Here is a 72089-nt window from a genome sequence, read left to right on the forward strand (position 1 = left end):
GGGAGGGACAAACTTCAAGACCTGTTGATTGAGGGGCTGGTTAATTACGCCACGCTAGCTTAAACAAAATCCAACACAAATGCACCTCTGTTAAAGTGTATGAATTTACACTGGTTGACTGTTGAAAGGAGGAAAGGTTGGACTCTCTAAACATTCGTCAATTTATTATGCTTGAAAGTTAAAACTATTTTTGATTGTCCCATTGTCAGTTGTTAAACCTGATGGTCTGGTCGCAACTTCCCACTTCAGAATGAACCCAACATGTGCCTGGGGATGATCACCCTCTGCATGGCTGCTTCTTTTCTCCTCCCCTACCCACTGCCCAAACCAGGGCACCAGCCAGGATGGGGCTTTGACTGACCCCATATGGCAGCTCGTTTGCTCTTCTCCAGTCTCACAGAGCCATGACATGTGCTGGCAGTGCTGCATGAAGTGCTAAGATTTTTTTTTCTGATGAGGCCAATTTCCACTGGCAAGCAAGCATCTTCTTGAATGGTCCCTTAATAAGTATCTGATGAAAAGTTGGTTCTCTCATAACTGGGGGAGAGGAGCTGCTTGCAATGAGAGTTGTGTTTGTGTACTCAGTCATACTGGGTGGGAGGACTCCAGGTGTTTTAACTTTTCTTTCCCAAGTATATACTCTGTTGCTTCATATATCTAGTGGAATAGTTTAAAATGACATCCAGATCATTAAAACTTGAGACCAGGTGCCAAATGGTTGGCCAATAGCAGATGTAAAATCTTGGAGTCTTGGGAAGGTCTGGATAAGTGTTTAACCATTGCCTAGGCCTGATACCTGCAATACTTCAGAATATTTTCTTTCCTGGAACTGTAAAGGTCACAAAGTTTTTGAATATTTTAGCCCAATTTCGAACAGCATTTGGCTCACTTTTAGCATAGCTCTGGTTTGGATGCCGGAGGCTCACCTGCACTTGGCATCTCTGCTTCCTTTAAGCTGTGACCAGAAAATGTCTCACTGGCAACACTTAGCTGTCACTTGAGATGGAAAAGCCCTCCTTGAACAGTCACACTGAATTAAGCTCCTGCCACAATGGCTATTTTTGACCTTGACCACGCAAGTCCCCTGGGATACCTGTAAGTGTTTCAGCATGCTGAGGATTTGGGTGCTATCTCAGCCTGCTCTGGCTCAGGAGGCTGTTCTGGGACATGAGCAGTTTGGTTTCTGAAGGGAGATGTAAGGAAGGCCCAGAACCTTCAGAGAAACCTGTAGTTGATGGGAAGGAGCATCCTGCATCCCACTGTCCCTGACTTTGTAATATGTATCTGCCCATCCAACCCTGCCCCTGAAAATCTTCCTTCTGCTGAAACTGATTTTCAAGTTTTGTGGAGGTAAATAGTGATGAATTGTTCTGCTTGAGCCACATCATTTTTCTTCCAAAAATGTCACACTTTTTAGAGAAAGATCTGGTGAAGGACATGACTTTGAGTCTCACCCTGCTGTGACTCTGAGGCACAGTCGAGGTTTTCTCCTGCTGCTTCCCTGCTGCCAAGAAGCCAAGTTTAACTCATCTTTCTATTAAAGGAAGGAGATAATGCTGAAAAATGAGCCATGGAAGTGCAAGTCTTTTGAAGACTTTTGTGGTAGTTTTTGTGGAAGTCTTTTGTGGAAGTCTTTTGTGGTAGTTACAGCTGTTGGCTGCCTTGGTGAGAACCGTATCTCCCTCCCCTGTGCTTGATGCAGAACCAGCAAGAGAGTTATTATGGATTTCAGTTGGGTTTATTCAGTCTGGAAGATGATGTGATGAAATGGTCTCCCACTTTCACATTTGCTGTCCTGTATATTTAAAAGCAGGAGAGCTGTCTGTGCATCCGTCTGTCCCTACAACTGCTGTAGGTCCTTGCTCATGGTGTTTAGTGGCTACTCAACCATAACAGCCAATAACACCCAAAAGGGCCACAGGTTCCCCTGCCCTTGGTGTCCAGCACTGTGCCTCCATTCTGACTGTAGTTGTGCTCCCTGCTGCTTCCCTCACCCATCATTTTTCATTTTGCCACTGCTAGTTTTGCTAGTGAGGTGCCATTTGTCACAAGTTCTTTACTGAGGCAGGAGAGAGATTGGGCTGGGGGAGTGAGGTGTGCACAGCTTCACAATGGGTGAAGTCACTGTCACAGCAGCAGATCCCATCAGCAAAGAGCTGAAGGTGACTGCAAACACATCCCAGAGAGTGCTATTCATTATTCCCATGTATAAGCAAGATGAAGCTATTCCTCTGCCCTCTTGGGAGGTGCTATTTAAAGGAGGAAAAGGCAGGTCTTTCTTCAAAGAGCATACAAGCTAACCAAAATAGGCAAGGGTGGGAGAAAATAAATATTTCCGTGACTACTGAGATCAAAAGCAAGGCTCAGAGGTGCCAAATGATTTGCCTGAGTTGGTATAAGCAGTTGTAAAAGAGCAAAGGTGGGAAGTGAACCCAGAGCTGTTGCCCAGAAAACAGTGTTCTCTGAAATACCATGTGGTCAAGAAAATGGCAATTTCATCAAAATCCAGCAGTTGCCTGTGAACTCTGACACCTTAAAACAAGTGACATAATTAAAACAAAAAAAGAAATCTGTTTATTTTTCTGATAGTATTTTTTCCATATAAAAACTGGTTGGTTTTTTTCCCACTCTTTTCATTGTTATTTGTTATTGTTACTGCATTTAATTACTAATCATTAATTATTTTGATAACAAAATACATCAAAATTCCTGAGTCTAAATGTTCCAGAATTCCTGCTCTCAGAAACATTTGCAAGTTAATTCCTTCCTCTGGCTTTGAACTAAAAGGTATTGGAACATGTTGGTGTTTGTCACAAGACAAGTCACATTCTGGTGAAGGATGAAGAGCAATGTGCTTTGTACTATTTTTTAAAGATTGCCCCTTGATCATCATATTTTGCCTAGTTAAAAATAGGAATGATGTTCACTGCATTGGGAAATGCGCTTGCAATACAGTTGTGTTGCTTTCAGAAAGACTGAACTCTTAATTACCTACAAAAAATTTTGCCTGATACACTCAGGCACTATGAATATAACTCCTTAATTAACCATTAAATTCCTCTAAATTAAAGAAAGATCATTTAGAATATTACCATGAAGACATTTGGGTCATTAACACCAGCTTTATCCTCTGTATCAAAAACAAGAAAAAAAAGTTATTTTTTTCCTTGAGCGGGAGTGTAAGATTTTCTTTTCCTGGATGAGCAAAGAAGAGCTTGGTTCCTAACTCTTAATTCTGCATTTCTGATCAAAAAAGACGACACGCTGGATTCATTTTCCCCTCTGTTGTCACAGACTCCCTGGCCCCAAAGGCTGTTGTGTCCAGGAGAAGGAAGTTAAATTACTGCCCCATGACAAACCTCTCTGTCAACCCTTCAGGATATCGACGCCGGTTTGTTTGGTAGGAAAACACCCAAAGTCAACACAGGGAGGCACTGGAAATAGCATTCAGATGGTCAGGGGACACACAGTGGGTCACGTGGAAACACGTGAGAAAGCTGAGCACAGTAAGGAACCATTTAATGGAACCATTTAATGGACCCATTAATAATGGACTGTGTAACCATGTTTCTCTTTGGCTACCAGGATCTCCCTGGTGCACTTGCCCACTAGCCAGTAGTGAACACATCTGTTGTCGGTAGAGATTTTTCTGTTGATTTATCCCAGGCTCAGGTGTGAAACCCCTACCTTGAGGGTAATAACTGCTGCATAGAACAGACATGTGAGGCTGATTAGTTGCAGGCTAGATAGTAAGAGGGTGTTGGTGGTTCCCAGGTAGAAATGGAAATAGGACAGATGCTTTGCTCCTGGCAAGTGTGTGCTTAGACTGAGGCTCATTCCAGAGGAAGACTTGGGTACCTAAAGAAGAACAGAGGTAAAATTAGGTTTTGCAGCCAAAACTGTAATGTGAATCCACCGCTGCCTAACCCCTAGAGTGTCTGGGTTCAATATCTGTTTAAACAGATATTTATTTGCAGCAGCATTTCTGTGTGCCCAGGGCTGCCCTGCCTTATTGGGATCCAGGGAATTCACTTGAAAGTACATTGAGCACCACTCAAAAACTCTCCTGAGGTGTGCCGGTGACTGCTTCAGTTACCTGAAGAGAGGCAAAGGCCATGTTGGTCATATCCAAGGAGAAGAAGCATCCCCAAAGGGTTTTTGAGGACTGCAGCTCTGAGCTGAGGTAACCAACTTCTGCCTCTCTCCTGCTTTTGTGCCTGAGACTGATCTGAGACTGATCTTCAGCCCAGGAGTGAGGAGCAACAGCCTGTGATGGTAGCAGGTTCCTCCTTGGAAGTGGAACCAAGGACCACAGTTGCCAAAGATATTCCCGTCACAAAGAATTGGGAAATTTTTAGTGATAAGAGGGAAGCACACTAGGTTCCTTGGTGATGCTAAGTGCTAGGCTGCAGCTCTACCTGTGCATTAATGAAAAGCTAGTGAAGTTAGAACTGAACTGTATCGCACTGCAGAAGAGCTGGTTAACTGGTTCATGGTTTCTGTGGTTTTCTTTTCTGTTTTTGTTTTTTTCTTGTTATTGTCCTCTTTTTTTTTTTTTTTTTTTTTTCTTTTTAGTTCACAGAGTTGTGCTTTTATGCTTTTCCATTACACAGTTTTATGCCACTAGTGTGGATGAATTAATCTTCTGAGAATGGCTGTGGCTGTCCTTTACTGATGGGGGAGGAGGGCAGCAGAAATGACTTCAGTGCTTCTTTAATTACTGATCTCATTAATTACCCTCCAAACCAAGTGGGTTTTTGCTCAGGGCTGTTTCCACAAGCCAGAATGTCCTTCTGGAACTAGTTTACACCTGAAAGGGTAATTGCTTCCTGACTCTATGCTTAAATATTTCCAAAACCCAACAGCATCTCATCCAGCTTCATCACACATCTCCTCCATCTATAGCACTGGGCTTACCTCAGTTAGGAAAGTCCCTTATTTGGCCCCATCTTAAGACACCTGCCTGATAATAATCCAGACACAGCCTGTAGCTGTTTGAATTGTTTGTCCTCTGCATGACTGATATGGTTAGGACCAGAATTTCCATCCCGTGGTTTATATCTTGAAATAAACGGGACTGTCAAAAAAACACGTGGATGGGTTCAAAATGGACGGTGCTGTGCCTCAGCAGCCTCTCAGAAAACTCTCACCCAGCAGCTCCTTCTGCTGAAATTGCTAGTTGCCTGTGTGCCTGTTAGCCCACAGGATACACTGGTACAGTGCCAGAGAAACAGTCAAAAAAGACAAAAAAGCCAACCCAACCTACCAGAAATCCGCTTTCCTCTGGAGGTCCCTGAGCAAATGTGGTTCTGGCAAGGAAGGAGGATAAAAATGATCCTCTTTGTGGGTGCACTGCACCAGCTCGGTACTGCTGTGTTGCTGCTCTACAGGCACTTTATGAGTGATGTGACAGCTTCCCTGACTGAAGTAATTCCAAGTACTGTAACATGAAGTGTCAAGGCAGACAGTAGAAAACATTTCAATCCTTTTCATTAGAACAAAGCACTATTCTCTTGACGGCTTTCAAATGCATATTGTTTAGCTATTATGTGCTAACCTTGACTGTTATATTCCAAGCACAATAGCAGTGGGAGCTTTCTGCTTTTTTTGTTCATTTCTGATCATGGTAAGAGGATTTCTCTTTTTTGCAGGGTCAGTAAAATATTCAGTTATAAAGGGGGAAAAAAACTAAAAAGAAATATTTATGTTGCAGAAGTAGTGAGAAGGAACTTTGAGGTCTCCTCTTGTGTCTGTTTTCAGGTGGGTCAGATGGCTCCCAGTATGGATTTTTACCCCAGAGTGGCTTGTACTTCTCTTGACAGAAATCAAAGACTGCAAGTGCATCCTAGCTAGACTGCTCGTGTGACAAGTGACAGGCTGATGCTAAAGTGACTGCAATGTCAGCTGCTGAAAGCCTCAGGCAATGTGCAGCAGGTAAACGGTTAATTAAAATGATTCTTCAAGGATACCTTTAAGGGAACGTGGAGCCTTTCCAAATCTCCGCAGGGAGTTATTGATGGAAATTGCTGCTCGACTTTTTCAGCTCAGAGATACACACAGGGTGGGTTACCTTAACAGTTTCTGACATTTCATCTGTCTGACCATGAGGTTGCTGAGATTGGAAGATTAAATTGCTCCTGAAAGAATGAGATGTGACACAGGTGAAAGCCAAAGATAAAGATACTGAAATGTGTAAGCAACACATGAAAACCCCTGATAAAGCCTGGGCTCCTTTTTAGGACAACGTGGGCCATGAATGCTGGAGGACAGAAGTTCTCCTTGTTCTCTCAAAGGGCTTTGTAGCCTTTGCTTGCTCAAGAGCCTGATTGATTTATTTTGTCCCACTCTCCTGAGTTCACCTTTCCCAGTTTCCACAGTCACAACTATTCCTCATACTTTTTTCTCTCATCTCATTCTTTATTTTTGAACAACCTTGTTTTGTTCCACTTACAAAACTCCTTCTCAAAGTAAAGCATTTCCCATCCACATCCAAATCCTTCTTCCTGACCTCTTTATCTGTTCTCATCTCTTCCTACCTTCTCCCTCACACCAGCTCCCACTCTCATTTTTTCCTACCCCAAACTGGAACCCTAAAATTACCCTTTCCCGCTGCCACCCCACCCCTCCAGTGGATTCAGCTCTTCCCTTTCCGCTGTTTGATTTTTCCTCCTTCCTCAGTGCCAACGCCTGACAGAGGAGTCCCTGATTATATGTCTTCATTGTAATTAAACTGGGCCAGAGCCCATTTGCTGGCACTAAGAGCAAGTGGCACAGCCTGGCTCATGTCCATACAGCTAAACTCTCTTCCTCCCATAACAGGATGGCTTTATCCTTTCTGCCTATTGGGAACAGCCCTTGGCAAGTGCTGCTCTCTGAACCCTGCCCAGACACAGTCTCTCAGAGTACTCCCTAGGACAAGCCAAAACTGTGCCAGGGAGCACGCTAATAATTAAACGTTATAGACTGTGCTACAGGCCTTGCTGCTGTTTAATTTACTTGTAAAAATGTAGCTGAGAGAGTGGGAGAGGCAGTGTCCTTGCTTTCAGCCCAGGTATCCTCTCAGTACACCCAGCATGGTTGGCCTCTGTGAGGACAGTGGTCCCTGAAGATAGAGCAAGAACCTCTAGAAGCATAAACTTGGCTAAACATGGGCAAGGTTTTTTTAATCTAATGGGGGTGTGGGAAGCATGTCCTTGGTTAAACTTCTGTCCTCCAGCCATCACTGCCAAATTCCTGCCCCCTGATATAATCATCCAAGCAAGGATTTCCTTGGGGTTTTTTTAATATGAGTTAAAACCCTGTTTTTTCTGCTCCCACCCACCCACCCACCCCCCCCCGAGGTGAGGATAGTAAAATTCAGCTAAAGGGGACACCCACATGGGAAATTGTAACTCCTTTAGTTAACATTTAGCAAAATCTGTATTGGCTGAAAGCAGGGTCTTATTGTGTGTAGGTAGAGTAAAGCATTTTTGTACTGAGTGATAAGAACTTTATCTGCCAGAGGTGAGTGTGGGTATGCATATAGGCTGGGAGAGTGGCGCTGGCATAAGCCCTTTGACAAATCACATTTACATGAGGCCAAAGACATACCAAATCAAAAGTAAGGTCCTAAGCTCTTGGGATGGGTTTGGGAATAATGTTCTGAACAGGGTTAGTGTGAAATTATGCCAAGACAGAGATAGTGTTGGTCCACTAGCTACAAGCCTTGGATTTTGCTCTGACCCAGGGGTAAATGCCATGTGGAAATCCTCTGTAACCAAACTCTTATAGTTACCTCTCATGTTTTTATACCCTGAAAGGGTTTGAGACAATTAGCACATACACATCCAGGTGTGTAACACACCTGGTGCCGGTATATGTATGTGTATATTTATAGCCAGCCAAAAACTAACACTGCTACATATTGAAATGGTCAAATAGAGAGGTAGATTATTGTTGTTTCCATGGCTTTGAAAGTGTTATAAGCAGCCAGGAATAAAAACAATAAATAATTACTGTGTTACTGAATACTAATGTTATTTCTGAAACTACCATGTATATTTTCTGAAGGTTTTTCTTGTCTTTAAGCCTGAACTAGCAGGCAAGCAATGTCTGCAAGACACTTTTTTCCTTTTTTCGTATATATATTTGTAGATTGGATCACTAGTGGGTTCTCTGCATTAACAATGAATAAAAGGCTTGAAAACAGCTTTTCAGTCAGTGAGTGCTGCCTGGAATTTATCTTGAACTGCGATTTCAGGTTTGTCCCTGCAGACAGTAGTAATATGTTCATCATCTCATGCTTCTTGTAACCACCTCCTTGTGTACAGGATGAGAGAGGATGACTGAAACAAAGGGGTTGCCAAAGTGTTCTGCATGCCATTTTGTCCTGGGTTGTCCTTGTTTTTTTTCCCAAGCTGCCACCCTGGGAGTCTGTCCTTTCCCAGTGCAATGAGGGCTGTGTGGGAGGCTGGAGCTGGGTTCTCAGCCCTGTGTCTGGTTGTGTGGTCTGAGGCACAACATTTACCTTCTGCAATGCAGCCCATGTGCCATGCTGCACACCTTGCTCATCCTGTCTAGTTCAATGATGTTGCTTCCTACAGTTCCTTTTTTTTTTTTTTTTTTTTTTACTCCCAAAAATCCTACTGTCTTTGTCTGAAATTGAAATTGAAACAGATATTCACATTACGTGCGTATTACTACACAGTAAGTCCATCCAAGGCAATGGAAAAAACTCTGGTGGGGCTGGCTTGTGTTAGAGAATAAGTAATATTGACTTAGTGTGCTGTGTGGGAACTGACAGGACTCTCTTGCTGAGCAGAATGGCAGCAGAAGACCACCAGTGCACAGATAAAGGAATTGTGTTATCTCCCGGTGTTGTTCAAATCATTGGAAAATTTCCCTCTGACTCCAGTGGAGATGGGAGTTGAGCTGAGACACTTCCCTTTTTTTGGACATGTTTTTCTTTTCAACTCAGAGACAAAGATTTTTTTGGAGGACAAAGGCAGTGACTATCGAGAGAGAAGATGGCTGTGAAAGCAGCGATTGCCTTGGCAAATCTGAGTGCTGTGGAATACATAAATACTTCAACAGGAGGGATGAGATCTTGAAGTTGGGATTCTCATAGGGGAGAAACAGCACAGAGGAAGTGGAGGGAAACACAGGGAAAGCCAGGCAGGCGAGGGGACTCAGCACAGTGCAGAGAGAACCCAAATCTCAGACCTTTGGTCTTGCCTTGGTGTGTCACTTAGGTGGCTCAGCAGGCTCATGGAAGCATGGTTACCAAAACACTGCCAGCCTCTCTGAAAGAGGGATAAAACAGAACCTAAAACACAGAGTCTATAATTAAAAACGTTCAGTCTGGAATCTTGTTCAAATAGATCTAGTGTCTTCTGCTGATTTGTCACCCTTCACACCTTTCTAAGGTGCCTGCGTGAGCACTGCAAGGCTGCAATTTGCAGAGAATTCTTCCGAGGCAAGCTGTGTTTTCTGCAAATTCAGAGCTGCTTTGGGCTCTGCAACTTTGCAGTTTTTGGCAGAAACCATTCCATTTTCTTCCTCCTCCTGCCCTGGGTGGGCGGAAGCTCTGTGGGGAGGGGGAGCAAGATAAACAGGGCTGAGCAGAAGAGCTTCAGGAGGTTTTCCACTGGGGAAATGGAGGTCTTGTGCCGGGAGCCAAGTGTCCTCAGCTGGACCCATTCCAGCTCCTTCTCCCCTGTTCTGCATTCAGGGAGGATTTAAGCCTTTCCAATACAAGCCAGTGGTAATAGCTGGGAGAGATCTTGGATTTCTATGGATTTTGGCTCAGACCAGACTTCTTTCCACCTTCCAAAGAAAGTGCACTGATAGCCTGATTTATGTACCCACCTTTTGCTGGAACTTAATGAACGATTTTATGACACAGAGCTTTTCCAGCAGTATATGCTGGCCTCACTGCACAGCAATAACTGCACAGCAGATGTATGGCCATGGGCCATCCAGCTGATGACAAAAGGTGTGGTGACAGGAGTGACTCTGCATTTCTCTCCTTTCTCCCCAGGTTCTCCCAGGCAGGAAACACTGCCAGTGACAGTGTGGAAGTTCATGTAGCTCTTCTGTGAACTGAACCTTCTTTCTGACTGTGTTCTTACATTTCAGTAAAATAAATCAGCCCTTGAGGGACACTGCAGTGGGCACAAGGCTGTGACTCTGGAGGAAGTGTGTCCTTGGGAAGCTCACTCATTTTGTTTGCTTTTGAATGGCTCACCATGTCTTAAGGGTCTATGTTGCAAAACCTCTGTCCAACACTCAGGGCAAGTAAAAAGAAACTGCAGCTTTTTCTGGCTTTATTTCAGCAGTTTAATATTGTACTTAACATCTCTAGCTTCTGTGAGCTTTGCTTGTGTGGGTGTTGGGGAACCTGTTTTCTGCTGTGTTCTGCCTTTTGCCTGCGCTTTTTACCTCTACTTGAGAAAGCTGCTATTTCCACAGGAGGATCTGGAAATCCTGGCACACTGAGCACTCAATACCTGTCTTTGCTGGTCACCCTGGGGTACTGAAGGCTTCAGCCCCCTGTCAGAGCAAAGGTTTGTTGAGCCAGGGCCTATGAGGTCTCAGAAGTAATTTGTGAATGGTTCTGCTTAAGGGATAGGGATGTTGTGTAGGAAATGCCTTAGTTCTGCTGGAGAACACTTTACCTTGCATATCTTCAGCCAGTCAGCCCCATCCAATCAAGAGAAATTCCCCTCTGATTTTTTAATTAACCATCTTCCAAATTCAGCGCTTCCTTTTTTAGAAGATGTGAAGAAGGCGCAAACCTTAGTTTTTTAAAGCTATTTCTCTGTGAAGACTCAGCAGCAGAATGCTACACGTGGATTTGGAATAGGTACCCAGATTCTCTGTGGGGAAATTGCTGATTTTTCCTCCTTTACTATAGATCCTTGCTCTTGTCAGGAACACAAGATGCACCTCCCAGCACATCAAAAGGCTCTTCAGGCATGTACCTGTCATGGAAACCAGTTCAGGCTGAAGATGCAGGGTGGTGGAAAGGACAGGGATAATTCCGGCAACATATTCCTAGGGATGCTGGAAGGAGGGAACTGACCACACAGAAGTGACAGAACAGCCCATTGTCCAGGGCAGTAAGGGGCAGCCTCCTCCCAAGGGAGGACACAGCCTGGGCAGTGATGGGGTGCAGTCCTACAGGGTATGGAAATGGTGGGAGAGCTCGATGGGTCCATCAGCATTCCCAGAGATGGCAAGAGGTGCACCAGATCCACACAAAGGGTGCAGTCAGTAGGAAATGGATCCAGGTGCAGAGTCAGAGCTGGACACAAGGCTACAACATGGATCCAAAGTCCATCCAAGACAGGACTGGAGACGTGCAGTGGAGTGGTGCAATGCCTACACAAGCCAATAATTAGCACTTGCTTATTTTCTAACCAGAATGCCCTATGATTTTAATCTCTCCAGGGTACTCCTGAATCTCACTTTGTTTTGGATGCTGTATGACAGGAAAACAGTGTGAACTGAGGACAACAGCATGGGGTCTTCCCTAATACTCACTTCTGATTAAAAAAGAGATTGAAATCTTAAAATGGAATTTTATAAAGCTTTTTGAATCTCTGTGTCCTAATTTAAAATAATCGATAACCACGCTAGAATTAGTAGGTTATGGATTTTATTCAGTGCACTACACAGGTCTTTTGGACAAAAGGTTGTACAATCTTTTTTGGATGAATGGTATTATTAGAACTGTCCAGGCAGAGATGATCTGTTTCAAGTATTAGCCAAGACTTATAAAAGTTAATATTCTTGTTATGGTATGTATTGTCCTAAAAACTCAGGTTTATCCAGTAATAACAGATCAGCCTATGTTGAGCTGTCTTAAAGACTGAAGGACACGCATTTGTTTTATTACAGTGTCCTTTTTATGATAAATTTTCACATTTATTTTGGTCTGGTGCTCAGGGGAGCAATATGCACCCTGTTTAATTTACAGATGCTATTTGATACAGCAGGATGAGAAGTAAAAATTGACTATTCACAAAGCTCAGCACATTTCCATAGTCACAGGTAGCATTCCTCCTTTTGCAAAACACTAAAAAGGCCAGCTTTGCAAGAGAAAGGCATAGCTATTACTGCTTATTCTTGTGTTCTCTCTGTTCCATACCACTAATCATGTTTGATTTATCAGTCAAATTTTCCATTATTAATGGAGAATAAAATTCAAGGCTTAATTTCAGAAGAACAAACCCTCTGCTCTTACCACAGCCGTTAGATTGTCCCTCTAATTGTCTTGTTCACCTTTCCCCTCTGCATGGTAAATCATTTCTTCTAGTCCAGCATTTTCTTAATAAATATTTGAATTTTTGGTTTTTAAATGGATAAAATTACCTAAAAAAGGACTTAGTGTCAGCTCTCTAGCTTGTGTAAGAGCAAGGAGAATGCCTGCCTCCTGAAGCTGGCACCTGGGGAGGAGGGAGCCCCTTGGTGAAAAGAAAGTAATGAAGTTGCACTGCGAAGCAAAAATCATCTGAGACCAGAAAGTAGGGCAATCTTTTGAATATGAAGTTGTGAGCCTCCAAGGAGAACCTGTGAGTTAATTATTGTTAGGTTTTCAGTCTCTAGGGGCTCTTGACCGTGTCTTCCTTGCCTTCCTCCCTGACCTGCCGGGGCCTGCCCACATGGAATTCTTTGTCCTGTAGGTCCCTCGGCTTTTCACTACAACTCTTCACCCAGAGATTTTCACCTGCCTGCCCTCAGCTTTGCAGGGATGAGCAGGCTTGTGATATGACTTACACTAAATTAACTTGCTGCTCCCTGTTCCCTTGGCTCTTCCATTAGAAGGTAGTGCAGACATCCCCTGGAGATGAGAGAGAGAGCTCTGGAAGAGCTTGGAAACATCAGCTAAGAAACTGACTGGATTTTTAGAATAAGATTTTAAGATGTTTAAGTGATCAGCTCCTCTCCAGTGCCGTGCAGATTCCCTGTCTGCTTAAGAGTTTCAGGTGTGTGAAATCAGGGCATCTAACCAGTGACTGGTGACTCCAGCTGTCTTAATACTGCAGTGCCTAAAAATGCTGTACAGGGAATAAGAGATTAGATGTAATATATGGAAACCAGACAGCTTTGACATGTCTTTAGGTACCTGACATGGGAGCAGCCAACCCTCTAATGACCCAAAATTTTGGCTCCATAAGTACATAGGGAAGCTGAGAGTTCGGCTTTCATTTAGAAGAAAAATGATATATATACTGTGACTCAATTGTATTTATATATAAAAAACCAAGAGAAATTTTCCATCTGCTTTTAGTTTTGCATGCAGAGAAACTTCAAAGGCTTCCGCAGTGTTTATTTTTATGAATGAACATGTAAAAACACACATACAACTGAGAAAATACACAGTCTTGAACAGAGGAGTGGTGTATGTACATGCACAGTTTGGTGGTGGATCCAAAACTGTGTTTTTGTGCAGCAAACAAACCCTGTGTTTCAGCCTTGACAAAGGGCACAGTCCCTCAGAAAGCACCATTGTGTTAAGAACTTATATATTTTTAATAATGAAGGAAATTCCCATGTTGGAAACTGGGACAGGTCCCTTCCTGACGAGTGCACAGAGGTGAAAAGCAGCTCTGGCCCCACAGGTGCTGCAGCCATCACCCTGCAAACCTCCCTGGGAGTCCTGCACAAACTGCTCGCTGCCTGTTTGGATCTGCCAGCAGCAGTTTTCTGATTCCGAGCACCATATCACTCCCTGGCACACATATTTCCCTCGGATGAACCAGTCAGTGCCTTGTGACTGTTTGAAAAAGCTGTGCAAAGCCTGGCTGAACACAGAAACTTCTGCACCTTGTCTGTCTTGTGTGCAGGATGAACCACAGCAAATCCCAAGTCATCTCGTTGCACTTGGAGTAGTGACAACTCTCAGACACATGGAAAGGGGCCAGCTACCAGACCAGCTCAGTTTTCCTTGTTTAATCTCTTAAGCACATTTTCAAGCTTAACTGCTTGAGTGGCAGAACCCCCATCAGCAATTTAAAAAAAGCAATTATTTTGAATCTCTTCAGAAAATATTTTTATCTGCATGATTCTGCTCAGTAGCCGCATATTGGAAATGGTATGAATCACTCCAAAATATTAATTGATAAGATTCACGACCTTAAAACGTTATTAAGAGCAGGGTGTAAGGCATTCACAGTTCCGTTCTGGCCAGGGGGGACACAGCATTTTAATGAAAGAGTGTTAATTATCACAAAGATGGTAGAAAAATCTTTAGTTGAAAAGTCTCCTATATGATTGATTTTGCTTTATGCCCTCCACTTCACACAAAAAGACATGTGAGACGAGTTATAACTCTGCAAATCCCTACTGAAAAAGTCACTTCTCCGGAAAAGTATTTTTTTCATATCACTGTGCTCTTCTGAGCCACCATAGCAAAGGCATGAGTGGCAGCTCTGTTCCCTCTGATCTTCCTGCTCCTAACAGTTCTGATTTTGTAAGAACGATCTATTGTCTGTAGTTATTGAATGACATTTAGGAAAATTTCCATTTGTGTTTTCCTGTGCATGCAGCGAGTCTTCCAGCATCCTCCACTGGTTATCGTGGAGTCAGAGATAAAAGAGACCCACTGGCTCGCTTAATTTGCTGCGCCTGCCTTTCTCCTGCTCAAGCTTGTCGTATTTTTCAGAAGTGTTTACCTGATTAGCACATACAATTACTGATGTGTGCACAAGGCTCAGTTCAGATTTCGAATGTTCCCTGAACCTTTTCCTCCAGATCAAAGCTCCCACGTCCTCCCGCGCCAGATCAGCCTCCTGCTGAAGTCAGTGTGACTTTGGCTGTTAACTTTGGCCCACGAGCACATTCCCAGAGTGCAGAATTAGGTGAGAGCTCCAGCGTTTTGCTGCACCAGGACCTCTGTTGGAAGCAGAATCCGAGCCTCGGTGTTTTCACATTATCAGTCATTTGTGAATTCCTTATAATTTTTTTAATGACTTTTGCAGAGAGCAGTCAGATGCTATTAAAGTTTTACTGAATTAAATTGGAGAAACTAATTTTGCTCTTAGTATTTTATTTCAGTGTGTAACTTGATTTTTAAGGAGCACTTTGTATCGCGTGGCCGTTTGCGTTTGCTTTATAAGCATAACATAAAGGTTTCCCTGGAGTCATGGAAAAATTGCCTTCTACGTCCCCTATCTAATTAACACCATGTATGTTGCCTAACTCCTTATAATTCACTCCTGAGCACAGTATATAGAACATGATTGGAAAAATAATTTGAAGCAATGAGAAAAAAAATGCCTTTTGTAATATATATGATATGGCCAAATGCACTTCCAATCGAATTATATTAAGAAAAAGAAAGGACAGCACACTGAGATATCTGATGTTGAAAAGAAACACCAAAGGCTTAATTAAAAAGTATGCCTATGTTTTTAAAGGGCACTGTGTTTAAAGCATAGTAATGAAACCCTTCTTGCTGAATAGCTCGGTGACCTGTGTGTGTCTGGGCTGAGGCTATTCAGCTCCCTGGTGAGAGCTCTGATCCTCCATCCCGTGGGTCACAGAGGAGCTGCTAAGCCCCCTGTGTGTTCTGGTGGGTCACAGGTTTCCAGGGGGGAGAGCAGTCAGCCAGTGCACAGTTAATTGCAGGGCTGGGATCTCTGGTGAGGACACAGCAGATGAGCCTCTGCAGTCGAGTAAATCCAAGTATTGCCTCACAGCTGAGGAGGGGGGTAAGACTTTAAACCATTCTAACCAGATTGTAAGCCCTGTCTGACCAGGCTCTGGGGATTTTTCATTCTTTTTCATTTTTTTTTCTTTTCTCCCTGTGGAGCCTGAAAGACTAATATGATTTGGAGAGAGAGCAAGTGTCAGTGGACTCAATTCTTGCTGGTGCATCAGCAGTGGAACGAAATTCCAAATGAGGAAGTTAACCCCTTCCCCTCCACTCATTTATTGAGGTTAATCAGACCATGTGTGCATAAGCCAGGGCGCTGCTGAAGGCAAGAGGGTGGATTTGCATCCTGTGTAAATTAAACGTGGAGGCAGAGCTGGGGCACATGGAAAGGACTAAATCCATCCACAGTTGTGCAGTAATAGTGGTTGTCACATCAACCAGAACCTTTGCTCATGCTGCAAATTTTTTTCCTTACAGGAGGACTTGGTTCTGACCTGCTCCCTTCATATGAGGTGGACACTCTCCTCCACCTTTCCTGTGGAGAGGGAGCTCATGTGAGACCCCACAATCCTCTTGCTTTCAGATGTTTCCCACTGCTGGGCTCTCTGCAGAGCCTGTCACTACTGGTTGTATCTAAGTGTTTTAAGGTCATGTTGCATCTCCTCACTAGAGGGAGAGAAGAAAAAGAGATAAATATATATTCGTATTTTCTATACAGGTACTCAAAAAACCCCATTCCCTTCTACAACTTTTTTAGAAGATGTGGTACCATTTCCTGAAGGAGAAGCAGAGGGGGAAGAGGGTTGAAAAGAAAGGCAACTAGGAAAAAAGTGTTTTTGATTTTAACAGAATTATTGCAATGTAAATACATAATTACGTGTTTATTTTGTCAGAAAAATGAAAATTTCGACCCTGATTTGGTCCTGAGCAGGGGATGTTCATGAACACCAAAATGGGTGGAAATTGTAGACTGTCAAGAAACAAGTCTGTTAGGCTTATAATTTCACTTGGAAAAGTGGACTTCAAAGGAGTTGGATAGATGTCCCACAAGGAAAGAGGACACAACATTTGACAAATTGGTAAGAGCTTTAAAAAGAAAGGTGCCAAGTGCACACTAGTGTCACAGTCATAGTGGTCTAAGGGATTCAAATCAAGTGTTTTGGGAGGAAGATTTTGCATCAGAAATGACTAACTTGGCTTTAATAAAAGACAGCTACAGCAAATGCACCTACTTAAGCCAAGGCTGACAAAATTCTTCCTCACTGTATAAATCCAGACAGTGTATATGCACAAATCCACAATATATCCACGTAGGGCCTAAGATGACTTGACATCAAACTTAAAATAGACCCCTCCCTTTCATAAATTTTGATTCTTCCCCTTCAGGAGGAAACAGTTCTGCCTCCCCTTTTGCTTTCATATATTCAGATGTGTAGTATTCAAGAGCTCTGGCCTCCCTTTCCAGCCTTGGTGTTTTTGCTGAATGGATTTCAAGGCATCTGCATTGAGTGAGTTGGTCACTCTGCCACTCACTGGTGAGGTGCTGGAGGACTCTGCTCTCAACTCAGAAATGCTGTAGACACATGACACGCCAAAGTCAAGTGAGCAGTATGAGATGTTTATTAATTGGGGAATGCAGATCTCATATGCTGAAATGGAGTGTAGAGAGTAATTGGTTCGGGGCACTGAAACACAGGTATTGCTGCCTTTTGCTAAGGGAAGGGATCGCTTGCAAATCAAATTCCTTCCTGCATTAACCAAATTGCCTATTGCACTGGATAGATCTCTTATTAAATCAAATCTCTTACAGCTCTAAACTGCTGCTGTCAGTTCCTGAATCAAATATATTAACTCTTAAACATGTCACCTGCAAAATAGCATCAATATTCTCTCCCAAACATATAGCAGTTGTTTAGAGATCACTGAGCTGATGAAGAAGGTACAAAAACGACTACAGTTTGGGATAACATAAAATGCACCAAGCACCTTCTCAGGTGAATTGAGATCTGCTTTCCTGGTCACTGCAAATGGAGCTTTATGCCTGCAAAGCTCTTCCTTTCAACTTCTCTTTTAGGGCCACTGGTATATGATCACATAGTGTGGCACTAACACTGTTTAAATGAGCTTTGCTTATCAGGATGGTAAAAATGGGCTGACAAGCAGAGCTCTCTAGAAATTGAAGCTTCACAGGAAAAATAGTGTGAGAATGGGGGCAATTTAATTTCCATGATTTTGATGTTTCCCAGAGTGGAAGTAGAAGGCAAAAAAAAAGAAGGACTAGCCAGTGTTAAAATCAAGACAGCTTTAGATTTTCATATTTTCAAGATTTTTTTGTTTTTGAGGCCCATTTATATTCTGTACCTAAGAACATCCCTTGACTCTGTTTTTCTAATCTTCTAGATCAGGTGTGTTTCTTGGCCCCAGGCCTGGATTTTCCTTCCATGGAAATAAGCATCTGGTAAAGGATGTCTATGTCTGTCCAAGCTGCTTTTTGGGACAGGTTAAGAAGTTGAGTGTTTGAATAGAGAAGTATTCCCATCTCACTCTACAAACAGCCTAAATTCCTTGGGCTGCACCAGAGCTTCAGAGTTTAGGGACTTTCAGGCTCCCCACGTCCTGTAAGCCCAGTGAATCAAAGACACTTAGAAAGTACCCTGAGCTTCTGTGGGTGAGTTCTGTTTCCCAAAAATAACTTTCCTTTTGACTTTTAAAAGGACCTCTCTTTTTATATGGAAAGGTGAAAACCAAAATGCTTGAACGCAGTTTAGTGTGCTGGAGAACCAGTCCCAAATATTTAAACTTGATCTCCTTTCTGGTTAAGATCCATGGAGAGTTTCTGAGCTATGCACTCTCAGCAGGAGCCATTGCTGCAGGAACAGTCAGGAGCTGGGCTCAGGCGCACAGTCAGGTTGGGGCTCAGCAGAGTGTGGTTTAATTTCTTGAGCTGACATGGCTTTCCTGTGTGATTCTTGGCAGATCACCAAATCTCCATGGGCCTCATTCCCTGTCTGCAAAATCACACCTCTCGGACCTGCTGCCTTGAGAGAGGGCTGGGGAGAGGCCATTTACTGTTGTGTGTTTATAAATTGGGGGGCTTTCCTTTTGGACAAGGCCCCCAGACAATCTCATAACACCAAGCCTGAGATAAAGCAGGCAGATTATCTTAAATAGTCTGGCAGATGCTGGAGAGGCTCCAGCTATGAAGTGGTTGGGAGGTTCAACACAAGCTGCTTGCACAGCATAGAAAAGACTCACTGTCCTTTTGTAGCTCCCCTTTTGTGAGCAACCCATGATTTATTTATCGAGGAGCAGTTTCTGAGTCACCTTCTTCCCCACATTATGAAAACACTGTGAAAGTGAGTCATTTTGAGGAGCACAGCCTGCAGAACTGAGTTCTCACCCAGCAGCCCAGTAGGTTGGCGTGGAAGGGAGAGGGAGTGGGAGATGCAGCTTCCTTCTCTTCAAGCCTTGTCATCTGACCTTGGGAAAGTCACGCAGGATTTGGGATTTAGACCATAAACAGAATGGTGTCCTGGCTTTGGCTTTCTCAGAAGGGTGTTTTTTATAGAGTGACTCTGTTAGAGATGTGAGACTATCAGCTTCTGTGGTAACAGGGTCCTTTCACAAGCCTTGGATAGGGAGAGTGATAAAAGTGGAGATGCAATAACTGACTCTCTAAGTGTAAAAGGTGACTGCAGAGACAGCCAGAGTCAGCTGTATTTGCAGGGGATTGGAGAAAAGTCTTGAAATTATGGCAAGGAAAAACAGAGCTTAAATGTTAAAAAAAGCCTCCTCGAAGTGATGTGTGGAATGCTGAAATGGATTGTCTGGGGAGAGGGTGGACTCTCTAGCCCTGGGATTTTAACCCTGGTTAGATGCACATCTGTTTGGGATGGTTCAGGTGGAGCTGCTTCAGGCTGCTTTTTCCTGGCTCTGTGCAGAAAGGAGTTGACTGCTTTCCCTGAGCAGGCTGACCTTTAGTGAGATCCTCTACTTCTGACTGCCTCAGCATATCATAATGCAAAGAAGACAAATATTTAATTTGCCTAATTATTTGCTTTGTTCCTTTCTCTCTTGCTGTACTTTGGTATCTTCCCTTCCACTACTGGCACAGTTAAGAAAGCTCAGTTCTTTCCTGTCTGTGTAAAATTTGCCTCTCTGTCCATCAAAGCCTCCTCTCATTGTGTTGTTCCTTGCTGCCCCCTAGTCCATTTCCAGCTGTAGAACTGCCTTCACCCTACAGGCATCATGCAGCTGTTTTCTAATTAAGGTATTTGATAAAGATTGGCCTTTAGAGAGGCCTTCAGGCTTTCTGGATACTGCTGCCTGGTGTTTGGAAGAAGCATTAGCAGGTCCCGAATCCTAAAGTCTTCCTGAAGATTTAAACTCACAAATGGGAGCTTCCTGCTAATGAAGAGCAAAGAACAGAGCACCGAGATGAAAGGCCTCTTCTGTGGCTGGCATTCTTTCACTATTCTCATGATGTAAGCTGGAGCAAGTGTCCCTTCTGTGTCCCCTCTGGCAGAGCTGTCCCTGCTCATTTCCAGCCCATTTCTGCAGCAGAGCATCCATGCAGGCAGTTTCCCTTCTCCCGTCTCTCACCTCTCCTCTGTGTGGCTGCAGTCTGGGCTTTGCTCTGCTCAGGCATTTTGGTCTCATGCAGCCCCCTCCTACCACACCTGAGGCTCCCTGTCCCACTCTGTCCAGGGCAGACTCATCCCTTCTCTCTCCTTTGGCCCACAGGCTGGGGCTGCACACACCATGGAACCTGAGAGACACCCAGGGAGCAGTGTGAGTAGCTCTTGCCTGATAAGTCCCCTCTGGGGACTTTGGCTTTTCCCTTCTTGCCTCTGACTGTGATTTCTCCAGTCCGCCTCGTCCCTTGTGATGGTCTGTCCTTGTAGGGAGCACGAGGGCTGTCCATCCCTTTCCTTTCTGCTGGCTGGCTTAGCAGGAGGAGCACTGGAGCATTACAAATCAAGGTGTCAGTGACTTGAAGCTGCTCGGAAACAACCAGCCTTTCATGAGCAAAGGAGCTGAAGCCTCACTCATGTGCCGGAAAACACTTATCCATGGTGCCCTCTGGGGAACAAACAGCTCCCCAGGCAGCTGCTGGCAGAGTCAGGTTGGTTGAAACCCCAGGAGGTGAAGGTACCATCTGTGCTGTGTTCATGCCATTGACACAAGTTGAGACATTGACACAAGTTGACACAAGTTGAGACCCAGTCTGGACTGGGTCTGTTTGTGAAGGCAGTTGATAAGTTTGGGTTCAGAACCTTTGCTCACTCTGCTCAAGGCGTGTTCAACTGGCACTGCCTGGGAAGACACTTGTGGGAGCCTGTGTGGCATTTCCTGCACACTGGGCAAGGCTGGTTAGGAGAGCAATAAAACTAAAGGAGTATAAACACTGGGACAAAATGTCCTTAGGATACCACCTTGTGTTTCAGCAAGAGAGGAGAAAAGCATCCCTTTCTTAGATTTGCAGACGGATGCTGAGTGCCCTCTGCATCAGCCCCACGAAGAGCTGCGGGCCAGAAATACTCCTGGACGATCTCAAGGACACAAAGGTGTGAGCTGACCCACGGTGAGGGGTCACCACATTGCAGCTGAGGGTTTCCACCCGTCGGAGCTGTGAGTGTCTGCAGCAGTGAGACAGTGAGAGCTGCAGACTAGTTTTGAGACAGAGGTTGGTGGATTTTTGAATAGTCCCCTGGGTCCTTCCAATCCTACATTTCTAAAAAATGTACCAGAGAAAAAGAAGAACCTCAGAGGGGATAAGAGAAATGCAAGCCGTCTTTGAAAAGAGACTGTGAAAAATTAGAAGTGTGGGATGGAGAAATGAAAGATAACATGCTAAGAGTAAAAAAGGAAAGAAAAACCTCTGAAAAGCACCCACACCCTATATCAAATGTTGCAGAGAACGTAAATCAGGCTTTGCTGCTCCCCCTGCTCGTCAGACAGGAGCTTCTAGCAACTCTGAAAGGTGATACATGGCAAATTTATCCACTGAGCCCCACAGAGATGCAGAGCACAAGGAACCTGTGGGGAATGGCTGCCATTAGGCATCACTGAGCCAGAGAGCCCAGCAGGAAGGAGTAGAACTGGATAGAGCTGGTGAGACCGTCTGTGGTTATATGTGAACGGATAAAAATAAGCATTATAAACTTTCATGCTTCCAGGCACAGGCAACCTCAAACTCCTCAGGGTGAAGAAACTTCCCTTATAAATAGGTTATTCCATAACTGTTCATGGCATTAGCTACTGTCAGAGACAGGATACTGGACTAGATGGGCCCCTGGCAATTCCTCTGGAGAAGCTCTTTCCAAAATAAAGACCCTAAAAAAAATTCCCTGTAACAAAGAAGAAATTATTGAGTTGTTTATTAAATAAATTAATTTGAATAGGGAGAACAGCAGTTCCTTTGTTTCCCCCCCCAGTTTGAACTGTGGGTCTCAGAAGGGAAAATGAAACCACTCCTCCGAGAAGCAGAATAGCATCCTCAGCGCTTGCTTCTTCCAGAATAAAAGGCCTATATTTAGAGGATGCCAAGTATTAGAGATATACTGAGCTGGCAACTGGCTTTGGCAAATTTCCAAACCCATCTGATTTTCCACTTAAGTTAGACATTTCAGTAACATAAGAAGTTGCAAAGAGAGCTGAAAATAGTGTTTTGCTATCTTTGCAGCCCAACCTGCTGCAGGCAACACAGTTTGGGGGGGGTGGGGAGGGAATGGGTGGTAGTTTTTGTGTCAATCAATATTAAGCAGCATCTGATTTTAGTATGAGTGTGTTTTTGTGCATATAGTCACGCTCAATTAAGTGCATCACACAATTAGTGTGCATGTATAGAGTGTATATAGGGTTAAAATACAGGCTTCTCTATCAGGTTCACTGTTTGCTTAATTAAGCATTCATTCATTGTCTTTTGACATCTATCTATCTGTCTATCTATCTATCTATCTATCTATCTATCTATCTATCTATCTATCTATCTATCTCCTATCTATCATGGGGTTTACCAAGTACAAGTCTATTAGAGCAAAAGTCAGGCTCTAAGTTTGTGCAGACTTCAGCCTGTTTGATTTAAAAGCTCAAACAGCTCTTTTAAAGGACAAATACAGATGCCTGAGACCATGGTAAAGGATGGAAAATGCCGTGTCTGAATCTCTGTAACAGTTGCAGAGTTCTCTGGTCAATATTTTGCAGATGTCTCACCCTGACACGACAACCATGCCAGGTACAAATTGCATCTTGCTTTAAGAGAAGTAAGTGAGGTTTATAGCCACCTTCCCAAGTATCATAGAGGAAATAACAGCAATTTCTGTAGCGGGCCTTCCATCACTCCTTGTAATCTCCTGTTCCTTCCCTCTGTTTTAAATTGATCATACATTTTGCATAGACCATTTGGGCCAGTGATTCCTATTCTTGTTCTCTATCCAAGAATCAATCTTTTCACAGAGGAAAATTACAGCTTAAGCTTTTATTTCTGCATTGGTCTGATGTGGTTCAAATGTATTTATCTTACCTCTTTAGCTCTCTTTAGGGTTGCCTTTATTATGATGTGGTCTTCCAGGTGCAAACTGCAGCCAGATTTGTATCCTTCAGTATTTGTTCCTATGCCTTGTGTTTCATAACGGCAGTTTCAAAGGCTTAAAATCAGCAATGGAAAATTTTAAGCACAGAAACACAAGTCGAGTTTAGAATAAATCAAGGCTGAAGTAGTTTCAATCTGCAATGAGAGGAACTCAGTGTACCTTGGATACTGCCTCATATCAATAAACATTTAAGGCTGGAAAAAGAGAATCCAAGCAGACACAAACTCAGAAACATCGAAATGCAAGTCGAAATGCATCACAATGATTCATGTAAAAATCATGGTCTTCCTGGGTGGATTGCAGGTGGTATGACTTCTTTTGGTCACGCTGGAGTTTTCCTGATTGCACACTTCCATCCTGGGGTGGTATCGGCCACCTCACCTGCATGTCAGTGCATGTGTGGGCGGCCTTTGCTGCAAACTTGTTGTTAGGTGTGGGTGGAGAGACCTGAGGATAAGTCAGATAGTCTGTCATCAGATATGATGCCATGAGTGCTTCAAAGTCACTCATTCCTGAGTGGCAGGGCCTCCTGACAGAGTCCTTGTCTAATCTGACAGCTCTGACAGCTCCAGGAACGGCTCAGGGAGGAGCCGACCTGTCAGACCTGGGGAAACAGAAAATCCAGCAATGCTCACTAGTCCAGGATGCCACAAAGTCAAAAGGGAGAGGGTGGTGATGTGTTTGAGAGATGTGGGTTTTTCCTGTGTAACCTGTGAACACCAGGACATCTTGGGTCTTCCTCCAAGGGGCTTTTAAAAAGAAACATCCAGAAAAGCAAGTCTATTACCAGTGGCTCGTGTATAAGGCAGCTATTATTGTTAATGTGCATGTGACAAAGATTTTACCCTCTCATTAGTAGGGAACAGTTGTGAGGTCATTGTTAACTAAATATTATCCTAATTTTATCATCTTCTTGAATATACAAGCTGACATTTCTAAACCATTTATCAATTTTTGTGCAGTGCAGGAACACAGCATAGGAAATACAGAAATTTTCCTTTTCTCCAAGCGTTAATAAAAAGATTTGTTTCAGCCTATTCTCATTTTGGTGGGTTTTTTATTATAATATATTAAAAAGCCCTGGCAAATTGCTAGAAATGTCAGCTTAGATCAAAGCTGTATGGCCAAGTGATTTGAGCAAATATATAAATGAAAGCATCTCTTTCAGACACATCAGAGATTAAGACGTGACCTTCAAAATCGTTCAGTGGCAACTAGTTCAACAGACTCAGGCTGTTAAAGCTAAGCAATTGCCTGTATATTGACTCCTGTTTGAAGGGTATAGATAGAAGCCAGGATAACTCCATCTCCCATAAATCCCTTCTTTGTGAATTCCTTGCCCTATTCATCTTTGCTAGGGTTTGTTTTGTTGAATGTGTTCTTCTGGAATAAGGCCTTTTTGGTTCAGTAGAGAGTCCTCCAGTACAGCCATCTGCAACATTGCTTTTAGTCTTTCGTGTTGTTTTATTTTCCTGTTTTCTGCTTCATTATCTTCCAGTTTTACTCCTATTATTTTTCTGAGGAAGGCACACATTCTCATTCAAATACTTTCCATCCATTGATATAAAATGACCATTCATTTAAAGACCTAGTTCTGTCATCTTAAGCCATTCCATGGAAATTGTGTTCTTGTATGTTCTGTTTGCTGTTGAATGATGTTGGAAACAAATTATACTGGCCACCAAATGAAGCACTTGGAGTTGATTTTTTTTTTTAATTAATACCTGAAATTTCAGCCTCACATAATCAATCAGGGCTGGGAAGTCTGGGCTGTGATCTCTCTTTCTTTTGCCATCAATTAAGAAATCTGCTGTCATGACAATGCTACTGAAGAGGCACGAGTTGAGCAGAATGGCTCTTGCTATCTCGCTGCAGAGATGGGAGGAGTAAACGTACTGGAGGCTGTAAATTGAACAGATGTAGAGAGTGTCCACATGGGTCACAATTCTGGGTTTAGAGAACCACAGAATGATTTGGGTTGGAAGGGACCTTTAAAAGCCACCTAGTCCAGCCCCCCATGCCATGGTCAGAGACACCTCCAACTAGAACAGGTTGCTCAGAGCCTCCTCCAACCTGACCTTGAATGTTTCTGGGGATGAGGCATCTACAACGTTTTGTGCTGCAATTAAACTCAGGGGGAGGATTCCATCATGCATCCCACCTAGTGTTACTGTTAGGGAATTCAGCATATATAAAACAAAAATTAAACTTGGGAAACAGGTGTGTTGAGTCAGAGAGTGCTATTTTTCACAGGTGAGGCGTTTTTTTTGTTAGTTTCTTTGTTTAACATTACACTTTAGTAACCCAAAAAACAGTGTTCCTTTTGAAGTTCTGACTTGCTCTTACTGCCTTATGACAAGGCAGGATTTGGGGATAGGCAGGAGCCCCAGGATTTAAACAAAATGCTAGAAAACACACTGGTCAGCGCTTGCTGCCGAAAGGACTTTTCTGTCTTCTTGCAGGGCTGAAAAAATGAAAAACTTCCAGAGCAACCACAGCACAGCATGGGAAAACATGTCAGAAGTTGCACAAGATGCTGTCTGGGTCGATGCTGTATCTTTATGTGCTTGTCTGCCTGTTCAGTACGGACACATTTCTGCATGCTACACCAATTCCTGTGCATATGTACCTCCTGAAGGGGCCTGCCAGCAGGAATTCTCCTCCTTCAGTCCTTTTGCCTGCCTGTGCCCAGATCCTCTCACACACAGCTGCTGCCAAGCCTTGTAAGCGACCTCAGCCCAGCGAGCGCGTGCGTGGGCACAGCTTTGCACTTCTGGTGCTTCAGTGGTGTGTGATGCTCACTGCCTTCTGCTCGAATGGCTGTGATTTGATCACTGATAACCCTATTCAGACTTGAAAAGAAGACAGTTTCCAGAAAGTGCTGCAGAGCACCAGGGCAGGGAGCTGCGTCACAGCAGTTTCCCACAGGAAGGGAGGTGTCTGCACTGACCTTGTGCTGATGAAATCCTTGGCTGATCCTGACAAGGTTCAGCTCCTGGAATATTAGTGACAAAGCTGACATCCTCCGGACTCTGTGAAGCATGACTGGGAACAGCACGAACTGCAGAGCTCAGGAGAGAGAAGCACAATTAAATAAATATCCCGTTTTCCTGAGCACAAAGGGAGAATTGATACCCTGGCCAAAAAGCCAAGTGCTGTTACAGCAGTTCTTCATTACAGGCATGTGCTTATTGGCTTCAATAATGTGTCAGAGAGGATGTCTATGCAGATTTGTGGAACAGATATTAGAACATCCTTTTAAATAATTTATGGTGTAGGGTTGAAGTAGCATGAGGAGTCCAGTGTCTCAAATAACAAATAGGAGCAAAGATGCAAAATGAATCTTTGTTGTTTGATATCACAGTAGATGACTTTACTCCCTGTAAAAGGGGGGTGTAATCATTTGGGAGATCTAGAAGATCTGTACAAGGCACTGTAGGCATCCTTAAGGGAGGAGAGCTGTTTCACAGGGATACATTTAACCCTTTACCTGATGAGAGCTCAAACCATCACCTCTATTTATCTCAGACGTCCAAAGGAATTTTTTTTGGATCTAGTTGGTGAACATGCCATTGCAAACACCTGGCCAGAGCTTGTGAGCTTGTGATGTGTCTCTGAGAGCAGCAACATCAGGCTTTCTCTGAACTGATTTCAGGAATAGACTTCTCCTGACAAAATGAGAAACACAGGCCCTTGTGACTGCAGTGTGAGACTGTGTGCTTGAGTTCACTCAGAACAAGAAAGGCAAAGGTGATGGAAAACATCACCTCTGCTACTGTGCTGACCTGGCTGCTTTTCTGGACTGTATTTGATGGACTAATCAGTATGGTGCTGCTGCAAACATCAGTGGAAACTGCAAGTGTGGAAATTTTTTTCTAATGACAGAAGAGTTAAGCTAACTTTACAGTTGAAATCTTTGTGGCTGCTGAGACGAAAGCACCAATCCTTTTCGTTTTATTGTTTCAAGCACCTTGTATTTCATTGTGCATCTGATGAACTTGCTTGAATTGGGATCTTTGAACAGGAAACTTCCCCAGCCTGAATGGTGGAGCAGTCACTACTTGTAGAGCACAACTTTTTTTTCTTGTGAAATTAGGTGCACTAACCCACAGGCTCTCAGGGTCCTGTGCATGCTCTCTGCAGACTCTGCAATGAGCTCAGCGATCAGTCATGGGTCAGACCCTTCCTGGCTGGTCAGATTTGATCTAAGTCTTCATAGCTACTGAAAGGGGAATCAAATAATTACCACGGAATTAGAGAATGATTTGTGTTGGAAGGGAATAATCTAGTTCCAACCCCCATGTTCATGGACGAAGGTGCTACTCACTGTATTCATTTGCTCAGGACCTCGTCTGCCTTGGCCTTGAACACATCCAGGGATGGAAATGGGATCCTACTTCACCCCTTCGGACCCATGCCCTGGCAGCCTGACATCACCTAATTGACTCCACTGGCACAATAATGTGGTTACTTTTTGGATGTCTCAGGCCTGTGAGCCAGCTCACCATCTGCTGAGCGCAGAGGAGGAGGCAGGAATGTGCAGCTGGAGGTGAAGAGGAAGGCAGAACCGGCCTTAGTGGCAGCTGTGCAGATTAAATAATTTCAAAGTAATCTGTGAACGTCCTAAATGAACAATGTGATCTGGGGTCTCATTGCGTTGTTTGGTACTTCTCAACTCAGATTCAGTGCTACGCAGTGTGGGGTGAGGGCTGCTGCTTGTTCTTCAGCCAGCAGATGCTGGCTGGCTGTGCCTGCTGCTGAAGAGCAGCATTCTGCTGCACAAGCCATCATGTCAGCTCCAGAGCCGTGGTAATTTCTCCACGGCACGCAAAGGAGCCAGCCCTCAGTGAGGGAAGTGGTCATGTCATGCTTCAAACATAAGCTAATTTTGCTCTGGAAGCGGGATGCTGCATTCTCTGGCACTCACACACTGTATGTCCTCTCCTCTGTGCACACATGCTGCCAGCTTTCTGCTTTGAATCCTCTGTGCTGAGAATAGTGATAGTCGAGTATTTTTTCCCAAGATTTGTTCTCTGTGGGGGATCAGCCATTTCCAGTTTCTTCAGAGACAAAACCTTTCCTTCCTTTAACCCTTTAGGGCTGTGGAAGTGACAAATTACTGGAAGACGTGGACAAAAACCTGTGCTAGCTTTGGTGCAATAATTAAGCTCTGGTTCCAGAAACCTTACCCCAAAATGTACAGAGAAGGCACAAACAGCATTTGACTGAAGAGTATCTGTTCCACCAGGAGAGGGGTCACAATGCACAGGCCAAAAAGAACATGGCTTGACTTTGAGCCAGGCTGGAGTTTCAGAGCTGGTGCCTGAAATCTCATTTCCCTGCAGGAGGGAGAAGGTTGCATGGGGAAAGAAGATCTGGTGCAGGCCAAGCACAAGTGTTTGCTGCACCCTCACATGGAATTGCAGCTGCCCTGTAAAATTATGGAGAGGATGTTTGTCTGCATGGCTTGAGCAGAGCAATGTTAGAGTTGAGAGAACTTTTACAGTAATGGACAGTAAGGCTAAAACAGTGACTGCTCCAGGACATGGCTGCTGTGTGAAGCAAAGCAGTGGTAATGAAAATTGTTTTGCTACTAATTAGAGCAGTCACTACTGGCAACCACTCCAGTCTTATCTAAGGAATTTTCAGGCAGTAACTGCATCTTGGTGAAAAGCAGCTCCTCACTTTCTGTCGCTCCCTTTCTGAGCTATTTTGAGTGTAATTGTTTTTCTCCCAGCAGAGGGGTGGGAGTGTACCAATCCAAAACCATTCTTCAAGCTACACTGGCCTGGAAGGCATTTTGGTAAATAGAGTTTTCCACCATGATTTGTACTGCATCAGGCTGAGCTGTTTTGCACTGATGGACTGATTTTGGCTGGTATATTTTATAGAGAAGCAGGAGAATGGTGAAAAGTGTGACCATAGCTTTGGTTCCTATGGTACTGATTGGGATGAAGGAAGCCTCGGTGCCTGATCCATCACTGTGGAGTAAAATAGAGTTACTCTCCATGATAATTCAGCTCTCTAGGAGCAGGTCTGTTCAGGCTAATTTACCAGCCCTGTACTACCTGGCAGTTTCCAGGACTTACATGAGCCATGGTATGTGGCACATATTCCACAGGAGAAAAAATTTTTTTTTTCCTTTGTATTGGGCATAACTTGACCTTGGCTTTTCCACATTATAGTGACATACAGTATCTGAACTCCATTCTAAAAAAAAAAAAAAACACCACCAAGAACCCTCCAAACAATGATACAGTTCTCTGCTAGAAGCAAAATGTTTAAAGGCATCCCCTGGTCAGCAATCATCCTAAATCAATATTGAAAGAGAGAAGTAATTCATTGAAAACACCATTCATTAATTAGAGTGTGGCCTGGACCACAACAGTGTGTTCTCTGAAGATACAGATTTATTTATATTTAGTTACTGAAGGATATGTGGAAAGACTAGTGACAATTGTTGATGATGGCTCATAAGGGAGGCTGCTTGCTGGTGCAAATGCATAAATTATTGAGACAAATTTAGCTGGCTGGAACACTGCATAAACCAGCAAATGATCTGAAACTTATGTGGAATTAATTGCATTTGCCTTTGCAGATGTCTGGTTTCTGAGCATCAGAGCTTTGGAGCTAGCAAACATGCAGCCCTGAGAAGACCTGACTGCCCTCAGGTTCCTGCTCAGCCAGATACCAATAAAAGAGTTCATTTCTCCTGCAACAAATAAAATTCATCTGCATGTCACTGTTAGAAGTACCTGTTTCCCATCTATCATTATTTTGTGAAGCTGTATTTCAGATATTTCCAAAACCAGGACAGTCAAGTTTACCCTAACCCAAGCTGCAAGACCAGCCTGACAAGAACTTAAAAGCGTTGTGTGATATCTACTAATGCTTTATTACCATTCCAAAGTGGCTGCATCTTTCATGATCTCACATTCCTCAGCTTTGTCAGAATCAAAGTAGAGCACTCCTGCTCTGGAAAGTTTTCTGAGGCAATTCCATGGAATTGTAGAGGAAGCCTTCCACGATTTTTTAAACCTAAGTCTGAGTACTGTGTTTAGTGATGAACCTTCTTGTAAAATAACCCCGGGCAGAAATTGAGGCCTAATATATGATGTGAAATCAAAGAGGTAAATGTGTCCAGTGCTAAGTCTCATTTTTTTGGCCTGGTATGAAGATGAAATAGGACTCTCTTATGGCAATACTGTATTTGCACTTACCCTCACCTATATTTTGAAAATCAAGCACAGGAATTAACTCCACTGTTACTGATTGACCAGTGATTTAATGTTTCCTGTGCTGTCCAAACCCTTCAACTAATGTAGCTTCAGCTAGTTAAGGAAGGCAAACATGTATGTTTGAGCTCAGTTCAGCAAAGTACTTTGGCATTCATCAAACATTCAGTAAGTAGGCAAGCAGAATTTCAAGGGTCACATGTAAACACCCTTCAGAAAAGGAGATGGATAGCTCTGTATTCATCTAAACAGCTCCCTCCTTTACAGACAGTTTTTGATTCAGATCATTTCTGTCGGATGCTTAGTGAGATTTCCTGAGATTTCAGCTAAAGAGACGCCCACATAACCCACAGGGAACATGCCCATCTGGCAGAGGACCTGTGTGAGGCCACCTCAGCTGCTGTAGCTCTTTAGCAGAAACAGGGAGCTAAAGCTTTGGCTGAGGAAATTCTCAACTAAATTGAGATTGCCTGGGGAGGCTGGGCACTCTGTCGTGTGGGGTCCTTAGGAATGACCTCCAGGAATGGTTCAGGTCAAGCTGATCCTGTGTCAGAGCAGCATGATGGACCAGATGACTGCCAGAGGTCCTTTCCCAGGGATTTCATGTTCCCAGCAGAGCTGTAACTGCATTGAATGAAAGGTCAAACATTTTACACCTCATTGTGCGAATGTATGAGTAATAACTGTTAAATCAGTTTCTATTGATAAAGCACCAACTATCACTTAATATTTTAATAGGCTTCTCCTCATAAGACTTAAGCTCCAGACCCTTCACAAGCTCTGTCCCCTTCTTTGGACTCACTACAACCTCTCAATGTCTTTCTTGTTGTGAAGGGCCCAAAACTGAACACAGGGTTTGAGGAGTGGCCACATCAGTGCCCAGCACAAGGGACAATCCTGCCCTTGTCCTGCTGGCCACAATATTGCTGATGCAGGCCAGGATGCCATTGTCCCTCTTGGCCACCCAGGCACAGGCTGGCTCATGCTCAACCAGCTCCTTTTCCACCAGGCAGTTTTCCAGCCACTCTGTCTCGAGCTGGGAGTGCTGCGAGGGGTTGTCATGACTCAAGTGCAGAACTCAGCACTTGGTCTTACTGAACCTCATACAACTGGCCTCAGCCTGTCTGCTGAGCCTTCCTGCCTTCCAGCAGATCAGCATTCACACCCAGCTTGGTGTTTGCAAACTGGCTGAGGGGACACTTGATGCCCTTGTCCAAATCATTGATACAGGTGATAAACTGAGCCCTGGAGAACATCACTTGTGCCCAGCCACCCACTGGCCTTAACCCCATCTGCCACCATCCCAGTTAATGATCTTCTATCTCTTCCTGCTTTTCCCTCATCCTTTCCTGCATCTGGAAGGGTAGAGAAGAGCAGTGCTTGTACTCCTGATCCCTCAACCAGTCATCTCAAGGCTCTGAAATCTCTCGATTACCTTTGGATGTTTTGTTGCAACTTCATTGCTGTCTACCTGAAAAATCAATAATAGATAATCTGAGGGCTGTAACAGGTTAGGGAACTTTCTCTTCGTGTGTTTAATCAGGGCTCCAGGAAGGCAGAAAGTTTCCCTAGGAGGCGCCCTAGTCTGAAGTTTCTCTCTCCCTCCCTGTCTCAGATACTCAACCTCCTCGGAGAGCTTTGTCACTAAATCAAGAAGTTCCTCTACTTGGGGGCATCTAAAATAATGAAACTGAACTCTCACATGGGTGAAAGCTGCAGGTGAGCTCTGAAGCACAGCTGAGAATAAACCGGAGCTTACCTGGTCCATAAGAGCATGGCTGGGAATGGCTCATAACTACCATGATGTCCTGGGATCCGTGAAGGGCAGGAAGTCTGTCCCTGAGCATGAAGAGAATGCCTCAACTCAGCCTGCTTGCAGAGCTGTTGGGGGTATGGTGTTGGAGACATCACACCAAGAGACACAGGGAACAGCCCCAGATCATGAAGTTTGTCTCAGCCACATCCTTGACAACCTCCTAGTGAGTGAGGGACCCCTCCCGAGGAAAGCCAAGGTGAGGTCAGTAGGTGAGTCAGGGAAAAGCAGTGACCAAGTGGAACCAGTGTGCGAGCACAAAGCATCATTGCCTGTGACTGCTGAGCTTCCTTCTTTCTTGGAATAGGATCTGAGAGACAAATGAAGTGATTTCCACCCCCTCTCACTTCTGGTGGTCTGACCTCAGAAGGGAGTGGAAGAAAAACCAGCTGGGAGTAACTAGCTATTTAAAATGGATCAAGATTGTAGCTGGGAAACTTCCAGAAAGGACTACTGGGGAGGGAACATGGAAACACCCAGGACATTCAGAACCAGCTAGCCAGTGAACTTGGAAAAGAAACAGTGAAGCAAAGTGGTCTCTCCTCCACTAATCAAGAGAAATAAAGAATTGAAATACCCCCTGGAACTGGGGGAAATCAGGTCAGGAACAGAAATATTCATGCATTTGCTCTACTGGAGGGTAAAGAATTTCCAAACCCAATTTCTTTTGTGGAAACCTGGCTCCCTAAGGCTCTGAACGAGATGCAGAGAATGTCCCACTGCATGTGGTGTGCTGGTTCAGGATCCCTGCCAGGGCAATCACTCCCAATAACAAGCAAAGCAAAACTGAGCTGCCAAGTTTCAAATGTTCATGATAGAGGGAGGCTCATGGCTGTAGAGAGAGCAATGAGGAAGCATGAGTTCATTTACTTCCAAATCAGCGTGAGTGTCCTCACTTGTGCTGTTGCCTCAGATGACATGGGTTCAAGATCAGTTTCTCATTGTTCTAGGAGCTGTACTGATTCACAGCCCAAGGAAAGTACAACTGAAATTTAAGATACAAGGCAGACAGATATGCTGTGGTGGATGAAACCCATGGAAACAGGACACAGTCTGGGGCACAGAGGGGTGAGATGTCTCAGTGTTTGTAGACTCCAGGAGCAGACACAAGGCCCTTCTATGGAGAACAGCCTCCAAGTCTATGCAATACATGTCACGAAAACAGACATATATGAATCTGCATTTGGATTAGAAGGCACCTTTAAAGGTCATCTAGTCTAAATCCTGTGCTTATTGCACATCTTCATCCAGGTCAGGTTTTTCATGTCATTCTTTTTCCCAGATTCTCTCTTTCTGATTCTTCACTTCCCAGGGCTTCCCTCCTTTTTTTTTTTTTTTTTTTTTTTCCTTTTTTTTTTTTTTTTTAATTATGATTACTCTTCTCCCGACAGTCTCTTGGCTAAAGCCAACTTATGTTGGCAAGAGTGTTGGTTCAAATGGAAGGCTATGCCTAGAGATCTCCCCAGTCCCTTCCAAGCAGCATTGCTGTGATTTTGGGGGAGTGCCAAACTCCACTCAGCCCCAGTTTCCCTCTAGATGTGCAGTCTCACGATGGTTTCAGTGATTTTCTGCAGAGACAGCTGTTGTCTTTCAACTGCTCTCTGCCTCTAAGTCATTGCAATGTATCAGAACAGGCACCCAAAAAGTCTGATGCAACTCCTCAACCAATTTTTGTGTCATATTGGCACTTCCTCCCTATCTTTACCTCATTCCCATATCAGGTACACCCGAAGAAAAGACAAGAAAACTTTATTTGATTTGTTTGTCAGCCTGCAAGGTGAGTCTAGGATGATTTAAAAGTTGTATAAAGTATCTGCAAATGTTTCAGATATGCTATCTTCTTTTTAAATAAAAAAAATAGAAAAAGATACACTGAAAAAAAAGCCCTGTGTAAACAAGAAAAATACAGCTGGCTTTGTGTTTTCTGCAGGCTTTTTGCAAAGGAACCTCTGTGTCAGGGACATCTGAGCTGCTGGGGCACCCAGAGTGATGTCTTGTTTGACAGAATAAGAGTACCTCAGCCCTTGTTAAACCTGAGTGAACATTTTGCTTTACCAGCCAAGGTTCTCTTTACAACACCAACCACTGTTCTGGCTCCCCTTCAGTGTAGGACTCTCATTGTCTGGATGACCTCCTGCTCTTGTGATGAGTCACCCTGTGAAGGTGCCAACCTGTCTCTGATGAATGCAGGGGCACTGGGGCCTCTGAGTTATGAAAGACTGTGAACTGGGAGGGGAGAATTTATGAACACACACACATTCACATGGGCTTCCATGCCCCAGGACATTAAAAAGGGATAGCAGCAAGCACTGAGCAGCCTTGTCACCAGCTTGGCAAACATGACTTGTTTACAGCTCAGGGGCTCACACAGTGCGTGTTCCAAGGAGGCAGGTTGGGGCAGGAGCTGGGAGAGGTCTCCACAGCCCCACTGCACCCAAGCCAGACCAAGTTGTGACTCAGTGAGCAAACATAGCTGAGCCCTGGGGCCTCGACTAGACTCGCTGCAGGAATCCTGGAACTTCTGTTTGCTTCCCAAGGGGATTTAGCAGTGAGAGAACAGCCTAGCAAGGAAAGAGAATGGCAGATAATGTTTGCTTCCTTTTGATATAAATATACTTCCAAAACAGGCTCCCTCAGTGCAAGCATTCCCACAAGAGGAAAAAATCAGACCAAGTTATCTCAGGACAGCTGGTAAATGGTAAGAGTAATAACAACAGCAGCAGGAACAACAACCCTTTCAACTATTTCTTTATTTTCTTTTGTAAAAGGGGTTACTTTGACCTGACAGAAGAATGCACCAGGAAATGATGTTGCATCATCTAAGGAAATGGCACTTCTTGTATTTTCACATTTTACCATTCTCTGGTGTTCCATCAGGAATTTGGGAGGCTGGACACAAGAGGGGCAGACTCTGAAGAAAGCACTCTGATCTCATGGTGCAACTTATTACCCTGGAAATCATTCCAGACCCTGGGAACTGAGGGTGCTTTCTCTGAAGAGCAATTTCAACCTACTTTGTTGCTCAATTCATACTATATAAACTTAGTATTCTCTTCTGGTACAAACTTTAATAGGCATATCATGTGGGCAAAGACACGCAGAAATGACCCCTTGGTCCAGCTTATGTCAGCGTTGTCATACAGAGGCAAAAAGTCCCCACCTTCCAAAAAGTCACTGCTTGAAAAATGCAGTCCTTGAGGTTGACATTATTTTTCCTAAGTTTTTATTACTCCTCTTTGTGCATTAATTGCTACATGATGTGAAATGGAAAAAACAAGGACAAAATGAAAATCTTGCACCATTTCTTGCTTTAGACATTTAGCATAATTTCTTATTACTTTGTGCAGAAGTTCAGCATAAAATTGCTTAGCCTCCAGACACTGAGCATTACAGGTGTTGTAAATGTTAGAGAGTCCACCTGAGAGCCTTGACTATTTTTGCAGAGATAAATACAGGTGAAAGAATCATTTGTAATGAATATCATTCAACAAACCATATCTTCCATTTGTGAATTGTCCGTGAAGAGACTGTAATTTTCTTGAGCTGCCTGCTGAATCACTTCTGGAAATCATTCTTCACTAGCAGCTTCTTGGAGAGCAATTTACTGGGAGCATTTCATATTCAAAGTTTGCAACTTGAGCTATTTTTATGAGGTGTGTCGCTTCCCTGGAAGGATCCATTCCCTAGGTGGATGAGTGTAACTCCCGAAGTTTGAATTTGTGTTCTGTGTGATTCCAGTTATGAATATGAATTTTGAAAGTTTGAAAAGGTGTCCTGAATTATTTGTTTGATATCTGTTTGAAATAGATTTGCTTTTTTGCAAATATTGGTAAAACATGGAAAACAAAACCAGCACTGTTGAGGCAAATTCTTTCCAGCATTCAAATGAACATTGTGGCTGCTCTAACCTCCTGAGATCAGGCTCTGCTTTTGGTGTGATGGCTGGTTTGCAATGAGTGGCATATCATCTTGGGTCCAACAGTTTTTTGATAAATGGTGTAATTGAAAATGCAGGGATGAAAGAAAACCCATCAGAGGTCAGGCATAAAAAAAAAAAAAAAAAAGTTAACATTAGTGATGAGTTGGTGCTTCATGTGGCTTATTCAGAATTCCTGACTCTGACATTGCTCAAACACAGCTATTATGCTGACTTGGGAAGAGCCTTTCCTGGTGTCCTTTATCTCTGCCACAGCAAGACTAATTTCCAAATTTTCCTCAGCTGAAACAGTTGACAGGCAGGAGATTAGCTGGAAATTAGGTCATCTGGGAAGAACATCCCTCTCCTCAATACTTCCAGAGATACTGTTCAAACCTGAGGCTGCAGTGGAGGCCTTAATGGTGGATAAAAAGAGAAGGAGGCTCTTTAGACAAGGTTCATGTTTCTGTTGGCACTGCTGTACGAAGCTGTTCCAAAGTGTGTGATGGTGCCAAGGATTGTGTTCGTTCAGGCTGGGCTTGGCTTTTCCTCTTCATGTCCCCACAATGACAGCTCATGTTGAAGGTGAGGGAGGGTGGAGTGTGTGGGAACTTGCTGCAGGATTGTTTTCTCCTCACGGCTCCTTGGTGCTGCTCCAAGCTGTGCAGTGCCCGGGAGGAGAGAAGCCTCTGAAGAGCTGAGGCATGAACCCAAAGACCAAGACAGTGTGCACAATGTGCCCCTCTCCTCTCTCCCTCCCAACATCAGATGCAAATGGCTGCCTATAAAAATTTGCCTTTTACACCAAGACAGCTGAAGGAAGGCAGCTGAAAATGAGGCTTATGGGTCTGTTGAACTGGAAAGGAAAGTAAACCTTTTAATATTTGCCTCTGCACTCTTCCAATCACACAGAGAGGGAAGGCCTTATCTTTTGGTCACAAAAGAAGTACTGACAAGGCCTCAAGTAATCCCAGCAAGATCTGTTCAAATAAAAGTTTGCAGAGCACAAAGCTGTGAAAATTAAGGGGTTCAGTGAGTCTGTCACTCAGTTGGAAGCACGTACTTCCTGAGAGCCCAGAGCCACTCTAATGAACCTGACGGAGACAAAAAGCCTCTGGCATCTCTCATCCACCTGGATATGGACAAGAATGAGACAGGTACCTTTCCAGAAGGAGCATGGAGTGGTTAACAGAAAATCCTCAGTTATAGCTGATCAGGATTCAGGGCTCCTACTAGTGAATGCACTGTTGGCCTTCCCTAACCCAAAGGTTTTAGTTAAAAAGGCAGACAAATGAACTACTTTAACCCAGTAATGATTTCATAAATGCACGTGTCTAAGTAATGATTCCCTGTATTATGCCTTCCTCCCACTCGTATTAAGCCATCAAGCCTGGATAATCTAACACTTTGAATTAAGCCCTCCTGGTTTACCCATTCTGTGCTGAGAAATTCTGCCTGTGCTCAGCAAATCGCTGACCCCTGTTGAGACCCTACAAGTACAAAATCATTCACTTTATTTACACAAGTCATCCTACAGGCCAGATTTATAGGGCAGGCAAAGTAAATGCACCTGTGTTGATGCTGCAGTAATTTCATCATGTTTTGCTGGGGAGTCTGCTTAAAGATGACACTTTCATGGTGCAGCTTGATGGGGTTTGGCTACAGAACAGCCCAGCTGGCCAGCAAGCAGGGGAGAGCAGAACAGGGCTGCATCTCAAAGTGGCTTTTGTGGCTCTTCTATTCCTAATAATGTGTAAAAAAAAAAAAAAAAAAAAAAAAAAAAAAAAAAAAAAAAAAAAAAAAAAGAGAGAGAAAAGATTCATTATGAAGAAGAGGGGAAAATAACTACTCATGGGCTGCAAGAGGATTAACAAGGTAGTTTGCCATAATATTAGAGGGGAGGAAGTCTTTTTATGGAAAGTACTGTGGGGAAGATGATTATTTTTACTTGCAGTTGTTTTCCTTGCCTCCCTGTTGTTCTTTTTTTCAGTTCTGTAGAACAGGCTCAAAAAGTAGTACAAATCATATTATTTGCTAATGTGCCAGCCTGGTGAGTGGAGAATTCTTAGTGGTCTGCGAAGAGAGCTACCACAATTCCTGTTATTTGTTAATCACCTGTGTGTGCTTAACTTTCAAAAGCTGTTTTAAATATTTATCCTCCTTTTTCTCCAAGGATTTGTGTTTTCTTCTAAGAAGAAAATTAACTCTATCCCAGCCAAAATCAGGACAGTAATATTCCATTCCTTTCTGAGCGCAAACCTGGTGGGTATAGAGAAGATAACACTCACAAAGGATGATTTAATGTCTTTAATTTTCCATTTGAAATCTAAAAATGAAACTTAAGGAGTCCTCTATCATGATAAGGAAAAACCCGAACCAATCAAACAAACAAAAAAAACCCCACAGAAAAACAACAATCAAAAGCCACCCCAAATGTTTGTTTAAGTAAGCAGCTTCACACAAACTCACCTTTTAGCATTTCTAAAATGTGTGGCAAGTTACAACTGCTGGGAATGGATCCATCACAGAATAAGCCCTGGCTTGTCACAAACTTGGTGAACCAATAAATGGCCAGTCTCAACACATTGTATTGCAGTTATTTGCAAGTCTACCAATAAATAGACAACCTAACTTGCCTGGTTTTTACTCCTCTCATTTGTCTGCCCAGGAGATGGGAAACAGCTTAATGAAATTAAGTACAGTCAGATTAGTCAGACTTCGACTCCTTTTTTTTCCTGATACATGACCTTAGCTGCCTGCAATGTTGTTGAGTTCCTTTCAGTTTATGTGGTGTAAAGGACCATTAAATGAGTCATTCTGCAGAGATAAAGGAAGACAGCAAAGCCCTAGTGAGATTTGGGGTCCTGCTGGACCCTGGGTAGAAATCCTAGGATAGAGTATGATTGCATGGGATGTTTCTCTATGGAACAAATCACAAACAACATCACAATGATTTTGTTATGGTTGGTGTTTTTTTTTTTTTTTTTTGTGTTTTTTTTTTTTTTTTGTGTTTTTTTTTTTTTGAAAGCATTTCATTCAGCTTGATAAATTGGTTACTCTTTCCCATGCAAACAACTCTGATTATTCATCATGATATTTGTGTGTTCTTAATTTCCCGCAAGAGTTGTATGTGGGATGGAAGTTTTCTTTTAGCATTTGATAAGGGATTGTTTTAAAATGCCCATCATCCAATCAGTGAGGATAAGCCTAGTGATTGAAGTCAGCAATTACAAAATCAGTATACTGAATACCTAAAGGTTACCGCTTACAAACAGTCAGATGACAAGAAAATACTGTGTGATACTAATCACTAATCATAGCTTTCTTAAAAATGACATTTCCAGGAATCAGGATCAATCTGCCAATGATTCATAAACTGTAGAAAGAATTAAATTCATAACATGCATTATTTGAAGTGAGTGTTTTGATCAGTTCACTATCAAAAGCTGATTCCCATTGGCTACAGAGGAAGGAGGTAATCAAAGTCACCTCTGTTTTTCACATAACTTGTTTTTTTCAGTTAAATACTGACATCAAAAGTTAGTCATACAAAGGCAGAGCCTTCTCTCTAGTCCTGTGTTACACACAGTGAAATGCCAGCCCCACCGATTTTGGTGACAAAATTCTCATTCATTTAGCCTTATGTCAGAGGATTGATTTTTATTGACACACTGGGGAGCAATTAATTATTTACCCATCAGCCTGAGAGACCATTTCAAAAGGATTTATTTAAGGTGCTGTTCTTTAAGAATCAGTTATCTTGAGGCATCTGATACCTCATACAGTTCACTCTACTTAAATACCTTCCACTCAATTAGCTCATGTTTTTATTCAAGAGAGGAGATGGATAGGTCTCTTCAGCTGGCAACGCTTTCAGAGTGTGTCAGGCCAAAGGGAAGCTAATTACAGGGAAGAGAGAAAAATGTGGAAAATACGGTTTGCAGAGGGCACTGTAGAGAGGAAACTTTGTTGTGAGCAGCCCTCTCTCACATTACACATGCTGAACATGTACTCTTCTGACCATAAGATTAATGATGCCAAGCCAAACATTATACCCACGTCTCAAGGGTCACAAGAAAACTTCTTTTTTCATCATCTGTTTCTCATTTTGCTGGCCACGAAGGTATTTACTAAGGAATTAATATATATCTAGGTTTAAGTAGATTAAAATAGAAACATGCCACTGTTTACCAGATACATCTGCTCTCATTAGTATAACTTGTTGCTGTTGGCATGAAGCAGTTTAATTAAAATGACAGCATACTTTTCTGTGGAATCAGAGCCTGGTCCCAGTGGGGCTCCTCAGACAGATGTGAACCAGCAGTGCCTGTTGGTGGCTGCAGAGAGAACCCAGGGCAGCCCCTCTCTCTCACCCCTTCAGACAGTCCCTCCAGGAAAGAGCAAGGACAGAGCAGTTCTTCCACTTACATTAGACCTTTTTTTTTTTTTTTTCCCCAGATACTCTTTATTTATTTTAGTCCAACTCATTCCATCAGTGCCTATGAATGTTGTATATCTATTAGTGACTTAGGTGTAGGATGCGTTGGTTGGTGAGGTACTGAGAGCAGATACAATCCAGGGGATGATGCAGGTACCAGTCCTACAAGAAATAAAGTTTCATCTGTCAAATACTGAAAGAAAATCTGGAGACACAGTCTTCTCTGTTGCCCATGTGGCTAGCACAGAGGAGGATATTTTCTCAGTACTGCTCTGCCCCAGGACCCAGACCAGTTCCAGAAAATCTGATTGCCTTGGAAGTTATGAAAAGTCGATTAACAGGGTTATTTGCCTTCTGTTGCTGTGTTTTGAGATGATACTTGGCAAATGTACTTAGAGAGTTTTTTCTACAATGGTGTAGGTTAGAAACTGTGCTGGATCAGGAAACTACTCTGGCATGTGAAAAAGGTGAAAGTTTTCAAAGTATGTGGTCAAGGTATACTCCCATTGAAGTCAAAACCTGGTTGCCAGGCCACTTTTCTGGCATTTTGAGCTGGAATGGGATTTGGGACTGCCCATCCTAACCAGTTTCCCTAGCCAGGAGCTAGGGTTTTCCATCTCTCCTTGGGCAATCCACCCCAGGACTGAAATATAAACATCCAAATTACAGGTGTGGTTGCCCAAAGTTTCCTGGGGTAGTCAACAAAAAGAGGAAGGTTTCTTCAGGGAGTCCTTGAAAGACTTTGGAGATCACTTCCTCAGCATCTTTTTTTTGTTACGGTTTACTAAAGTATATAAATCCTACATGTCAACAAGAGGGTGACTCAGTCCTCTAATGGAATGGGAGGAACTGGAAGATCCAAGTCCTGCCACGTCTGCCTGACAACATAATTTCTGCATCTCTCTCAGAGTTCCACCTTGGACCAGTCACTTGCTGAAATGACACTGTTTTGAAGGGAAAGATGCTGTCATCTCTCAACCACTTTTGTTAGGAGAGAAAATCAGCCACCTACTCCTTACCCAGCAAGCAGAGCAGTGTGGTTAAAACATTTAATAATACGAGGCTTGTGGTGAAAGCTGAGGCCTCTGCTTTCTGTTCTTTCTGAGGCAAGAGCACAATTATGGAGTTGGGTGTTTTCTGAGGTGGTTTCAGATAAGTGCCCGTCCTGCCCACTCTCTGGGCAGGTGCCGGCAGGGCCTGGAGACCTGAGCTGTGCAAACATAGGGGTGCCTCTCCTCCCCCAGAGGACTATAGTGCACATCTAGGATAAGGAAACTTTCTGCTTCATGCTGGCCAAGCAGATGCCGAGGCATTTTGGGCCATCAAAGTGCAGTAGGGCTGGAGCTAGAAAGAAGAGAAAATGTCCTGGCGCTGAAGAACTCCGTGAAGCAGTGAGCCTGAAGGTGCCTCTTCTCCCATCCAAATAGCCAAAAGCAGGAAAACAGATGTTGGCAGACATATGAACTCCTGCTTGGAGTCTCAAGGGTGGGCACTGACAGACCTGGACATAAAACCAGCAGTCCCTGATGGTGTCATGGGTCCAGAGGGCATGGGATAGAGCTTCACTTGCCTATTCTACCCTGCTCTGTCTGCTTTTTGTTTCTAAGTAGCTCTTCACTGCCTCCCCCTTGGCTAGCAGCATGGAGAAGCAGTGAAGGGGAGCCAAGAGTCTGCAGTGAGGATGTGTTTGTGTGGATGAACACACTTTCCACATATAAAAGTAATAAAAGGAAAATACTACATAAATTCACTTGCTGACTGTTTTGCTCGAGTGCCATGGCCCAAGAACAATCACCCAAGCTCATCCATGTGTGAAAATTGTAATATTGGAAAAGGCTCCTGTGTTTGCTATTAGTCATATTTCTTTATAACAACTTTCCTCTGTAAGTGGATACAGAAATAACTCTTTAGATTATGGATTGGAGCAGGGAGCTGTATTTGCTTAGTGGTGTAGCTGCATTGATTGGCATCCCCCTGCTCAGGAGAAATGTTTTTAACCAGCCAGAACAACAAATACTGTTGAAAAACCTACATGGGTCACACTGGCAGCATTCAAATGTAAAAGCAACTAGGTGTTTCAGGAGCCAAAACATGATTATTTTTAATTCACTGTGGTTAGGAATGGTTATTATTTATTGTTTGAACACAGCAGCACCTACTGGCTCCAGTCAGAAATCAGGACTTCACCACAGTAGGCGTAAAAGGGAGTAAAAAATAGGTTTCCACCCCCCTGAGTAGTCTGAGCAGGAAGCAGCTGGCAGAGTGCTCGGATAGAACCAGCACAAGGGAGGAGCAGGAGGGGATGGGAAGACTGGTCTGATTGCCCTGGTTGTGCTGGGCTGGCTGCGGGGTGTTGTGAAGACAGAGGAGGGAGCTGGCGGTGATGAGCTGAGGATGTTTCTGGCTGGAAGGAAAATAAAATCTGGAGGTGTGGCAGGAGCTGGAGAGGTGTCAATCCTTAGTGACATGCTGCAGTTTGTAAGAGAGGAATGTGGGGAGAAAGGACTCACCAGTTGGCAGTACAGTGTGGGATGATGGGATGGGCAGAGGTGGCAGGAGAGTGGCAATGGTGATTTCTCATCCAAATATACTGAATTGGAGGAAAACCTCCCAGATTACCTAATTCTTTATGTCTCTCTCTCTTTTTTTTTTTTTTTTTCCTTTTTCTTTCTTTCTTTCCTTTTCCATAAATTTTTTTTCTTTTCATGGGAAGTTTTTTTTCCAGAAAACCCACTTTTGGAAAAAACTAACCAACAAACCAAAAAAAAGCTAAGCTTTTTGGCTTGGCAGTTAGCAAGCTGGGATGGTTGTGCCAATTTCACATCCTGCCTGCAGGATGCAGGATACCCTGACAGCACCTTTCCCAGCCAGCCCCGTTGGCAAAAGACACTCAGAGCAAGTGAGCATTGGTGTCTCTCCTCTTTCCCCATCCTCATGTCTCAAGATCCAGACCTCTGCCTCTGCTGAACTTGGATGCAAGTCTTTCCATTCTCAGGAAAGCTGTAGTCCATTTCTCCTCCCCTTCAAAAATAACATTGAACTTTTCGCAATAGTTTTGATAGTTTGATTTTTTTTTCCTACAACAGAGAATGGAAATTATCTACAAAAGTGATTTTCTTCCACAAATATTTACTTTTCTTCCCTAAAAAGATTTTTTTTTTCGTAGAGCATAATTCTCATGGAAAATTTTGTGGCCTTAGTGGTAAAACTGCAGTGAAGAAATTTGTTTTTGCAACATTATTTCAAATATATATGGTTAGGAAGAGTTTTGTCTAGGCCAGGAATCAGGAAAAATAAAAAGTAGTTAAAGTCTGTATTCGATTCCATTTTAAGATCTCTCTCCTAGAGCTGTCTCCATATAATGGCTCAGAAATGTCCAGGGAAGTTCTGTCATTTCTGGTTTCCATCTCAGACTGAAACTGAAACAAGCAAGAAGCCTTATAAAAAGCCTTGTTCTTATGATGGGTTTTCCAATTTCCTATGTTTTTATTCTCATGAGGTTTAGATAAAACATCCAGATTTTTCCTTTTTTAAACAGAAGCCAGACTCAAAATCTGCCGAGGTTTCCCCATCACTAATTATAGCATGTATGTGAAATAATCTGCTGTGACGGTGAAGGGTAGTGTGAAATTAAAATTAGATGCATCAAGAACAATGCTTTCCTGTCTTGGCAAGTGTATGGGGTTGGTACTCTGAAAGATAGTTTTTGTTTTGTTACAATATATTCCTAAATAATCCAGAAGGATGCGACCGAAGGGGGGTTGTGGGTTTTTTAGAAAAACAAACAAATAATATCGCTTGGGGAGAAAAAAGTTGTTTTCTGTTTCATCATTTCATTTCATTCTCCCCGCACATACTGGGAAACATACATGTTATTTTTCCTCTCTCCTCAAACTAAAATTCCAGATAAAGACAGGTCTTATTAGCCCACTGGAGGCAGGATTCAACTCGACTGTTCTCCAGAGAGTGAAGGATCTGTGTGTGTGAATAGGGCTCATTCCCTGCTGCCCTGGCCAGGTCTCTCTGGGCAGCAGAAGGGGTTTCCTGGCAGCAGCAGTAGCCACAACACTTCTCCCAGTTGGACTAAATGCGTTTTCCTCACAGGCACCTCAAGCAAAAGTCTGCGGTGCTGAGAGAGGTAGAGAGAGATGCTCCAGAGATGAAACACCACAGTCCTCTCTTGACAGCCAGCCTTGTTCTATTAAAAACCACATCCTGCATGTATGGCTCGCCTGAGGCAAAGCCCAGCATCAAGGCAGCTTGTCCACCCTGAAACCAGCTCCTTGCAAATTGAGGTAGGCACCTCATTCCCTGTGAGTTCCCTGAAAGCAGAGGCGATGATGCTGAGCTCCTCCTAAAACCCTGAGTGTCACGTCTCTGTGCTGGGGGCTGGGTTGGCTGGTCCCTCCACCACTGTGAGCTGCACAAAATTGATCATTGTGCAACAGCATGTCTTTTTCAAAGTTATAGATGATGGTTTGCTGTCCTGGTGATTTTTTTTTTAACTGTGCAAAAAGTGGTTATTTGAGCTTTTTACTTCTTCATGCCATGAAAGCTTTCTGAGTAGAAATATCTGGTGACTTTGAGTTCAAGCTGAACTACTTCAAATTATAAACAAGAGTCTTAAAACACGGAAAAATCTAACAAATGAAAAGACTTTTCAACTCTCACTTTTTAAAAATTGCTACTGGATGGGGTCAGGTAAGTTTCCTGAAATGTTTAACCTGGAATAAACAAAAATGAAAATTTGGAAAGCTGAAGAACTTGTATTTTTAAAATCCATGAATGTTACACAAAGATGCCCAGTATTTCTAAGTGTTACCAACAAGATTATCCTCTAAAAATGGCAAAATGAATGTAGTTCCCTCTGCTCAGTCTAGTAAAAGTTGCAACAGAAGCAAACCCAAATAAATTTGTGATTGTTAATTTCAAGGTGGCAATTGAAAAAAAAAAAAACAACAACCAAAAAGCACAACAAACCACAACCCAACCAACACCCCCCTTCCCAGTACAATTTGTGAGCTGAATTCCCCTGAAATTGCCCAACATTTGATCCCAGTGACACAAATTATAGTGAGCTTGGAATGATATCAATTACTCTCCATTACTACCCGAGGGCTTGCTGAGATACTGGTTAATAAGCCAAATCCTAAGGTGCCCTTTCCATTTGTGGGTAAGGTCAAAAGCAATTAAGGAATGGAGGATCTTTGGTGAAAGCTGCACAAGTGCAATATTAGTGGGTCCTTTTTTTTTTTTTTTTGTAAATCAAAGTCGTATCATTCAAGCAGTGCTGGGTTTGATCAGCAGATGGGCTCCTCCCAGTGCTATCCAGACTCAGAGATCTGTGGAAAATCAGCTTTCCCTTGATTCCACCTGCACTGTGAAGCTGTAACTCATGGCTGTGGCTTATCAAAGATAGTGCCTTAAGGGTGTAGTTAAAGTAAGTAGGTGGCAGAAAGAATCCAAATGATGTCACATCTTTTGAAAATATGAGATATTTTATACAAGACATATAAATCATCTTATAAGTGGACAAGCTGTTCTCTTACATGGGTATCTGTCCTATTAAAAGCACATTCCCTGTGTCTGACTCTAATTTCTGTTTAGCTCCATCTTTGGACCAAGGTACTCTCTGTGCACGTGAATACAGAATCCTTTTCAGAAGGACGAGATGAACTAATCTCTTATTGTGACTAGACCTTCTTGAGGTTCCTCTTGCAAACCTCACTGCTTTTTTCCCCTAAATTCAGAATAATTTTACAAAGGTTTTCTTTTAGCATGGATTTCAAATTCTCACAGGAGTATCCAGAGGTGGTATCTGAAGTCAGCAAAGTTAACCTCCTCAGACATGCTTGTCCTAAGGAAGACAGCATTATGACCGGACTTATTTTCCATAAACTCATCTTGATTGCATTAATTATGCTGCTATCTGTTAATTATTTCCTGATTTTCTCCCTTATCAGATTTTGCGTGCAGTCAATTCCAGATGAACTGACGGATAGTTATGTAAGGTTTTGCCAGTGACCTCTTCCTACACTGCTACAATAGAACTTCCCAGGCTATGTGATTCCTCTCATTTTCCAAGAGCTGTTAGGAATTTCAGGTTTGTGGCTCAGAAATCTGCTTCACAAATTTTCTTAGAAAGCAGTGATCTGCATTACCTTGGCCTGCAGACAAGTTTGGGGTAATGAAGTCCTCATTATATATATTTATATATATATTATATATATATTATATATTATATAGCAGTATAAACTGCTCCATGGGGGGCTCCCTGCAACAATCTTTGGCTAACTGAAAGCCAACATCCAACAAATGATTGTCAGGTGGGCTCTCTCCAAAATCAGAGGACAGCAGGGAATATTGTCAGAGGTGGTTCCTGCCATGCCAGGGGAGCAGGAGCCTCTGCAGATTCCTCTATGTCCCTTGTGATGAAAGAAAAAGTCCACTTCACTCAGAGTATATGGCTGCTTCTTGAACTTTTTTAGGTGTGAGAGGTAGGTCATGCACTAACCTTGTGCTCCCCACTCCATAGGCAACACCCAGAGGATTTGAGACTCCCACCCTGTGGCTGCGACAGTGTCCAGATCAAGACCCTCTCCTGGAGATCCTTTTCTCAGATATGTTCTTGCATGTCTCACCATGTCTTGCCAGCTATTTGTAGCACTCCTCATTGGCATTAACATCTTTTAGTACGGGTTTTATTCCCTAAAGCTGGATTTTTCTTCTGAGCACTGTTTATTTCTTTTGTAAGCCAAATTTGCTTAAACCCAGGGCTTTTAAGTCTGTGGAGGCTTCTGTATGGGTTCCTGGCTGGTAGCACACCCACAAGTGCCTAGACAGAGGTGTGTTTGAGTGCTGAAGATGTCCAATTTAGAGAAATAACAGAAAATAGTCATTCTCAGCATATTTCCTATGACCAGAGCATTGTTCCCCTGTAAAAAACCACACTAAGGAGGCAGCACTGTGGTCAGACGAGGTCCCCCTTGCCCATCTCAGCCTGTTGTTGCCAGTCCCAAAGGAAGTTCTCCAGAGAAAGTGGCCTTTTGTCTCCTCCCAGACTGGGTAGTTTGCATAATCTGGTTAAATAAAATGAATACGCACAGGCACAAAGAACTGTGGGGGGAAATGGTAGTATAAGTAAGGCTGAGTGGTCCATCTAATCTGACATCAATATAATAAAATCGTTTATTTGTGTACACTGGAACAACTCCTTGGGACTGTGGTCTATTCCTGTTTCCCAACAACACTGTCATTAAAACAATGGACACTGTAATTACTGTGATAAAAAGGCATTATTGCTTCAGTTCTTCATCTGGCCCATGTGCAGAAGGAAGAGGTTTTCTTTATAATCTCCCTGCAGAAGGAGCACAGGGACCAGAAGGCTCCTTCTCCCACTGGCTCTGCCATACAAAAGATTTCTCCACACCGGAGACTGCAGTGTGAGAGCCTTTGTCTTAAATGAAAGGGCATAATACAGGCCTTCTGCCAGCACTGGCCACGAATGAAAGCAGCTCCTTTATGTACCAGCTAACTGCTGAACTGCAGACAATACTGTAAAATCTGTACTCTTCGATTACCTCAGCTGCCTTCGCATTGCTGGAGTGCTGCTGAGCCTTGAAAAGGGGCTGCAGGCGCCAGGCTGGAGCTTCACAAAGTCTGTGTCAGGAGGAGAGCAGAAAACCTGCTTGCCCAGCACAGCCACCCTGGTGAGAGTGAGGAGAGTGGGTCAGGAGGGAGATATGATTAATACCTCCAAAACTGTTGCTCCAGCTATTTCTGCACTTGGGCCATTTCATTCTGGCAAACTGCATCTGAGCTTCTGCTCTGCTCAGTTGCATTTGAAACCTGCTAGTTTGGCAGATTGCTCGGTTGCTGTGAGCTCGCTGCCCAGCTCCTGTAATACCAGACTCTGCAGGAAATAGCCCAGAGGTGAGCATTTTTCCACTGGCCTTCATGAAAAGCTCTTTTGAGTGAGTCCAAGAGCTCACAGAGAATCTCTGAACGCAGCCTGGAGAGCCAAGATGCCCCCTAGTTTGTGTCAGTGCCTCTCCTTGCCTTCATCAGATCTGCCTTGCCTGCCAGCCCTGAGGAGTGTGGGCTGCAGTTCTTTCTAGGCTTCAAAGTGCTCAAGTGGTCTCTTAAATCCTTCAAGTTGCTTCAACTGGGACAGTCTGGCTGCTGCAATTCCATATTCCATAAAGCCCCTGCCTTAGGGCTCTGATAGAGTGAAAGACTGACTGGGTTAGGGACACAGGGAGCTGTTCTCCCTGGCTGCAGTGAGAATCATAGAGTTGTTAAGGGTGGAAAAGACGTCTAAGATTGATTCCAACCACTAGCCAGCACTACTGTTAGCACTGCGGACAGGCTGGCAGCAAAATCCTCCCTGGCTGTCTGATGTGAGTGACTACAGGCTAGTGGTGGGGCAAAAGAATATCAATTAGGTGCTGAGATGACCACTGCTATTGCTGACAGCCTCTTTTAGAAAATGTTTACCCCATTGCAAGCATTACTGATGTAAATTGAATGTGTCAGGCTGTGTAGAAGCACCTACCCCCTTCCCTGAGCTGCTCTCTCCTCGTTTGACAAGGTACAAACAGAGAGCCCGTTCACATGTGAGCAGAGAGTACCAAACATTGCATCAAAAGGCAGGAGCCATCCTGTTACAATCTGCTGCTTGTCAGGATTTGACAGCGTTGTTGAAATATAAATGATCTCTGCGATATCAACGCCTGCCTCAGTCACTGGTAAACAGCTCCCCTCATTAAAGAGATGCTTTAGAAATGACAGCACCAAATTATGTTAATATTTTTGAGAAGTGCTCTTCAGCCAGAGAACCTAAAATGAGGTTGCCACTTGTTCGCCAAAAAACCCCATTTCTTTGCAAGCAGAGGCAAGTGGCCTCCAAATTGAAAATCTGATGCCATCAAACAGGCTCCAATTGGTACAAAAATTGTGCTGTTTGAAAGAAAAGAAAAAGAAAGGACAGTGAAGGAGGAGATGAACTTTTCCTAAACTCTTTTTTTCTTTAGAATATCCTCTGTAACCTTTTTAGCCCCACAGATTGTCTTCAGTTCTGAGTTTGTTCAATGCCTAATTCAATATCCTTAGCCATGACAGTAACTCATAGGTCCATTCCTGCAATACCCTCTTGCTAATGGTTATAAATGGCTAGATCTGGAACTTGCTTGTTCTGAGACTATATTCTACTGTTCAGTGCCCTCTGCAATCTTGTTAAAAGAAGAGATTCAGACGTAGCCCTTAGGAAAGAGTCCTGAGTCATTCTGCTTCCCTCCTTAGCATTTGGATTTTCCTTGGAGAATTTTCGGTTAGGTTTTTGCCTTGATTTTCCTTATCCCTCAGATCTGGTGAGATCAGAGTCCAAGATGGAATGGCTGCAATAAAACCATTACAGATTCCACCTGCATCCTTCTCTGAGTCAGAGAGAAATTAACAGAATAATACAGGCTGCAAGTATTTCTCAAGTGAGAGATCACCGAGATCAGTCCTTGTCAGAAATATCACTAGTAAGAACAAGCTATACACAGTGACAGATAATATTTCATAAGATTTCCAAGCTTCTTTTTTTAGAGGATGAAAATATTTGATCCTCTTCTCGTCAGCAGGCTTGCTCTGAGCTGCTTTTATAGTAACATTCTCCACTAAAGGTTCAGTTTCTCTCACTCTGTCTGTTGCTACCCTTCAAAAAGGATCTGGGCTCCTCTTCTGCAGAGCTCTGGCTCTACCTGCCTGTGCACAGGAGCTACACAGAGATGACACCCTCCACCCATTATCCTCTGTAAGGGGGATCCAGTGCAGGAAATTCTCGTGTGTCTTTAATGTGGCAGTGAAAATCCCTTCTGCTGTGGACAGGTCCTGTCAGTCCTGCGTGCCATATCTTCATTACATTGTTCAGTTTTATATTATCTGAAGATTTTTAGCAGTTTAACGAGTTGGTTAAGTTCTTCCAGGAGGTGATTTTCTTCTCTTCGTTTTCCTTTTACCTCTCAGAATCCCATGTAATGGTTATATTATATATACTCTATATAGCTGGCTATAAACTCCATATAGCTCTATATACTCCAAATTGCTGGCTGCAGCAATGTTAACACAGTTTAAAAAAAAAAAGTAATAATTTCTACTGATGCATCTGAAAGCAACTGTAGAGATTCCTATTCTTTACTCTGTCAAATTGTATGTGTGTTCATACAAGAACTTCATGCTAATTCTGTGTCTTCGTTTTCTATGCATCAAGGAAAAAAGTTTTGAGTTTTTTTAAGCACAAATATTCCAAATTACTTTTGGAATTATATTTAATATATAGCTTTCCTATTTACAAATATAGCATATGGATGCCAAGTGTAGGAGTAATCATGGTGTTATACAGCAAAAGAAGACACTGCTTGATTCCATGACCACCAAAGCCTGGTATATGATGCTGTACTTACTCCCCCCCGCTAACCTTCCTTTTGGAAATGTTTTGCTACTATCATGCCCAGGCTTTTTGAAGAACTGATGGTAAATTATATGTACTGTTTCTATAAGTGGTAGGTGTTAATTTGTGTTAAATAGCTTTTCATTTTTGAAATGGTCTCTGCCAACCTTCTGATGAAATAAAATAACTTCCCTTGCAGTGGCATAGAGTTAGGTAAGGCCTTCACGTGGACAGAGAATTTTGATTTGCTCCATGTGACACCCATGCCTGTTTTGACAGGTGGAGACCACACACTGCCTTTGATGTGTTACAATTGGTATCTTCAGCGAGGTGGGTGAATCGTTTGGCTGACACCATTGTAAGGCTTGAATATGGAGGAAATGTATATTTGAGAACATTGTTACTCCAAGGCTGAGATTTCCAGGGGTGATTTCCAGCTACTGGAGTTGTGCAAGTGTCCCGCCAGCTTTTTAGGTAGATGAGACAAAGGAGGGATATCTGTAACTAAAGATGTTTCTGCACACCTGCGCAACCTGCATTTTAACAATGTCTTTACGTTTAACCTTGACATTTTGTTGGCACCAGGAGAGGCTGCAGGTTAACCACGGAACTGCGGGCACTCCCCACGGGACACTGGCAGCCTGTTTGCCTTCAGGGCACGGAGCAGAGCGGGGTGCTCTGCAACACAGCTCTGAGCCGGCCTCACAGACAGAAAGGAGAGTTTGAGAGGGATTTCATCACCTGCCTGTGCTGGTCAGGCTGTCCTTCGTTTGCCACAGGCTGGGAAGGAGGGTGCCCACATCTTCAGCATCCACCCATAGACTTGTAATGCAGCCCCTTTGGGTTTGCCTTTCTTGCAGTGTGAACGGTCTCCGGGTGTTTGAAAAGCACTGAGACTGTGTTAGACACCACCGCAAACAGGTAACAGCTATTGCTACATGTGATGGATTTCTTCCTATTCCTACAGCACAGGATTGCTTGCTTCACTTGGTGTTCATGACTGCCCACCTTCCCACCTTTGCTCTCAGTATTAATGAGATGCAATTAGGACTGTTAAATCAGTACAACTATTCTGGTCTTTTTTTTTTTTTTTTTTTTTTTTTTTCAACCAGCATGTTTTCTAATAAGCTAGAGTGGGTTTTTTGGGTTTTTTTTTCTAACTTACTTGGTTTGAAAACACAGAATCCTGATACATTTAATCTGACAAGGAAGCCGCAGCTGTCAGAAACTGTAGTAAGGTGTGAATGAAAAGCTTATGCTGACAGAGGAATCTGGGCTCATAGCTCTGATTTCCTTGGGCAGGTTCAACCGTAGCCCGCTGACAACGGTTAGACATTACACAAGAGCACAGCCCCTTGCCAGGTTGCTTTTCATAACAGTGTGGTTGTTCTTTCCTTTCCTCTGCCCTTGAGATGAGGGAAACAACCATCCAGAGGAAAGGTGGTGAGAGAAAATCCAGCCTGCCTGACCCAAGGAAAGGCAGGACTCATAGGGCTTGGATCACATTAAGTGAAGTTCCTAGGGAAAGAACCTGACATTACTCAATGCAATGTATGCTGAGAACCAAAAATTACAGGTACAACTGACAATGCCTTTCTTGCAACAGTTTCTTTAGATTATGTCATGTTGGTCAGTTCATGCTAACAACTGGGGTTTGATCCAGTATGAAGGGGAAGATATTTACTCTGTTTAGGAAAAGACTATACGAGAGCACTTGGTAAGTTATCATCTTGAAGGTGATCTAGTTTTTAACAGTGATGGAGCTCCCCCTTGACTCTGGGGAGTAGATGGAAGATGAAGTGCTGTGTGTCTGAATGAAGCCATAGGTTCCAGGCTTGCTCTCCAACTCTGCACTGCTGATCTTATTACGGAGGAATGGGAATCAGTCTGCCTTTCTTGGTTTGAAAGCCCCTGGTGTTTATCCTGTGTCTGTGGATGAAATCCAAGTCAGACTCTTGGTGTCAGTGGTTGTGAGGGATATGGACAGGAACTCTAGCTTGCTGCTTGCCAAGAGAACCTCATAGCCCTGCATTTTGGAAACCACAGAAGCAGAAGGTGGATTTCCTTCATACTGGCCTATAGGCAGTGAGAGCTGCCTATGCAAGACAGCTGCCATTCCCCAGCTTCAGGACACACATGAGAGAGTGGGGGTTGTACAGCCTGCAGAAGAGAAGGCTTCAGGGACACCTTGAAGCACCTTCCAGTACCTGAAATAGCTACAAGAGAGCTGGAGAGGGACTTTGTACAAGGCAGGTAGTGATAGGACAAGAGGGAATGGCTCAAACTGACAGGGAGCGGGTTTAGATAAGGCTTCTCTGCTCAGCTCAGCCTGGAAGAGACTGATGGCAGACCTCTCTGGGCTCTTGAACTTCCTCATGAGGGGCAGCAGAGGGGCGGGTGCTGATCTGTTCACTCTCATGGCCAGTGACAGGACCTGAGGAAATGGCTGGAGCTGTGTCAGAGGAGGTTCAGGTTGGATATCAGGAAGACGGGTGGTTGGGCACTGGAACAACTCCCCAGGGCAGTGGTCATGGCACCAGCCTGGCAGAATTTGAGGAGTGTTTGGACAGTGCTCTCAGGCACAGGGTGGGATTCTTGGGGTGCCCTGTCCAGTTCCAGGAGGTCGACTCAGTGGTCCATGTGGGTCCCTCCCAGCTCAGGATACTCTATGGTTCCATGAGCCAGGATGGGAAAATATGGAAAGAGCTGTGAAAGGGGGAATGTGGGAGAACTTTAAGTCCTTGGTTGAATCCTGGCTTGCTGCGATGTGGTAAAAATCTTCCCTGCAGCTGCCCAGACTGCAATCTCTGTCAAAGAGAACAAATGCTGCTATTCTGACTGAATTGTTACATCTGTGCTATAGTAATGCTCATGTATATTTCTAAAATACTCAAATACTGTTTATACACATCATAGAAAATTATAAATATGTGTAATATTAACTCTACAACAGACTTCTAATACACCAGTGACTGAGTGTATAAAAATACACCCACAGTCTTATCATTGCTCCTTTAAAATAACATTATTTTTTCAACAAAGCCCAATTAAACCAACAAGAATTCCACCAAGAATAGAAAGTTCTCTGTCCTCAGACAGCTAATATATCTTGCTTAGTCTTTTGAGAACCCTAAAAGCAAAATTTAGTATTTTGTTTTCAGCAACACTCTTCTACAAGGGAGAAAAAGAATAATTTATTTTTGATTCATAGGAGAAGTGGCTGAGCAGGGGATAACCAGCTGGTATTTTGATTACTATCTTTGTGGAATATATTATAGACTTTAATTAAGTAAACCATCTCGCATGTCTATAAAGTTTAAGGTTCAGTGGTGGAACCTCTTGCCTGTGGAAAGAGTTGGGTTGAGAATGTATCAAAGACAGTTATATTTGTAATAATTCTAACTAGAGTTCTTACAGTAAATGCCAGATAAGGTTTGAAATGTGTTCAGGGGTTGGATTTAAGATGAATCCATTCTCTTCTGGTTTTGTTTAGCGTTGTTTTACAAAAATGCACATCAGTGTTCAGCTAACTGCAATCATTGGTAACAGTCATGGGAACAAATACTGCACTCCTTGAGGTGCTGTGGTCCTGGTCAGAACTGGGGAGGAAATATTCTGGAGTGAAAAGATTTAATTCCTATCAGGACTAACTTCCTTGCTTGCTTGCTTCCTTCCTTCCCACTGTCTTTTCCCACTTTCCCTCCCTTTCTCCCTCCCTCTGTCCCTCCCTTCCCCAACAGTCCATCTTTCACATCAATACTTCAAGAAACCCCCAATTAATCTCAGTGCATCACTGACAGCTTGTCTTAAGTGTCACAGCTATCTGGGATTTTGACATACAGTGAAATGAAGATTATATGATCTTTCTTTAGCCTTTTTTCTTGGCCTGGACAACCCTGTCATAACGTTCAGTTGCATTAAATCAGTACATTTGGGCTATCACCATAAATAAGATGCACTATACATGTCACAACAAGTTCTTACGCAACCCAGATCTCTGTGGCTTCATTTACTACTTACACCCTTTATAAGTCATAACAGGGAATGAAGCAGTCTCTGTGATATGGAAATTTCTTCTCAAGTGCATAAATTATGTCTTAATGCTTCAATTGCTTGAAAAGTGGGACGGTCCCACAGGTCACCATTTCCATTCCAGCTATGAGATTTGCAAATATTAACAATGGTTTCTGTTTTATGGACAGGATTAACTTTACAGGTGTTATGGTTTAATGCCAGTCAGTGATGAAGCCCGACACAGACACTTGCTCACCCCCAGCCTTGTAGTGGAATGGGAGAGAAAATTATGAGAGCAAAAATGACAAATAAAAGTGATTCCTGGGTTGAGATGGTGGGACAGAAAAGAAAGAAAATAATAACAATGATGGTAATAATAATGACAAAGGAATTGGATATACAAAATTGCTCACCACTTGATCAATCCTCTGCCAGTTCCTGACCTGTGGCCTCCATCCAGCTTTCCCCACAGTTTATGTACTGAGCATGACCTCCTATGATATGGAATATCTTTCTGGTCAGTTGGGGTCATCTGTTCTGGCTGTGTTCCCTCCCACCTTCTTGTGCCCCTCCACTTTTAGTTGAAAAGCCCTTGACTCAGGGTAAGCACCACTTAGCAACCACTTAGCTAAAACATCAGTGTGTTATCAATATTTTTCTCACACTAAATCCAAAACAACACACAGTATTAGCTACTAGGGTGAAAATTAACTTTTTCCTCTACAAAACCAGGACAATAGGCATGTTGGAAAGAAAAGTCTTAAAAAATAAATTAGCAAAATCAAGTAATGATGGAAGCTTTACTTGGTTTTTAGGGTTCTATAAACTCTCCCAGCTCTGAAAGGCTAAATTATGCTCTCAGCTCCAATGTCAGAACTTTGTGTCTTTATCTTCAGCCCAATGCCCATGATGGGTATAAGAGGGACATGGACTCATAAAGCAGATGATGCTGCACAGGGACCTGCCCTCTCATCCTTATGTGCCACATGTTTGCCACGTGCACTCTAACCAGCTGCCTCTGCTAAAACTTATGGACATGTCCTTGATTGCAAGCTCCCTTGGTTCTTGAAAGTCAGTTCTCCTATAGACCCTATAGGTGTTTTCATAATTGATTTCCCCTGGAACTGCAGTGGTTCAGCATCTCTTGCCACTGAGAAGAGTGTAGTTCATCAGGAACATTTCTGAAACTCCAAAAATATGTGCAGATTTGCTTTGGTGTACTCATTTCTCCTGGTTTGAGCACTAAAAGTGCATTCAGGCAGCCTCTTAAAGTCATACAAATAACATCCATTGAAATGGAAAGCAGGAAAATTATGAATATTGTATAATGCAACGTTAAATTACAAATAAATAAAACATCTGGGGCCAGATGTTGCTGTTGGATTCCTGTGTGGAACTGCAATTCCTTTCAGCAACGTTGTGTGTACACTTCTGAGAATGGAGTTTGGCTCTTGATGTAGAGAAGCCGTGTTTTAATGCAATATTGATGGAGGATGATTTCTCCACTAAAAACTTACATTACCAAGGTAACTTGGTAGATGGAGAGATTAACATATTTTAGGAAAACAGTTGAGAGTTTCTCTAGAACAACAGTGTGGGGGGTTGTATTTTGGTTTTCTTAAGGCTAAAAGGACAGAAAACAAAACTGAAAGAAATTGGAGAAACTTCTACGCGGTACATATGGTGAGAATAGGGAACAGACAGTATAAGCAATTTACTTGAAGCAAATCTGAGTGTTCAAACATCACTCAAGAGTTTTAAAATATAAAAGAACAGTGACAATATGTACAGGAAGAAAAAGACATCTCAAACCTTCCAGCCTCAAGTAGGCCTGTCAAGTACTGAACTCCCATTTTTCCTTCTTAAAAGTCTGTTGAATCTTTTGCCAATGCAGAATTTACTAATACCCCTGGAGCAATTGCAGGAGAAAAATGGCCATTTAATCAGGGGGGAAAAAATCCCCTTCAGAGATTTGCATTGTTTAGTTGTGGGCAGGTTTGCAGAATTTGACCTGTAGTAAGATCTTTTGCACGCTTTTGCTAATTTCTCTGTAGGTTCCAGCGTGATGCCTGTACTTGCAGGTGCTGCTTTGTCACTTTTTCTCCTGGTCCCCTTGATGCCCCTTCCTAGGCTTGTTTGCCATGTGCTTTTCAGAGCTGGCAGACAGCCTTTGGGAGTGCTGGCTGTTTATTTTCAAATGTCTTGGAAAGAGTTAACTTGTCAAGAGACACATCCCAGTTTCCAGCTTGCAGCATTGCTTCTAGGTCCACAGGGTGCAATGCTGGCATCAAACTTGTTGGATAACCAGTGAAAGAAATTAAAGATCAGGCAGCAATTCACAGCTTCCTGCACATCTTTTTGAACATTTTATTAAGGTGCTCTTAGTCTCCATAAGCAGTTGTCCACTTGCTCCTGCCAATTCCCCTCTCTGCATCACAGGGAAAAGAGGATTTTGCATTATCCAGCTCTTGAGCTGTGCCAGTTGCCTGGTGCCCAGTAGTCCAGTCCAGGGGAACCTGGCAGCTCCAGTCAGATTGAGAGCTCCCAAGTTTCAAAATAAAGGCTCAAGTGCATCAAGCTGCATTGTGAAAGCAACAGCATGCATCTGACCCTGGGCAGCATCAGCACTCCGTGACTTTGGAGAGGAATTGAAGGAAAGGTGCATATAAGTCATCTACCTTTTCTAGAAGTTATTTATTGAAACAAAACTGAAGCAATCAGTGACCAAGAGAAGACTACAGAGTATTTTATTTATTGGTGACAGAGAAAGAGAAAACTCACTTTTTTGACAATGTCTCTAAAGTTTTACAGTCCTATCTTCCTGCTGCTGCTTACTCTTTTCTCTTCTAGACCCATACCAGCCTGTGCAAATTCAGTGTTCTGCTCAATGTTCTCTTTCCATAAAGTCCTTTAAAAAAGCTGAATGTTCTTGGCCTGTGGTCTTAACTCTCATTGCACCTACCTACAGATGACAATTTCCCAAGTCAAAGCAAAAAGTCTTCCCTTCCATACAGTCTTGCAACCTGGAAATAATTTTCTGGCACAGCAGGGGCAGCAGGTTTGCTATTTACTACTTTGCATTTCCTTAAACTGAAAGAGGAGATATGAAAAAAATCTGCTCAAAACCATTTTTTTGGTCACTGCTGTGAGAAATGACATCATCAATAACCCAGCCAGATGGGGCTGAGCAGTGTGTCTGTGAAAATGTTCATAGGAGCAGTGAGCACCTTCAGACAGACTCTTTCCATTAGACTAAACTCAGGTATTGCTTTTAAAAGTGTGCAAGGAAATGGAGCAGGAGACCAAAGCCAACAGTTAAACACAGCTGTTCTTCAGCCTTGCTGGCCCACCCCAGTTATTTTTTTTTTCAAGAAGTGGGCTCAATCAGGAAAATGGAAAAAATGGTGGAGAAGTTCTGTGTATGTCCCTTCAGCACTCTGGATATTATAAGGTAACCTTGAAGTTTCTCCTCCAGTTTTTCTTATCCAAATGTTATCTACACAAAATCCAAGTGCTAAAGCTGGAGGGGGAAAATTGGATATGCCACTTTTTGAATGTAAGAAAATTGTGCCAGAGCTTTTACAGGGCCTTTGAAAATGGTGTCTCTAAGTAACACCTGCACTGTGTATTTTATATGCCAGTGTTTCAATTTATGAAGTTTCCTTTGGCTATGGCTGAATGCTATCCTGCTTTTTATATCTGACAAGAACTTCTCTGCCATGCCTCTGGAGTTTTTGGACTTCAGGGTGTTAATAATGAACATCTTATGCTTGTTTCAGTGCCCATGTCTGACAAGAACAGCCCTGGCTTTTAAAAGCCCTTTATCTGAGCTGAGTGGAAAATGATGTTCCCATGCCATGGGACTTTCTGTGTCTTCAGTATTTTCTCTTCCCGTGCAGAAATAAAATACATGCAAAGTTTGTGACAGATCGGTGTGCTGCAACATAATTTTGCTTTTCAGTGATGTCTGCTCCTTCACACAGAATTATCTGGCCAAAAGGAAATGAAAAATGCCCTCTCCAGTGTGTGACACAGGTTCCTCTGGCCAGGCAGACACAAGAGCAGCAGCAGGCGCTGGTCCATGGGTCCATCGCTCTCTCTCTTTTTTGGGTCTCTGTGTGAGAATGGTGACTTTCTTGAAGCTCCAAGGCATTTCCCAACAGGTCTCTCACAAGCCATGAGTTTCTGCCAAAAGAGTTTGTTTTCTTGAATCAGCTTTTTCAGACTTGGAATAAAAAATTTCAATCGCTTCTGCTCGCTACAAATGGACAGACTGAGAGTCCCTGGGAGAGGGACTTTACCCATCACATCCAGTTCAGTGTGGGCCTGAGAAATACACAGTAACCAATTAGCTTAATGGAAATCTCCCAATATCTCAGCGTGGAGAAGAGCTGATACTTTTAAAACAATTGCATGTTTAAAAATACATGTTTCAGCTATCTCCAGCAGCCTCATAGCTAACAGCATAGAGCTGTTCCAGCAGCATAAAAAAGAGAAGGTTCCATTATCAGACACTTCAGCTATTTCCCCTGGCTAGTCTAGAAAGAGAATACCAAAATCATTGAAGTGCCCTAGGCAGACATTTAATAGCAGTACAGGCTATTTCATTGCAAGTAGCAAGTAGCAAGTCTATAATAGCCTTTTAAGTATCATTCAGCCTGAATTATCTGCTTAAGACATGTACATAAAGCTTGCTATATTACACAATATTTTTTGCCCCCTTTCTTGAATTTTAGTTCCTCCAGCTCAAGTTCTAGAAAAGGAGAAAATTAGTTTTCCTTCAGTTACTCATCAAAGCCAGTGGGATGACTCAGTTATGCCAGGAATTTTTGGCCCAGTTTTCATATTCGAAGGAGTGAAATTCTATCTAATGAAGTGGGAGAGGTGTTACAGAAAGAGGAGGCAGTAATTGATTTATTATCACTCATTTCACCTTGCTTGATTTTATGTCACTTATCTGCATGTGCTCTACACTGTTGTAGTACCTGGATGATCCATTGAGAGTCATCTTCACATTTCCCTTCTGAGGGAGGATCATGTCCTAATGATGGGCCATTAGGAAAAGGATTTTAACTACCTTAATTCTTAATTCCAGCTCTAATTTCCAGCTGTTTCACATAAGTACAGTGCTTGAAAGGAGTTCAGACCCCACTGTGCCTGCTGTGGCACCTCCTGTGCATCTCCAGTGTTTGCATGGCAAAACCAGGATAAAATATGGAAAACATACCCAAGGCAGGGAACAGAACTGAGACCCACCTGCCTGGATTAAGGCCTCAAGCATCAGCCTGCAGGATTTACCTTGAATGACTGTCCTTTTTTGCTTTGTGAAGTCTTTCATTCTCATTTTCATGAGGACTCAGGAAAAGGCATGGTCCGCCTGAAATTCCAAAGATAGCTGAAATATTAGAAGTTGAGTGAAAATTGGCAGCTGTTGGAAGGACACCTCTGAATTATAGCCCCACATGAAGATGGGAGGTACCAGTTCCTGGCATGCACCAGGAGGGCGGCAGTCACCTGGACAGGCAGTTCATGGCATCTCAGAATTGCTGAGGATGGAGATTATGAGGAAGAAGTTGTCGCTCTGTGGGCTAGAGGGTAGAAGACACAAACCCAAGGAAAACTGGGTCTTGTTAGTTCTGCTACACCAAAACCATTTTAATGTTCTCTTTCTGGGTACTGCCTCTGGGTTTTAGTCTCATTATAGTTGCTTGCTGGTGTCAGTTTTTCCAGTTCTCTCTGTCCCTGTGTTGCTGCTAAGCTGAAGCAGAAGCCATCTATACTCACATGTACACAGGCAGAGCTGTCCAGATTTGCTGTAGGAAAGTCTGGTGAATCTATTCCTAGCAAACTGTGGAGTATGAGGAGTGATATATTGGGAAATTTTGGCACTGAGGCAGCGAGGCAGTGCTGCTTACAGCCCTGTTCCCGCTGAAGCTGTTGCCTGTCTGTAGGAATGTAGTCCCCCAAAGTACTGCAGGAAAGAAGATGCTTCTTTTTACTGGTAGAATGGAGCAGAGAAGAAAGGTAAGTCCATTGCTTGTAGGGCTGAGATGTGACCTGACCATGCATTAAGTGGATCACAACAGCCTCAGGGCACAGACATGTCCATTATGGGTCTGTGGCCAAGAGCTGTTAGTGTGCAAACTACTGCACTATCTTCCTCCCTGGAGCCAGCACACTTAAAGTGTGTTCAGGTGATGTCTCTTCTAGTGATCCAACACCACCATTAACACTGGATGGACATGCTCTTCAGCCACCCATCCTTCCCTTTCAGATGTGAAGAGCAGCAGATCCTGCTAGGAGTGAGAAGACAAGTTTCTTTCCATAAACGACTGGACTGCCAAGAGAAAATCCCAGGCAATCTGCAGCAAGGTTTGTATGATTCTGACAAATGCCCACTGGGAGCACGGCTGCCAGCACCACCTCATTCTGCAGAGGCCATCAACAGCTGTCAGACAATAACAACTTGGGATAATTAGTGTCCTGAAGGGCTTGAACTGAGGGCTCAGAAATGAAAAACTGCATTAGAGAGCAGCTATTGCCTCCTCACCCCTTGAGACCGGTTGTGTACGTCGAGCTCAACAATAACATTAATAAAAAGCAATCCTAAGAAAAGCAATATAGCAGGCTAAATTGCCTCTGCTGCGTCTTGGGCTTACATTTCATTACAAATACCTCCTTACTCAGGGTATGGTCTTTTTAAGTCATTAAGACAAGTCCTGAAGTCCTCTCTCAGTTTTCACTCATACCTCGGATTCTTTCTGATTAACTTCAGTGGATGACTCTTTGTCTGACTGGAAAGTGAAAGGGGGCCTTGGGATTTGAACTGCTGGGAATTTTGCTTGAGTAAGCAGCAAGAAATGTGGCCATGATAATAACCTTTTTCTTTTTTTTTTCTTTTCCCCAATTTCTTCATGTCGCTTTTCTGACAGCTCTGAAAGAGTGGGAGGAAAGCCGTTAGGACTCACCACCTTTTTGGTTTGTTTTTGAGGACTTGTGAAATGTTTTTCTTTTGAATTTCTAAGCAGAAAGACATTTCAACTGAAAAGCCATCATATCTCATTTAGAAGATGTCAATTAACACTGGTAAGGGTATTTTTCAACAGAACCGACATGAATATATCAGGGTAACTACCAAAACATTTAGGTCAACAAAAATCTAGCCTTTGTTTTTGATTATAAAGGCCACAGAAGTTTTAACTGAAATTTTTGCCCTGCTTTAAATTGAAAGTTTGGTTAAATCATTCCCATAAAGACTGTGTTCAAACAAGGATATGTTTACATATCTGCCTCTGATCATACAAGATAGTGCTGGATTATGGGATGTGCTGTCTTTCCAGCCCCCAAGAGTGGTGTGTCCTCCCCACAATCCTGTCCCTCACCAGAAATATGGACTACTTAGATAAGAAGAGCTTCACTCCCTCCCTGACCTCAGGAAAAAAAAAAAAAAAAGCCTTTTTTTTTTTTTTTTTTTTTTTTTTTTTTCCCCTCAAGGAGAAAGTGAGACCAAGGGCAAAACTGTATTTCAGCACTTCTGGACACTGCAGAGAGGCTGCCCCAGTTTTATCAACAGACGGTGAAGTGTTGCATGGGAAAACTTCATTACCGGAAAAAGTTTACTTTTGTCTATTTTGAATTTGGTTTAGAAATCACCAAGCGGTGACTAAAAGTCAGCAAAAGTGTGGACAGATTTATCTAAGATGAAATAAAGAGTGGCCAGCTCTGGAAATGGGTTATGCAGGTGTAGAGAAGGCAGTGAGTAACCACAGGTGTCTGGGACAGGAGATGCTCATGGGAGGGCCACATTGCCTGGGGAAATGAAGAAAGGTGACAAAAAGCTGTTGTAGGGCAATAACAGCTTCAAACTAACACAGCCATCTCTGCAATTAGTGTCTGAATATGCTTAGCGGTTCCTCTCCTTTACCTGTGGTTTTAACCTCAAACCTCTTTTTTCCTATTCCATGCAGCTGTACTGCTGCTTCACGACCCCTCTGCTCTGCCAGAGGGGCTCAGAAGAAGCTGTGGTAGAAGTGACCAGCCATTCTGAGAAGATGCCCACGCCAGTCTTCACAAAGCAAGTTCCTTCTCATACACGAAAATGTAATAATGTGTAATAATGGACATCGTCCCTCGCTCAGCCTCATTTAATGACCCGTAACTGAGTGAATAATTCATTCAGCGCCTAGAGATCTCTCGTGGAGACTTGTTTTACCACAGGGCCCTGGGGAATGAAAACAGCAATAAAGTTCCAGCTTTTAACCCTCCCATTTACAAAGCCTCCTGATATTATTGCATCTATGATCAATTTAAATGAACTTGCTGGAGGTTTACTAGTGGCCTTTCTGTATTTCATGCTTCAGTACAATTTTTTTCAAAGCATTTATGGCTTTTACTTATTGTTAGTTTGAAGGGAATAGAAAATTCTCGCCACAAAGTCACACTTTTATTTAAAGCTTTAATTGTCTTTAAGAAGAGCCTGTCTGAAACCCAGCCCTTTTGGAGTCACTGATGTCGTTTATTATCCAGTAAACTCTTTTAGGCTTTGGGACAGGTTAATACTCCTCACTAGCAGTATAATTTTTCTTAGGCTGTGTTACTGTGTTTATATGAGGATCTTCATTTTGCTTTGACAGCAGAATTTCTTTTCTGCTTCTGTAGATTGAAAAAAAAAAAGAAAGAAAAAAAAAAAAAGGAAAAAGAAAAAAAAAGAAGCCTTCCTAAGCTGGATTGCTTTGCAGCTGTGAAAACCTATAATAACTTCAGTCAGATTACAACCACATCAAAGGTATTATATATCCCTGAGTAACATATTTACTGGGCTTTTCAACAGCTGTATAATTAGCTCTGGATGACTACTTTTTTCCTTCACATCTTTAAATAGCCATATTCCAAATTCACAGATATTCAAAGGGAAGGTGGTTTTCCCTTTCACAAGAAGGTGCAGCCCACCAGATTTTTTTTCCTTAGCCTTTTGTTTTGTTTTGTTTTTTCCCCAGAAGAAAAAATAGGCTTCAGCTTCCCTGTCCCCTGGTAACCAGACCCAGTGTGTCCATCACGCCTCCCGGCTCACTGTGGCTGCCTGATTGATGAGGGAAGCGGTTCAGGCAGGGGATGGGGACAGAGTCCTTTGTGGCGTCCCCAAAGGAGGCAGCTCAGAGGCAGCAGCTGTCCCCAGAGCCGGTCTCAGCCCCCTCGGACAATGAGGGGTGGCAGAAGGTGAGGAAAACGCTCGTGCCTCCACAAGGAGGAAGAAAAGCTCCATATGTCCCGGGCCCCGGCAGATGCTGGTGCGGGGTGACCCCTGCGCCGTGCGCTCCCCGCCGCCTTCCGCGGGCAGCATCTCCATCAGCGGCGCCGGCAGCTCCCGTTCGCAGGGACATTCCCAGCCCCCGGAGCTCTGGGCAAGGAAGGGGATGTGAGCACCGCTGCACCCGACAGCGTGTGGTGTCAAAAAACCCTTCTCCCGCCGCACCCGTCCGCTGTCATTCCCTTGCAGACGCTTTTTTTTTTTTGTTATGCAATTACCTTCTTTCTGGGAACAGGACGGAAAAGAGGCTTTAAAATTCTCTTTAAGGCTAGCTGAGTTTTCTTTGCAGATTTTTTTTTTTTTTCTTTGCCCTGCGATGAGTAGTAGAAAGCAGCTTCTTCCCCCCGTGAGAATACATCACAACTTGGTGGTTTATGTTGTGCTGATTGCTCATTCCCATGGCCAGGACGGCAAAGGAAGGGGTGAGAAATGCTTTTACACATCCTCAGTAGAAATGCTGATTTCCTCTTTTAATTTTTTTCTCAGCTGATGGGACTTTGAACTCAGTTTTCTCCTTAGAAAGATTTCCTAATGTGAGCTCCTAGCCTGGAATTGTCTGTTCCCAGTGGCCTTGAGATGTGTTGGCTGGCTGGCTCTGATGCACAGGAAAGACCCAGCTGGCTGAGCACTTTCAGGACAAACAGATAAGACAATTTACTATCTGATTTTATGAGGGCCATTTACACTTCGCAGAATTTTTTAAGCAGCAAGCCCTTAAGAAGCATATTCTGAGCATGATACCTAGGAGAATTGCACACATATTTCCTGTCAGCAGCCGGAGAATTGTGTCTAACACCTGCTATGAAGAGCTTGAAATATATTCTTAAATGGCTTGATTGCTCTGCATTTCCCCTGAGATGAGATGAGACATTATGGAGCAGTTTCTTTTCCGTGAGGAGACCGACTGCAGACACTTCTCCTGCGAAGCTCCGGAGCCCGGCTGAGCCCCTGCTCGCTCCTGGATTGGCGCCTGTGCTTACAATCCAGTTTATGCTCACAGGCACCTCCAAGACCAGCAACTAGAAAACAGCAGACACGGGCCAAAGGCAATTCAGGGCAAGATCCTGCCGTACAAGGGTTTACAGAGCAGGTTGAGAGCAGGGCTAAACACCAGTAGAGAACCCCCTCAAAGTGTCCTTGCTGTAAGCATACACCTGCCACTCTGCAGTGTCTGTTCATCCCAGCCACACTTGGGAAGACAGCAGGGATAGAGACCTGTTTTGCAAGAGAGGTGAAAACACCCACCTTGGTTTCCTGGCTCAATCTGCTTTTTTGGAGCATCCTGCTACTCCCATCCAGGTGTACTGCAGTGTCACCAGGAGGAAATCCACCTCTGGCCAGGTGAGAGCCAGCATTCATTGTGGGGTGGCTGAATACACCTCCCCCTGCACCCTCAGCCTCTCACACTCCACCAAACCATCTCTGACACAGTGAATATTCAGCTACCCAAGCACTGGATGAGTAGACCAGAGAGCCTTCTAGGCAACACCTCCCAAGAACTAAAGCCTCAGCCTCTTTGCAGCACAGCATGTGGAAAGGAGGGGTGCTGAGAGTGACACACGCCTTTACAGGGGACCTTTTTATTTCAGCATCTTGAATGGGAGCACATTTCCAGCCCCTACCTTGCAGTCCTTACATTCCTCTGGGCCAGCTCACCCCACCACACACCCACCCTGTGGGCTGGTTTATGGTGTTCTTAGAGGAACAGCTAGTTCTTAGAGGTTGCAGCTGGAACTGGTGGGAGCTGGGAGCATTCTGTCCCATAGAAAAGACAGTGCAATCCAATATAAATTTTATATGGAAAGAAAACCTCAGTGATTTTCTATTGCAGAGTGTTTGTGTTTTGAGACACCTGAATATATACTCTGCAAAAGAAAGAAGGAATCTATTAGGTATGTAAACATTAATATTTATGAAATAGATCCTGAGGTTTCAGCTCTTCTTTGGTTGTGGATGTCTTGAAGCTTATTCCATGGAGGATAATGTTTTTCTGCTAATAGGTAAAATGGTGGAAAAACCAGGACAGGCAGAAACTCATTTAGAATTTCAATTAACAGGGAAAAGAGCCTGGAATTTGAGTAGCACTTTTTTGTAGCTTTCAATGAATATTTTCAAAGCTTTCTCAAATAATGGAGTTTTCTTTGAACTTCCATTGCTGAAAGTTGCTCAGGAATTTCACACAGATAACAAGCCTCTATCCTCACTGCCACTCCTATACCTGCAGGATAGTTCAACTGGGATTCCTCATCCCTGTCTCATGTTCCCTGTGCTTTTGCGTGGACCTTTCCCTCCTTGCAAAGGCAGCTGGACCTGGGTACTGCAGTGAGCTGCTGGGATGGTGAGTTCCACAAACTCCAGGCTTAGTGAGTGTATTGTGCTCTTGCAAATTAAAAAATGCAAACATAAAAACCCACAAAACCCAAAACCAAACCAAACAAAAAACCCCAAAAAACAAATAACAAAAAAACCCAAACAAAAAAACCTAGCCCCCTCAATGCAAAAAAACAAAACAAAACAAAACAAACCAAACAAAAAACAAAAAACAAAAAAAAACAAAAAAAAAAAAAAAAAAAAAAAAGAGAAAAAGAAAAAAAATAAGAACAGGTGTAAGGATGTGTTTGTGGGACAGCTACAGACCTTCTCTAATTATTTTTTTTTGGTCTGTGGAGGAGTACAAACTGATCCTTGCATAAACTTTTTGCAAAATGGAATTGAGCCAAAATGTCCTTACTTAGGGGTCCCTCCATCTGGCAACAACAGGAAAATTTATCCTAGATTCTGTCCAAGGCTCTGTCAAACATATGTGATGACGACAAAACTGCACATTTCAGTTTTACCCACGCTTCCTGGTCAAATGCAATAAATTTTATTGTCCCTATGCCAAATTTCTTAGTTCTTGGGAAGATAACAGCATTTATTGTAAAATAAGGTGGAAAAGGCCAGCTTGGGAACCAGCTCTAGTTGATCACAGAGAGCCCCCCTTGCTGTTAGACTTCTCTGACCACATCACATGCTGTTGTTCATGCCCATCAATCCTGCATTTCAGAGCTGGACAGAGAGGATATGGCTGGTGGAATTCTATGCCCATGATTTCTGATTTACAGCCATGAGAAATTTGATACACCTCCTCGCTGCCCCTAAGATATCTCATTAACTGGCATAGGCCAGGAAGCTTCCAGGGTGGTGTGAAGCCAGCTGTGTCCCAGCAGAGCACAGCCTTTGGCTCAGGGAAACCAATGCCCTTCCTGATATTGGTGATGCTGTGATCTTCAGAAGCAGTACAAAGCTGAAATGCCTGGAGTTGGTGCTGAAATATTAGGTTTTAAAGGAAGAGTCTATTTTTAAGCCTTTAAATTAATGGTCAACTTCTCTGTTGTGGTTTGGCAGGCAGGGGAGAGGAACAGGGGAGAGGAACAGGGCCATCCCTTCCTGCACGTGGCATCGTATCCCCAGGAAAAGGGCCCGTACATCAAAGGACCCTTCACATGCTGAGCTGCTGGGATGCACATCCCTGGGGAAGAGCTGTGTCCCCCCTCACTGCCAGCACTGCACACATGGCCACAGCACAGCCTGTCCTCTCTGGGGTTCCTGCTCCACACATCCCACAGCACGTGTGCCACAGCTGAGGTGGGAGGGAGTGCTCAGCAGCCAAAATGACATCCAGAGGGAAAGCTGCAGCAGGGACCCGCTGGGCTCACTCTTCTTCAGCTGCTGTAGCTTGGTGTAGTCTCACTGCTTACTCCTGGGATGATGCCACCTGGCATCAAGTGAGGGAATGGCCCATCAGAATCTGATTTTCAGCCATGCATTGACTCATAGACTGATAGAATGGTGTGGGTTGGAAGGGACCTTATAGATCATTTCATTCCAGTGGCCCTGCCATGGGCAGGGACAACTTCCACAGGCCCAGGTTACTCCAAGCCCCATTCAACCTGGCTTTGAACACTTCCAGGGATGGGGCATCCACAACTTCCAGGGTGAGGCATCCAGGGCCTCACCACCCTCACAGGGAAGAATATCTTCCTAATACCTAATCTAAATTGTCCTCAGCTTAAGCCATTAGCCCTTGTCCTATCACTCTGTGTTCTTGTAGAACACCCCTCTCCAGCTCTCCTGCAGACCCTCCAGGTACTGGAAGATGATGTAAGAATTCCCCAGCACAGACAATATGTTGTTGTGGCTTCCCTCACCCATGGCCCATGTTAGAGTCCCTGAGTCACCTTGATTTCCATCAAGCAGCATATTCAGAGTGAGAAGATCTGAATTTTATCCTCTGTGTCACAGTGACAGTTTTGGCTTCAGGCTTGTGTAGGGTGAGGCAATGAGGAAGTCCCCAGTTACTTGTTGAGTACTTACCTTTTAATGGAAACATATTGTACCTTCCCAGTTAAGGGATTCAATCCCCTGATCTGTATGAAAGTAAAAACGACCTTATAGAAAGGTAAGCATAAGGGCAAGCATGCTAATTCCATGTCCTCAAGATGTTTAAGAGAAAAGACATGAGCTTTGGGTTGGTACCCCTACATAAAAATAGATTATAATATCATTAAATCAATAAAAGAAAGAAAGAAAAAAACCTATTAGAGGAAACAAAAACAATTCAGAAACTCTACATGGTGGTTTGTAATGGATCTGACAATCTAGTGGCTACTTCAGCAGCATAAACACATTCCAGGATGCATTATGTTTTATATTGTATGTGTTAAAATATTTAGTAACTACGTTGCAATAAACATTGTTTTGATCTCAAAGTGCACCATATTTTAAAGTCTGTTGTACTGCAGGAAGAATTATATTCTCCAGCCTCCTTAATATAAGCCACAATCTATGATGTTCTTGATGTGCACGGACTACACAGTATGATGACATTCTTCAAGAAGCCTTTAATGAATTAATGCCTCTCCAAATGGTTTTAAGCTTACAAAAGAAGATGTGTGCATGGTCCTAAACCATTTGGAGCCATTTTATTCAGTGCCTATTGATTTTAGTGCCAGTAAACCTCCCTGCTGCCTGCCTCTGATGAGTATTACATTATACCCTCCGTAGCACACAATGGAATTTAGCGGCGCCAAAAATGTAATTTCAGCACAAAATACAGAAGTCATTATTGCATCAACTCTCCTTTTTCTTCCAAACTTTCACTATCTGAGGATCTAATTTCTGAAGAAACTGGTGCTATTTCTCTGAAGTGGTTTCAGAGAACTCACTCCTCCATCTTTAAACTAATCAGTGGGGCTGAAATGGGCTTAAAAATAAGAAACTGAAAAGTTGTTGTTTTTTTTCCTTCAAACAGCCTTTATATGGAGTCATTACCCTAATGTTGGTAGTGGCACACAAGGATGTTTGCCTCTGTGATTGTTATATGTTTTTAGCAAGGAATTCTCTCTCTTCTCCTCTCAAGGCAAGTCAGATGAGGTGCTCTGAGCAACAGAGCTAGAAATGGTTTCTCATCCTCCCTTTCCCTTTCCCTTTCCCTTTCCCTTTCCCTTTCCCTTTCCCTTTCCCTTTCCCTTTCCCTTTCCCTTTCCCTTTCCCTTTCCCTTTCCCTTTCCCTTTCCCTTTCCCTTTCCCTTTCTTCTTTCCCTTTTCTCCCAACTCACAGAGATATTTATGCTACTCTAGAACTTCCCCAGTGCATGCCAGCAGAAGCCTCTTCCCTTCAGTTGCTGCTAAAGGTGAAGATGCACCTCATTTCCCCAACTAATGATGCATCTTCTTCAGCTGTAGCTAAGCAGAAGGACACAGCCAACATCCAACCTCCCAAAAAGTGTTGTTGAGAGCTGGAGTATCCCCAGCTCTGAAGTTCCATGGTTTTCCCACTGTTTCAGACCTCATGGAATAGACTTCGATAATTTCCAGCAGTAGAAGAGATAAAAAGAAGAATCTAAGAAAGAGAAGCCACAGGCAAAGGAGCTCCATACCATGGGAAAAGTCATGGATCTAAGACCCATGGAGATAAGGGTTATATGGGAAATGGAAATAGCACCCCTTGATCTGCTCTCCTGATGAAATACCAGACGAGGGAAGAGACATGGTGTGAATACACCAGTGAAAGAGTCACCCCAGGAAAATACTGATCTTCTTTGATTTCAATGACAATTAATTGGGCAAGCTTCAGTCCATTTCTCTGCACTTCTGGTCAGCCCAGTCACTTTTATGGTTTTCACTTGGTTTTGGAATTTTTTTCCCCCTAGATTCCTTTTCTTCAAATACTTCTCCTGTCTGTTTACTTACATTTCTTCCCTGATTTCAGGATAGGAATTTGAGACATTTTGGCAAGGTTTAGTCCTTTCCTCTGCCCCTCATTTCATCCCAGTCCATTTGGTTGTAATCACCTCTCAGGATGGATGTGAGGGGTGGATTTTCCCACCCCCTGCCTCACTAACCTTCTGCCTTCCGGTGATGCAAATCTGAGAGAGGAGGGTGTAAGAGCCTTTCAGCAGGCAATTAAATCACAATGTTTTCTGCAATATATAAACAAAGCCCATTAAGCCTGACTTTAATTGGGCTGAGATTCTATGATAAATAATTGAAAAGAACGCTTGAAGTGAATTTCAAAGAATTTTTTTTCCATGCCTTTAAATGTATTTACAATGCTTCTATACTTTATATAGCTTGAATATTTAATCAATTGTCATTTACAGAGAGTTCTGTTCCTGGGTTTTAGTGATATATATGTGCTAAACAAGCCAGTTGAATGTCAAAACCATGGAGCAGCAGCTCTTGGGTTCAGGCAGATTTGGCACAGCTTGTAGAGGGCTGTGCACGGGAATAACTTGCTCTCATCTCTGCTGGTCTCTCTATTTTAAAAGGTTCTTTAACCAGCTTGAATTCCTCCTGCTGTAGTACAGATAGGGTGACTGGAGAGTGACCTTCTAACTGCTCACCTGGTCCCCAGTTCCAGCCAGCAGCTGGAAAAAGCTCTGGTTTCTTTATCAATGTCTAGGCAAACTCCTAGCCCTGCTTCAACAAGATCAGAAGATCAAGGAGGCAGAACAGGTGGATGGATGAAAGGAGCAACTGATGTTTATTGTGCACTAAACATACTTGTCAGGTGCCTTGTTGTAGGTAGTTTTTTAGGGCTGGTGGTGATTAAGGATGTCAGGGATGATATGCTATTTTCTTCTCAGTGAGTGAGCATTTATCCAGCTTCCACTGGCCTGACGAGATGGAAATGTCCCTCAGTGCCTTTCAACATACACATTGAAAATGTCTTGTGAGTTAGACTCTGGACTTCCCATCCACTGTGCAGCTGCCCTCCCTGAGACTAAACTGGCACTGCCTCAGGGATGTCACTGGAGTTTCACTACAGCCTCCACCATGATGTTCAAGACCCCCAACTCCTCTTCTTGGTACTTATGAGTCCCTGCTGACCTGTACTCAGATCAAAAATATATATAACTCCATTTTGCAGAGAAAAAGCTGGCTCTCTCTAAACCTCAGAGCTCAAGAGCACATTTAAGCCACAGAAGATTCTTTTAATAGGAGATATTTTGTGAAACCTTTCACACATTTTAAGGTGCTGCTGAAGTTCTTTGGAATTTCAGTCATTCAGAAGCTTATTGATGTCCTCCCCCAAGCTTCACCTCCTACTGAAACGGGACTCAGTGGAGAACTTTCACAGTTTTGTTACTGTCACATGTCCTTTAAATGATTCTGTTTCTGCCCTGCAGTGTTTTTGCTGACTGGGAGAATG

The sequence above is a fragment of the Sylvia atricapilla genome, chromosome 6, assembly GCF_009819655.1.
Source record: "Sylvia atricapilla isolate bSylAtr1 chromosome 6, bSylAtr1.pri, whole genome shotgun sequence".
NCBI classification, from domain to species: domain Eukaryota; kingdom Metazoa; phylum Chordata; class Aves; order Passeriformes; family Sylviidae; genus Sylvia; species Sylvia atricapilla.